At 44.6% G+C, this 71,323-nt stretch overlaps 1 protein-coding gene, 2 non-coding genes and 3 pseudogenes across 3 annotated transcripts; all 6 read left to right on the plus strand.

Moving 5' to 3' along the window:
• The first annotated feature begins 11,076 nt into the window (after positions 1-11,076).
• On the plus strand, positions 11,077-11,264 carry LOC137488400 (U2 spliceosomal RNA). Its single transcript, XR_011007429.1, has one exon. It is a non-coding gene; the product is annotated as a U2 spliceosomal RNA (small nuclear RNA).
• A 4,742-nt stretch (positions 11,265-16,006) lies between these two features.
• Positions 16,007-16,151, plus strand: LOC141379434 (U2 spliceosomal RNA; annotated as a pseudogene).
• Positions 16,152-27,572: 11,421 nt separating this feature from the next.
• Positions 27,573-27,759, plus strand: LOC137488399 (U2 spliceosomal RNA). The gene has a single exon (XR_011007428.1). It is a non-coding gene; the product is annotated as a U2 spliceosomal RNA (small nuclear RNA).
• Positions 27,760-33,387: 5,628 nt separating this feature from the next.
• On the plus strand, positions 33,388-33,536 carry LOC137488402 (U2 spliceosomal RNA; annotated as a pseudogene).
• Positions 33,537-39,327: 5,791 nt separating this feature from the next.
• LOC141377982 (uncharacterized) lies at positions 39,328-42,075 on the plus strand. Its single transcript, XM_073924314.1, has 2 exons — positions 39,328-40,951; positions 41,992-42,075. Exon 1 carries the CDS (start codon positions 39,539-39,541, stop codon positions 40,919-40,921), a length of 1,383 nt encoding a protein of 460 aa, XP_073780415.1. The 5' UTR covers positions 39,328-39,538; the 3' UTR covers positions 40,922-40,951; positions 41,992-42,075.
• Positions 42,076-56,762: 14,687 nt separating this feature from the next.
• On the plus strand, positions 56,763-56,922 carry LOC137488406 (U2 spliceosomal RNA; annotated as a pseudogene).
• The last annotated feature ends 14,401 nt before the right edge of the window (positions 56,923-71,323 follow it).

Here is a 71,323-nt window from a genome sequence, read left to right on the forward strand (position 1 = left end):
GCTGTCAGAACGGTCTGGTTTATTTTTTATTCCATTTCTGTCAGTGACGGATAAATAGAAGGCACTGTAGGAGAAGCACTTACAGAGCATGAAGCTGCAGGCGGAAGCCCCGTATAAGGGGGTGGTGATATCATAGTTGTCTTAGCAGCTGCGAGAGAGCCCCTCTTATCTGCCTTACGGGCAGTATTGCTTCTGCTTTTGGGTTTGGGGACAGATTTCAAAATTTTTTCAAAATTTTAGGTGTAAAAATGCCTTTTTTTTTTTTTTTTTTTTTTTATCCCTCCATATGGAGCTCATTTTATACCATGTGTCATATCCATTCATCATATATTGGTCATTCCATTCTGGATCCCCATATCAATTTGTAAGCTAACTGAAGGAAACCTGGGTCAAATGTTCCTTCCCTAGGAAAGTCTCTCCATTTGAGATTGTCCCTCTGTCCACCCAGCTAAATTGGACAGCCAGGGTTCAGTGTAAAATTCCCACCCACATCTATCCATCCATTGCTTTGGACTCTCACTGGGTTCTGGTTTTGGATATCCTTGTCCCATATTGCTGAAGCTGGTGCGTAATACTTATTTACTAAAATTTATTAAATCCCCTGATTTGTGGAACCCAAATTTAATCGGGTACAACAACACAAATCCTTCTGTGCAATTTACTGTTTGAAGTAAACTTGACAGGCTAGCAAGTGTCAAATTAATAAATTTTCCTGATTTGTGGAACCCAAATTTAATTGAGTACGACGACACAAATCCTTCTGGGCAATTTACTGTGGAAAGTAAACTTGCCAGGATACTCTGTGCTCTAGAACACAGACCTCTCAACTCAATTGTAACTAAAATCTTACGATTTCCTGAGATACACCGGAGCAGGCAGTGTGAATAAAAATTCTCTTACCTGATCAGATGTATCCCGGACGAGCCCCCAGATCTGTAAGATTTCCCCTATATTAGGCACCAGATTCAGCAAAGTTCAGCAGGTCGACCCGGAGACATGAGAAGAGACCAAACTGTAGTTAGAATGGTTTATTCTGCAAGCCTGATGATAAGGATGGGCAGGGGTATTTATACACAAGGACTAAGAGCATAAAGGCGCTCCATATATGGGCAAGTCATACAGCATTTTGTCTTAACATGAATCAGCCTATTTCATATCTGAACATAGTGGAATTTTCCAGCGTGGGTGAAGCTGCGAAATGAAACCAGACCATGGTCTCATATTTCTAACACCTGCAAGACTGAAACCAGACCATGGCCTCATATTTCTGACATATACACACATATACACAAAAAAACCACAAGCACTTCTGCACGTAGCTGCAAGCACACTTGAAAGAGGACAAAATGTTCTCTCACCTTTTATCTCTAATTACAGAAAGTGGGAAGACGTGTGGACCCCAGGTCCCTCCCTATGGAGCGGATCGAACCAAAACAAAAATGATGGGGTCGCAATTTTAATAAACAATCCCAACATTCTGGTGAAGGGTACCACTGTGGTGAGAGATGGGCGGGCTTTTTTAGTAACACTGACTTTTTTAGGAAGAGATTTTAATGTTTTAAATATATACGGACACACTGATAAAAACGAGAGATATGAACTTTTAGAAGACTTGCAGCCCCACATGCTTGGTAAACCTCCCCTAGTGGTGGCAGGGGATTTTAATTGTATTCTAACACAGAAAGACAGGAAAAAGGCAGATTTTAAATTGGACAAAACATCAACTCTTTTAAACCATTTAGTTAAAGATTTTAAATTAGTTGACTGTTTTAGACAAGTGCATCCAAGAGAGGAAGGCTTCACTTGGTTCAGTAGTGACAGCACCAGTGCCTCTCGAATAGACTATATTTTTACAAGAGATTTCCCGCCCGTGGATGCTACATTGACCCCCACCTTTTTTTCTGATCACACAATACTATCCTGCACTCTTTCACTTCCCCCTGGTGTGACGATAGGCGGAGGGCTGTGGAAGCTGAACTGCTCCCTGTTGGAAGAGGAGGAAGTGGTTAAAGGATATAGGGAGCAGTTCAGCCAATGGCAGACCCTCCAGGACTTTTATGATACACGAGCACAGTGGTGGGAAATGGTTAAAGGGAGGACAAGAGCATATTTTAAAAAAATAGGAAAACAGAGAAAAAACAAAAGGAAAAAACGCATGTTGGGGCTGCAAAAACGTTTACAAAGATATTTTAACCTTTTAAACATGGGCTTTGATTTTAACAACGAAATTAAAGAAGTTAAAAAAGAGATGTTGGTTTTAGCAGAGGAAAATAGCAGGGGAGTGATTTTAAGAGCAAAAGAGAAAAAAATTGAAGAAAATGAAAAGTGTACAAGATATTTTTTTTAAAAAATAATCACAAAGGGAGGGGGGATATCAAAGATAAAAAACGACGAGGGGACTATTTTAAATACCACAGAGGGGGTTTTAAAAGAAGTCGAAAAGTTTTACGAAAACTTATATGGGAAAAAAATAGTACACGAGGACGCTTTAAATGAGATTTTAAATTTTTTAGACAAAAAAGTACAAAAAGAAAAACATTCAGTTTTAACCCAAGATTTTAAGAAAGAAGATTTAGATAAAGCTCTTAAAAGTTTTAAAAAGGGGAAGTCTCCAGGAATGGACGGTCTTCCCCTGGAGTTTTATCAATGTTTCTGGGACATTTTAGCTGGGGTTTTACTGACTGTTTTTAATGAATTCGAAAATTTTAACAAACTACCTGCGGATTTTAGATTAGGAATAGTTTCTCTGCTTTTTAAAAAAGATGACAAGACAATTTTAAAAAATTGGCGACCAATTACTCTTTTAAACACTGATTATAAATTTTTTACAAAGATTTTAGCGACAAGGATGTCGACAGTTTTAGAGGATGTAATCCACCCGGATCAAGCCTGTGCTGTGCCCGGGAGGAAGATCACGGACAGCCTATTGCTGATCCGAGATGCCATCTGTTACGCGAGAGACAGAAACATTCGTCTAGCCGTGGTAAATTTAGATTTTGAAAAAGCATTTGACAGAGTCTCGCACCAGTACTTGTTACAAGTACTGGAAAAAATGGGGTTCCCGGGAAGATTTTTAGCATGGGTGGGACTGCTGTACAACGACCTTGTCAGCAAAATCATTGTAAATGGGCATTTACCAAAAGCAGTAAATATCTGCAGTGGCGTCCGTCAAGGGTGTCCGTTATCCCCACTCCTGTATGTGGTTTGTATTGAACCACTGGCACAGCTCTTGAGAAGGGATAAATGGATTACAGGTTTTAAAATTCCGGGGGGTTTAACAGCATCTTGCGTTTTATATATGGACGACGTTACCCTTTTAACGACAGACCTCACCTCGGCCCGAAGAGCTATGGATTTGACCGATTTCTACGGTCGGGCCTCGGGAGCCAGATTAAACCGAAAAAAGTCCGAGGCCCAGCTCTTCGGGCCGTGGGGTAACGTCGTCACAGAGGGACTAGAGCTGACTTTTAAGGAAAATGATTTTAAAATTTTAGGGGTAAAATTTGACAAAGAGGGTGGGGGAGGGCAAAATTGGAACGACATTTTAACAAAGGTAAACCAAAAGTTGGGATTCTGGGGGTTACGAAAACTAACAATGGAGGGTAAAATTTAGATTTTTAAATCCGTAATTTTACCACTCATTTTACTTGTTTCTTCTGTTTTTAGTCCACCAAGACGTTTTATCAGGAAGTTGGAAAGGGCGGTGTTTTATTTCCTGTGGGGATCCAAGTGGGAGCGCCTAAGAAGAACAGAGTTAAAGAAAAAGCCCGAACATGGTGGAAAAGGCCTCCCGGATCCCCACCTGTTTTTAGGCAGCCGCTTCACCGCCCTGCATTTTAGTTACGCGTTGACCCCATCCAGAGAAAACAAGATGGCTGCCATGACTCGCTTCTGGATGGGGTCCTACCTGAGAACCCTGAAAGTTTTAGCAGTGGACCTTAAGTACCCAGTGTCTTTTAATTTACCTAGGGAGTATGATTTTATAAAGAAATTTTTAAAGAAGTATGTTTTAGAGACTAACGATGTCACCATTTTAACTAACCACAAGGCTCTCATTTCTCTTGTGCAGGATCGAGAGACGGTGAGTCGGGTCCCGGGCCTCACATTATGTGAGGCCCAACAAGTGTGGAGGAACGCGGCCCACCCAGCTCTCCAGAACGGACACAAGGACCTGTTGTGGATGGTGGCACATGAGATCCTCCCGGTCAGGGCGGTTATGCACTCCAGAGGCATGGCCAGAAACCCCGTCTGCCCACGGCCTGGGTGTGGATGCCCAGAGACCGTGCGGCACCTGCTCTGGGAGTGCGGCGCTGCGCGGGACCTGTGGGCCAGGACCGGCCCCCTGTATCATCAGTACCTGCCGGCGGGGAGGGCCCAGATGGACTACCACCTTATCATCCATGGGGTGGGCCAGGGCGTGAAAGACATGACAAAACAGGACTTCACATCGCTCTGGCTCACCCTGACCGCCATCAAGGATGCCATCTGGGTCACAAGAAACCTGCTGGTGGGGAAGCAGGTCACGGTACCCCTGCAAGGGACAAAGGGACTGATAACAACCACGCTACAGGGGTACCGGACCTTGACAAGAGGCCAAGGGGGCCGGGGTCGCACGGAGGAGGTCCCGGCCGCCACCGTACCTGGCCGCCCGTAGATGCACCCTCACCACTCTGGCTACGGGAACAGCGGGCCAGCAGGCCAGAGGGGGGGGATCTCCGCTATGCCCTTGAAACACAGGGGCTGTGACCGTCCTGGAGAGTTGGTGTGAATGGACTTTTTTTTGGTATGACTCACCCTCGATCCTGGACAAAGAAATGATTTTATCTTCTTATTGTTACTATCGCTTTTTATGCACTTTTTATCGGACTGGTTTTTATCACTTTTTTTTATCAACATCTACGCCGAGGATTTTTTTTTACATAACACACGCACACACAAAAGACTTTCGCACAACATACACTTTTATTTCCTCCACAAACCCTGATTTTAAAGTGTTTTTGTTAAGTACCATATGTCTTTTAATGTGTATTGAAATGTTTTAAAATGTGTGTTTTATGTTTCAATTCATTTTTACTAAGTCCTGCGTTGTTAAAATGGTGACTAGACCGTGATTCTTTTTTAGACCCGTTTTAAGTTTTATTGAACAGCTTGTTTTTTAGTCTTTCATTTGTTTGCCTTTTTTAAAAAAAAAAACAAAAAAAAACATGTCCTCTATACACTTGACATTTAATGTTCATTCAAAGTACTTTTGCAAGTATTTATTTATTTATTTATTTATTTATTTATTTATTTATTTATTTATGTATATATTTATTCATTTTTTATTTATTTACTGTTAAGTACTCAAATGAAACTAAGTGAAGAGATATGTTTTTAAATATGATTGTGATGTAAGAAACAAATGGGAAACGCTGTCAATAAATTTTTTTCGAAAGAAAGAAAAATCTGTTCTTATCAGTATTATATTTGATCTGGTCACGCGGCTGGGACTGCGATCGCCTCTGGGAGGTTCACCCTGGTGAGCGCTTTTGTAGTGCTTACCAAGACCTGCGAGAGGTACATCGGCTGCGTTCTTACAAAGTCTTTTAAGGTAAGGTCTCTTTTAATATTTATTCTGCTGGTTTTAAATTTATTGGTGTTTTTAGAGAGCTGTAGGTGCCTCCACCATGTCGGCTGCTCGTGCCGGCATGCGGAGGCACCACAGCGTGCGTTTTAACTTCAAATGTGTTAATGGAAAGCTCCTGGAGATGTCCAGATTGGATTTCTCCAGGAAGCTTATCCAGAAAGCCTTAGATTTCAAACCAGAAGAATTGAACTGTATTGTGACTCTGCCCCTGAACAAAGGATTTGATTTGAGTTTTAAGGCTGCTTCTCTGCTCAATGCTTTTTGGCAAAGATTTGAATCGGTTAAAGCCCAGTTTTCCATGTTTACTGTGGAAAAGCTTTCGGACAACACTCTTAAAACAGTGATTGTCCGAATGTTTAATGAAACAGTAACTGGTGACGATATCTGCGTATGGCTGGGTAGATATTGCACTGTTCGTGGCCAGCCAGTCAAGGTTTTAGATGAGGACGGCATCTGGAACTGCTCTTGGCGTGTTCCCATTAAACAGTGGGAAGACGCCGAGGGCTTCCAGGGCCTGAGACATCTGCCTTCTATGATTGTGCTTGGGGAGAACAGGGGCTACATCCATTATCAGGGGATGCCCAAACTGTGCAGGAAGTGTGGGAAAAATGGGCATCTCGCTGAAGCATGCCAAGAGCTAGTTTGTGGGAAGTGCAGAGAAATTGGGCACAGCTTTGAGCAGTGTACCAATGGCAGGCGGTGCAATCTGTGTGGAGACACTAACCATCTTTTCAGAGATTGTCCTAAGAGTTTTGCCAACAGAGTGAAAAGCAACAAAATGGCCGCCCCGCAAAACGTGGTGGCCGAGGAACAAAGGGAGGAGGCGGTCCCTGAAGTTTTGGCGGGAAACGAAAGTTTGCCGTCGGCTTCGGGGACCGGCCAAGAAGGAGGAGGCGGGGCGGCCAAGGGGGCGGAGTCACAATCGGTTGAGGTGAGGAGAGGGGAAGCTGTCGAATCAGAAGCGAGTTTAGAGAGGAAAGAGGAGGAAGACACAGCTTCCTCTCTCCTCACCGTCTCGGAGATAGTGGAGGCTTCAGAGGGGAGTGAAATCAATGTTTCACTCCCAAGTGCTCAGGTGCAGAAAAGACCCGCGGGATCTCCTCTGTTTGATACAGAGAAGAAAGTGAGAGTATCACACGATTCGGATAGTTCTCCCGTAACTATTTCGAATCGTGTGTGGCCTCTCGTATCCCCAAATGAGGTGTCCTTTTTGCACGTTAAGCTAATATCATCATCGCCAAAAGAGACACAAGAGAATATCTCTGTGGACTTGGAGGCGATAGACACACACCCCAACAAAACAGGGATAATTCCTGGCGAGGAGGGGAGTGTGATACAAGAAAAGACATGATTTTAGTAAAATTTTAACAGTTTTAAATTGACGTCTTTGTAGTTTTAATGTTGTTATTTATTAAGCTCATGTCTTTTTAACCATGTGCTCATGGATATCACCTTTTCAACCATTAATGTGAGAAGTGTGAAATCCATTGTAAGAGCACAGAGCATATTATCCCTCTTAAAAACTTTTAGATCCGACGTCCTTTTAATACAAGAATGTGCACTACCCTTTTTAACAAAATACACCAAATGGGAGAGACTGTGGACCCAAGGACCCTCCATATGGAGTGGCTCCAATTTTAATAAAAATGATGGGGTAGCGGTTTTAATAAACAACCCACACATCTTGGTGAAGGGGAGCACAGTGATAAGAGACGGTCGGGCAATTTTAGTCAACCTGAGTTTTTTAGATAGGGATATTAACGTTCTTAATGTGTACGGTTTTAATGATAAAAACGACAGATATGAGCTTTTTGAAGATTTGCAGCCCCACATGCTGGGGAGGGTTCCTTTTATCTTAGCAGGGGATTTTAACTGTGTTTTAACCCATAAAGACAGGAGAAGAAGGGAGGATTTTAAATTAGATAAAACATCGGTTTTAATGCAGGCACTGGTCAGGGATTTTAAATTAGTGGACTGTTTTAGAACCACGCATCAGAGAGAGGAGGGCTTCACCTGGTTTAGTGGTGATGGCACCAGAGCCTCTCGCATTGACTATGTGTTTTCACGCAACTGCCCACCAACCGATGCAAGATTAACCCCCCTTTTCTTTTCAGACCACCACATGCTGTCGTGCACTCTTTCACTGCCCCCGGGTGCGACGGTAGGCGGAGGGCTGTGGAAGCTGAACTGCTCTCTGTTAGAAGACAAAGAAATAGCGGGAGAATACAGAGAGCAGTTCAGCCAATGGCAGACCCTCCAGGACTTTTACGAAACACGAGTACATTGGTGGGAGATGGTTAAGACTCGGACGACACAGTTTTTTAAAAAAGTAGGGAGGGACAAAAAAAACAAAGAAAAAAGATGCATGAAGGGGCTGCAAAAAAGACTACAAAGATATTTTAACCTTTTAAACGAGGGATTTGATTTTAATGAGGAAATTAAAGCAGTGAAAAAAGAAATGTTAATTTTAACAACAAACCAAGCTAAAGGCGCCATTTTAAGAAGTAGAGAAAAAGAAATTGAGGAAGGGGAAAAATGTACACGTTACTTTTTTAAGAAAATAATCTCAAAAGGGGGGGCAATAACAGTTTTAAAAAATCAAGGGGAAGAAATAAAAACCACAGAGGGTATCTTAAAAGAAGTAGAGTCCTTTTATTCAAAGTTATATGACGAAAAAAACAATTGACAATGATATTTTAATGGAAGTTTTAGAATTTTTAGAAGAAAAAGTTGATAAGAATTGTGCTGTTTTATCTCAAGATTTTACGGTTTTAGAAATTTTTAAAGCTCTTAAAGATTTTAAACGGGGGAAGTCCCCTGGATCGGACGGGCTTCCCTCTGAGTTTTACACCACATTTTGGGATATTTTAGCACAAGATTTATTAACTGTTTTTAACGAACTTCAAAATTTTAACAAACTTCCAGATAGTTTTAGAATAGGGACAGTTTTACTTCTTTTTAAAAAAGGTGACAAAACCGACCTCAGGAATTGGCGTCCGATTACACTTTTAAACTGTGATTGTAAACTTTTTAGCAAAATTTTAGCAACACGTATGTCGATGGTTTTAGAAGACGTAATCCACCCGGATCAAGCTTGCGCTGTGCCCGGGAGGAAGATCACAGACAGCCTGCTATTGATCAGAGATGCCATCTGTTATGCGAGAGACAGAAATATTCGACTAGTAGTCCTAAATCTAGATTTCGAAAAAGCATTTGACAGAATCTCGCACCAGTTCCTTTTTAAGGTTCTGGAAAAAATGGGTTTTCCAGGGAAATTTATAGCCTGGGTGGGACTACTATACAAGGACTTAAATAGTAAAATCATCGTTAACGGGCATTTATCAAAAGCTGTCAATATCCACAGCGGCGTCCGTCAAGGGTGTCCATTATCTCCTCTCCTGTATGTGGCTTGCATAGAGCCACTGGCACAGATCTTGAGAAGGGACAAATGGATTTCGGGTTTTAAAGTACCGGGAACGGGTGGGTTGGAAGCAACATGTCTTTTATATATGGATGAAGTCACACTTTTAACTTCAGACCTGTCAACGGCCCAATTTGATAAAGAGGGAGGAGGTCGGGAAAACTGGAATGACATTTTAGGGAAAGTTAGACAGCGTTTGGGCTTTTGGGTTTTAAGACAGTTGACCATAGAGGGTAAAATTTTAATTTATAAAGCGGTGATTTTACCCTTAATGCTTCTTGTTTGTTCTGTTTTTAGCCCACCAAGGCACTTCCTGCTGGAGTTGGAGAGGGCGGTGTTTTACTTCATATGGGGGTCCAAATGGGAAAGATTGAGAAGGGAAGTCGTAAAGAAAAAAACAGAGAATGGCGGAAAAGGCCTCCCGGACCCCTACCTGTTTTTAGCCAGCCGCTTCACCGCCCTCCATTTTAGATACGTTACGACCCCATCCAGAGAAAACAAAACAGCAGCAATGGCGAGATTCTGGATGGGGTCATACCTACGGTCTTTAAAGGTTTTAACTCCAGACTTGAAAACGCCAGTTGCTTTTAACCTCCCTAGAGAGTATGATTTTATAAAGAAATTTTTAAGGAAGTATGTTTTAGAGACTAACGATGTCACCATTTTAACTAACCACAAGGCTCTCATTTCTCTTGTGCAGGATCGAGAGACGGTGAGTCGGGTCCCGGGCCTCACATTATGTGAGGCCCAACAAGTGTGGAGGAACGCGGCCCACCCAGCTCTCCAGAACGGACACAAGGACCTGTTGTGGATGGTGGCACACGAGATCCTCCCGGTCAGGGCGGTTATGCACTCCAGAGGCATGGCCAGAAACCCCGTCTGCCCACGGCCTGGGTGTGCAGGCTCAGAGACCGTGCGGCACCTGCTCTGGGAGTGCGGCGCTGCGCGGGACCTGTGGGCCAGGACCAGCCCCCTGTATCATCAGTACCTGCCGGCGGGGAGGGCCCAGATGGACTACCACCTCGCCATCCATGGGGTGGGCCAGGGCGTGAATGACATGGCGAAAAAGGATTTTATATCGCTCTGGCTCACCCTGACCGCCATTAAGGATGCCATCTGGGTCTCAAGAAACCTGCTGGTGGGGAAGCAGGTCACGGTACCCCTTCAAGGGACAAAGAGAATGATAACAACCACGCTACAGGGGTACCGGACCTCGACAAGAGGCAAAGGGGGCCGGGGTCACACGGAGGAGGTCCCGGCCGCCACCGTACCTGGCCGCCCGTAGATGCACCCTCACCACTCTGGCTACGGGAACAGCGGGCCAGCAGGCCAGAGGAGGGGGATCTCCGCTATGCCCCTGAAACACAGGGGCTGTGACCGTCCTGGAGAGTTGGTGTGAATGGACTTTTTTGGTATGACTCACCCTCGATCCTGGACAAGGAAATGATTTTATTTCTTTCGATCTGCGTTTACCCTTTTACATCGTTTTTACTGGACCGGTTTTACCGCTTTTACCAACGCTGCGCCTGGACTCTCTCGCTTTTGACATAACACACGCACACACAAAAGACTTTTTGCACAACATACACTTTTATTTCTTCCAAAAAACAAGTTTTAAAAGGAAAAAGTTTATGTTCATTGTCTGTGTTTTATTGTCTTTTAAAGTGTACTAAAATGTTTTAAAGTGTGTTTTCTGTCTTAGCTCTATTAAGTCCGGTGCTTAGTTAAAATGGTGACTAGCCAACAAGTTTTAGGCCAGTTTTATTGCGTATGTTTTATCTTTTTAGCGTTTATGTTTATTTTTATTGAACAGCCTGGATTTTACCCCATTGTATGCTTTTGATTTTAAAAAACATGTCTTTTACAAAAACACTATTGAATTTTAAGTTCACCCTTTTAATTTATCCTGTATTTTATTTCCTTTTTTCTTATTTACTCTGTAAGTTTTATTTGTTAAGGAAAATAGGTGAACTACAACAGATGAAAAGGTGTTTTTTCTTTGGGATGAAAATGTTACGTGAAAATGTTAAACGCTGTCAATAAACTTTTTTCGAAAGAAAAAAATCTGTTCTTATCAGTTTAATATCTGATACGTGCCCTACCCGGGCACTATATATTAAATTGATTTTTGCAGCTGGGAGATGGGTTAGGGGCTTGCTCCACCCACTCCACGCATCGACCTGGTATTGCAGTACCTCCGGGAACGGTGCACTCATTAAGAGGTGAACGGCAGAACTAGATTGTGTGAAATCTAACATAACGTTAGATTGAATGTAGGGATTTGCGCTTCTCTACGATTAGGCATCTGTGTTATGCGCTCGTTTAGACAGTGAGCAAGAACAACCCTCTTGGCAGGATCCTCTTATTCTAGTCCATGAGCCACGATGCACATATTGCAACTCAGGGAGAAAAAAAAAAAAAAATTCCATCCAAAATTCCCAATCAGGACCTAAGTCTGACCTGGGGGATGGTGGGTCCAGAGAGCTGTGGAGAGGATAATTCCCAATCAGGACCCAAGTCTGACCTGGGGGATGGTGGGTCCAGAGAGCTGTGCAGAGGATTTGAAAAATGGCAAAGTATGAAACCCCCGCTCCTGTCGCATTCACCCAGGGTCCAAAGCGCCGGGCCGGGGCCCCAACTCCCAGCCTACGTGTGGGGACGTCCCGCGCCTAGAGGTACATGCCCCTTTGGGGCACCAGCGGCACGCAAGGCTGGCACCTGCGGTTAACCAAGTCAATGTTCCCGGGCTTAAGTTTGGGCTACCCGGGCACTGCTGGAGAACAGGTGTTCCTCCAGGGTCCCCCACGGGGCAGGTGCTTGCCCCCAGAGAGGGTGAAGATTACCCGGCCAGAGTCAAGGCCAGTGCGGGCAAGGAAAAACGCTCCGGAAAGGGGGGCCCTTAGGAGCTTAAGCGTACCCCCGGGAAAGGGTGACTGATTTCCGGCCAAGCTGGATTGGAAGAAAGGCTCTGGAAGTCCTTCCCATGGAAGGGTCCCTTAAGAGCTGGGTCTGACCCTAAAAAAGGTGATGGTTTCCCGCTAATTGTGGCCATGGAAGTCCTTCCAGGGCGCTTTTGAGAGCTAAAACACACCCCAGAAAGAGTGACCGATTCCTGCTGATTATGGTGGCTCAAGTGGGCATGGAAGAATCGCCCTGGAAGTCCTTCCCACTGGTCCCTTGAGTAGCCGAAGCTGCCCCAGAAAGGGTGACTGATTGCCGCTTATTGAGGCATCTCGTTTGGGCTTGGAAGAAACGCCCTGGAGGTCTGTTCTTGGGGCCCTTCCAGAGGTCTAGCTGCCCCAGAAAGAGTGACTGATTCCCGCCTATTGTGGCAGCTCGTTTGGGCTTGGAAGAAACGCCCTGGAGGTCTTGTTCTTGGGGTCCTTCAAGAGCTCAAGCTGCCCCAGAAAGAGTGACTGATTCCTGCCAGTTGCTGGCAGCTCGTTTTGGCATTCAAGAAACCCTCCACAAGTCTTACCCAGGGGTCCCTTTAGAGCTGAAGCTGCCCCAGAAAGAGTGACTCCTTCCCCGCTGACTGTGGTGGCTCAAGTGGGCATGGAAGAATCACCCTGGACGTCCTTCCCAATGGTCCCTTGGGCAGCTGAAGCTGCCCCAGACAGGGTGACTGATTCCTGCTAGTTGGGGCAGCACGTTTGGGCATGGAAGAAACGCCCTGGAGGTCTGTTCTTGGGGCCCTTCCAGAGGTCTAGCTGCCCCAGAAAGAGTGACTGATGCCCGCCTATTGTGGCAGCTCGTTTGGGCTTGGAAGAAACACCCTGGAGGTCTGTTCTTGGGGTCCTTCAAGAGGTCTAGCTGCCCCAGAAAGAGTGACTGATTCCCGCCTATTGTGGCAGTTGCTGGCAGCTTGTTTTGGCATTCAAGAAACCCTCCATAAGTCTTACCCAGGGGTCCCTTTGGAGCTGAAGCTGCCCCAGACAGGGTGACTGACTCCCGCTTATTGCGGCAGCTCAATTGGGCATGGAAGAAACGCCCTGGAGGTCTTGTTCTTGGGGTCCTTCAAGAGCTCAAGCTGCCCCAGAAAGAGTGACTGATTCCTGCCAGTTGCTGGCAGCTCGTTTTGGCATTCAAGAAACCCTCCACAAGTCTTACCCAGGGGTCCCTTTAGAGCTGAAGCTGCCCCAGAAAGAGTGACTCCTTCCCCGCTGACTGTGGTGGCTCAAGTGGGCATGGAAGAATCACCCTGGACATCCTTCCCAATGGTCCCTTGGGCAGCTGAAGCTGCCCCAGACAGGGTGACTGATTCCTGCTAGTTGGGGCAGCACGTTTGGGCATGGAAGAAACGCCCTGGAGGTCTGTTCTTGGGGCCCTTCCAGAGGTCTAGCTGCCCCAGAAAGAGTGACTGATGCCCGCCTATTGTGGCAGCTCGTTTGGGCTTGGAAGAAACGCCCTGGAGGTCTGTTCTTGGGGTCCTTCAAGAGGTCTAGCTGCCCCAGAAAGAGTGACTGATTCCCGCCTATTGTGGCAGCTCGTTTGGGCTTGGAAGAAACGCCCTGGAGGTCTGTTCTAGGGGTCCTTCAAGAGGTCTAGCTGCCCCAGAAAGAGTGACTGATTCCCGCCTATTGTGGCAGTTGCCGGCAGCTCATTTTGGCATTCAAGAAACCCTCCATAAGTCTTACCCAGGGGTCCCTTTGGAGCTGAAGCTGCCCAAGACAGAGTGTCTCCTTCCCCGCCGACTGTGGTGGCTCAAGTGGGCATGGAAGAATCACCCTGGACGTCCTTTACCAATGGTCCCTTGGGCAGCTGAAGCTGCCCCAGACAGGGTGACTCATTCCTGCTAGTTGGGGCAGCACGTTTGGGCATGGAAGAAAAGTCCTGGAGGTCTTTTCTTGGGGTCCTTCAAGAGGTCTAGCTGCCCCAGAAAGAGTGACTGACTCCCGCTTATTGTGGCAGCTCAATTGGGCATGGAAGAAACGCCCTGGAGGTCTTGTTCTTGGGGTCCTTCAAGAGCTCAAGCTGCCCCAGAAAGAGTGACTGATTCCTGCCAGTTGCTGGCAGCTCGTTTTGGCATTCAAGAAACCCTCCACAAGTCTTACCCAGGGGTCCCTTTGGAGCTGAAGCTGCCCCAGACAGAGTGACTCCTTCCCCGCTGACTGTGGTGGCTCAAGTGGGCATGGAAGAATCACCCTGGACGTCCTTCCCAATGGTCCCTTGGGCAGCTGAAGCTGCCCCAGACAGGGTGACTGATTCCTGCTAGCTGGGGCAGCACGTTTGGGCATGGAAGAAACGCCCTGGAGGTCTGTTCTTGGGGCCCTTCCAGAGGTCTAGCTGCCCCAGAAAGAGTGACTGATTCCCGCCTATTGTGGCAGCTCGTTTGGGCTTGGAAGAAACGCCCTGGAGGTCTTGTTCTTGGGGTCCTTCAAGAGCTCAAGCTGCCCCAGAAAGAGTGACTGATTCCTGCCAGTTGCTGGCAGCTCGTTTTGGCATTCAAGAAACCCTCCACAAGTCTTACCCAGGGGTCCCTTTAGAGCTGAAGCTGCCCCAGACAGAGTGACTCCTTCCCCGCTGACTGTGGTGGCTCAAGTGGGCATGGAAGAATCACCCTGGAGGTCCTTCCCAGGGGTCCCTTAAGTAGCTGAGGCTGCCCCCGGAAAGAGTGACTGATTCCTGCTAGTTGGGGCAGCTCCTTTGGGCATGGAAGAAATGCCCTGGAGGTCTTTTCTTGGGGTCCTTCAAGAGCTCAAGCTGCCCCGGAAAGAGTGACTGATTCCTGCCAATTGCTGGCAGCTCGTTTGGGCATGGAAGAAATGCCCTGGAGGTATTCTCTTGGGCTCCTTCAAGAGATCAAGCTGCCCCGGAAAGAGTGACATTTTCCTGCCAGTTGCTGGCAGCTGGTTAGGGCATTCAAGAAACCCTCTGGAAGTCTTTCCCAGGGGTCCCTTTTGAGCTGAAGCCGCCCCCGGAAAGAGTGACTGATTCCCCGCCGACTGTGGTGGCTCAAGTGGGCATGGAAGAAACACCCTGGAGGTCTTTTCTTGGGCTACTTCAAGAGCTCAAGCTGTCCCAGAAAGAGTGACTGATCCCTGCCAGGAGCTGGCTGCTCGCGTGGGCGTTCAAGAAGCCCCCTGGAAGTCTTTTTCCAGGGTTCCCTATAGAGCTGAAGCTGCCCTCGGAAAGAGTGGCTGGTTCCTGCCAATTGCTGGCAGCTCGTTCGGGCATGCAAGAAACCCTCTGGAGGTCTTTCCCAGGGTTCCCTTTAGAGCTGAAGCTGCCCCAAAAAGAGTAACTGATTCCCGCTGATTGTGGTGGCTCAAGTGGGCATGAAAGAATCACCCTGGAGGTCCTTCCCAATGGTCCCTTAAGTAGCTGACGCTACCCCACAAAGAGTGACTGATTCCTGCTAGTTGGGGCAGCTCGTTTGGGATTGGAAGAAATGCCCTGGAGGTCTTTTCTTGGGCTCCTTCAAGAGCTCAAGCTGCCCCAGAAGGAGTGACTGATGTGGTGGCTCACGCGGGCATGGAAGAAATGCCATGCAAGTCCTTTCCAGGGGTTCCTTTAGAGCTGGAGCTGCCCCAAAAAAGAGTCACTGATTCCCGCTGATTGTGGTGGCTCATACGGGCATGGAAGAAACGCCCTGGAAGTCTTTTCCCAAGGCTCAAGCAGGTAAAGGAAGACAGGTTGATCTCCGAGGCCGGCCCAGACAAAATCCTGGTCTGGACTTCTGAAGGGGGGATGGCAACTACACTGACTTGGTCGGAAAAGTCTCTCAAACAGGGGCTTTTCAAGTACCCTCATTGGGCACCAGCGGCCCATAGTCACGTCTCTTTGCCGTATTCAAGCTTGGAGTTTGTTTTTGGTCACCAACGGCTCTTAGTTAAGCCTAAAATGTTATGTCTGTCTGTCTGTCTGTCTGTCTGTCTGTCAGCAAATGTGCTGGAGGTTTAAGGGTTAAAAATTAGTACCTGTTATGCTTGCCGACATTGTATTATTTGTGGCGTAGGATCGCTTCTCGGCCTTTTGGCTAAGATCAAGTGTAGTATCTGTTCTTATCAGTATTATATTTGATCTGGTCACGCGGCTGGGACGGCGATCGCCTCTTGGAGGTTCACCCTGGTGCCTGCTTTTGTAGCGGCCACCACAACCTTTGGGAGGTACACCGGCTGAGCGTTTTCGTGAAGTCTTTTTAAGGTAAGGTTTTAAGTATTTATTGATTTGGCTGTTTTATTGGTGTGGTTTTATAGAGAGCTGTTGGTGCCTCCACCATGTCGGCTGCTCGTGCCGGCATGCGGAGGCACCACAGCGTGCGTTTTAACTTTAAAACTGTTAATGGAAAGCTCCTGGAGTTGTCCCGCTTGGACTTCTCCAGGAAGCTAATCCAAAAAGCCTTGAAATTTAAACCCGACGAACTGAACTGTATAGTGACTCTGCCCCTTAACAAGGGATTTGATGTTAGCTTTAAAGCTGCCTCCCACTTAAACGTTTTTTGGCAAAGATTTGACTCTGTAAAAGACCAGTTCTCCATGTTTACTGTGGAAAAACTTTCAGACAACACACTTAAAACTGTGATTGTCAGAATGTTTAATGAAACAGTGACTGGTGAAGACATTTGTGTATGGCTGGGAAGATTTTGCACTGTTCGTGGACAGCCAGTTAAGGTGCTAGATGAGGATGGCATCTGGAATTGCTCCTGGCGGATTCCCATCAAACAATGGGAGGATGCCGGGGGATTCCAGGGCCTGAGACATCTGCCCTCCATGATTGTGCTGGGAGAGAACAGAGGCTACATTCATTACCAAGGCATGCCCAAACTTTGTAGAAAGTGCAACAAGTTTGGGCATTTAGCAGAAGCATGCCAAGAAACAGTATGCGGGAAGTGTAAAGAAATTGGACATAGTTTTGAACAATGTACCAATGGCAGGCGGTGCAATCTCTGTGGTGATTCAAACCATCTCTATAGAGATTGCCCAAAAAGCTTTGCAAACAAACTGAAAAGTCAAAAAATGGCCGCCCCACCGACCACGCTGGTTTTAGAACAAAGAGAAGGGGCGGGGCCCGAGGTTTTGGCGAGAGCCGACATCTCCCAGCCAGCCTCGGAACCCAACCAATGCCGAGAAGGTGGGGCGGCCCCGGGGGCGGAGTCACAGTCGGTAAAGGTGGGGAGAGAGGAGGTAAACGAACCAATAGGAATGGAAAAGGGAGAGGAAACGACCTCCTCTCTCCTCACCGTCTCTGAGGTGAGTGTTGCATCAAGTGATGCTTCACTACCCAATGCTCAAGTGCAGAAAAGACCTGCAGACTCTCCTCTGTATGATGCAGAGAAGAAACAAAGAGTGGTCGGTGGCTCAGATGGTTCAGAAATGGACAGTCTGAGCCACGAATGGCCGCTTAAGTCTCCAAATGAGGTCTCATTTTTGCACATTAAGCTTACATCATCATCGCCTAAAGAACCACAAGAGCTCGTCTCTGAGGCGATAGGCACTTCCTCTAATTCTTCCCCTGATTGCCATGGGGGAAAAGATGAGGAAATGCTACAGGACCACACGTGAGTTTTAAAAGATTTTATCGTCTTTTAATCTGCGTGATTGGTGAGTTTTACCTCTTTTAATTGTCGCCTTTATAACGGTTCATGGCCCTCACAATCTCAACTATAAATGTTAGAAGTGTGAGGTCCAACACAAGAGCACAGAGTATCCTATCCTTTTTAAAAACTTTTAAGTCAGACATGTTTTTACTGCAAGAGTGTTCTCTGCCCTTTTTAAAAAACTATAGAAAATGGGAAGAACTCTGGACCCCTGGACCCTCCATTTGGAGTGGATCCAATTTTAATAAAAACGATGGGGTCGCTATTTTAATTAATAACCCCAATATCTTGGTGGAGGGCAGCACGGTTTTAAGAGACGGACGGGCACTTTTAGCTAATCTGACTTTTTTAGATAAGGGTTTTAAGGTTATTAACGTATATGGTTTTAATGATAAAAATGAAAGACACGAGCTTTTAGTGGACTTGCAACCCCACATATTAGGTAGGGCACCCCTAATTTTAGCAGGAGATTTTAATTGCATTTTAACAAACAAGGACAGAAGAAAAACAGAGGGTTTTAAATTGGATAAAACATCCTTTTTATTGCAGGGTATGGTTAGGGATTTTAAATTAGTCGACTGTTTTAAAACAATGCATCAAAGAGAGGAGGGCTTCACCTGGTTCAGTGGTGATGGTACCAGAGCCTCTCGAATCGACTACATTTTTACACGAGACTGCCCGCCAACTGATGCTAAACTAACCCCCCTCTTTTTTACTGACCACACAATGCTATCTTGCACTCTTTCACTCCCCACAGGTGTGACGGTAGGGGGAGGGCTGTGGAAGCTGAACTGCTCTCTGCTAAAAGACGAGGAGGTAGTTAGAGATTACAGAGAGCAGTTCAGCCAATGGCAGACCCTCCAGGACTTTTACGATTCACGAGCACAATGGTGGGAAAAGGTGAAAGACTGGACGAGAGGTTTTTTTAGACATATAGGGAAGAAAAGTAAAGATAAAGGAAAAAAGACATATGATGGGGTTGCAAAAAAGATTACAACGCTATTTTAATCTTTTAAACGAAGGTCTTGATTTTAATGATGAAATAAAAGAGGTAAAAAATGAAATGTCAGTTTTAAGTGAAATTCAAAGTAAAGGTTTTATTTTAAGAAGTAAAGAAAAACATATTGAGGAAGGGGAAAAGTGCACAAGATATTTTTTTTAAAAAATAATCACTCGGGGACAAACAATAAACAGTTTAAAATTAAATGGGAGGGAAGTGCACACAACTAAAGAAATTTTAAATGGCGTCGAAAATTTTTATGAAGAATTGTATAAAGAAAAACAAACAGATGAATATATTCAATTAGAAGTCTTAAATTTTTTAGAAAAAAAAGTAAGTAGGGAAAACAGTTTTTTAGCTCAAGATTTTACAATTCTAGAAGTTTTTAAAGCTCTTAAAAGTTTTAAAAATGGGAAGTCCCCAGGAATGGATGGACTTCCCCTAGAATTTTATGTCACCTTTTGGGACATTTTAGGACAAGAGCTTTTAACTGTTTTTAAAGAATTTGAGACTTCTAACCGACTGCCAGATAGTTTTAGAACAGGGATAGTTTCACTTTTACATAAAAAAGATGACAAGACTGACTTAAAAAATTGGAGACCAATCACGCTTTTAAATTTTGACTGCAAGCTTTTTACAAAAATTTTAGCGACGCGCATGTCAATGGTTTTAGAAGACGTAATCCACCCGGATCAAGCTTGTGCTGTGCCCGGGAGAAAGATCACGGACAGCCTGGTATTGATTAGAGATGCCATCTGTTACGCGAGAGACAGAGATAATCGGCTAATAGTCCTAAATTTAGATTTTGAAAAAGCATTCGACCGAATCTCGCACCAGTTCCTTTTTAAGGTCCTGGAGAAAATGGGCTTTCCAGGGAGGTTCATAGAGTGGGTGGGACTGCTATATAAAGATCTGATTAGCAAAATTATGGTTAATGGGCATCTAACCAAAGCTGTCAATATTCACAGCGGCGTCCGTCAAGGGTGTCCTTTATCCCCGCTCTTGTATGTGGCTTGTATTGAGCCACTGGCACAGATCTTGAGAAGGGACAAATGGATTAATGGTTTTAACGTGCCTGGCACAGGGGGGTTGACGGCCACCTGTGTCCTATACATGGATGACATAACACTTTTAATGACCAACCTCGCATCGGCCCGAAGAGCTATGGATTTGACAGAATGGTATGGTCGGGCCTCGGGCGCCAGACTAAATCGAAATAAGTCCGAGGCCCAGCTCTTCGGGCCGTGGGGGAAGGTGGACACAGGTGGTCTAGACTTGGTTTTTAAAAAGAGTGATCTTAAAATTTTAGGGATTAAATTTGACGAAGAGGGTGGAGGAGGGGGGAACTGGACTGACTTGTTAGGGAAAGCTAAGAGTAGATTAGGTTTTTGGGGTTTAAGACAACTGACTTTAGAGGGAAAAGTTTTAATTTTTAAAGCTGTTGTTTTACCCTTGCTTTTACTGACATGTTCTGTTTTTAGTCCTCCTAGATTCTTCCTTTTAAATCTGGAGAGGGCGGTCTTTTACTTTCTGTGGGGGTCCAAATGGGACAGAGTGAAGAGGGAGGTCTTTAAGAAAAGGAAGGAAAATGGTGGAAAAGGCCTCCCTGACCTCCACCTGTTTTTAGCAAGTCGTTTGACCGCCCTGCACTTCAGATATGCGGTGACCCCATCCAGAGAAAACAAGACGGCAGCAATGGTGCGATTCTGGATGGGGTCTTACCTCCGCCATTTAAAAATCATACCCGCAGATCTGAAGTGCCCAGTGGCTTTTAACCTGCCAAAAGAATATGGTTTTATCAAGAAATTTTTAAAGAAACATTTTTTAGAGCAGGAAGATGCCACTGTTTTAACTAACCATAAATCTTTGATCTCTCTTGTGCAGGATCGAGAGCAAGTGAGTCGGGTTCCGGGCCTCACACTCGGTGAGGCCCAACAGGCCTGGAAGAACGCGGCCCACCCAGCTCTCCAGAACAGACATAAGGACCTAGCGTGGATGGTGGCACACGAGATCCTCCCGGTCAGGGCGGTAATGCACTCCAGAGGCATGGCCAAGACCTCCATCTGCCCACGGCCCGGATGCTCAAGCCCGGAGACCGTGTGGCATCTGCTCTGGGAGTGCGGCGCTGCGCGGGACCTGTGGGCAGCCACCGGCCCCCTATACCACCGGAATCTGCTAGCGGGAGGGGCCCAGATGAGTTACCACCTAGCCATCCATGGGGTGGGCCGGGGTGCGACGGACATGGAGAAAGAGGACTTTACCGCACTCTGGCTCACCCTAAACGCCATCAAGGATGCCATCTGGGTCACCAGGAACCTGCTGGTAGCAAAGGGCGTCACGGTGCCCCTCCACAGGGCAAAGCACATGGTATCATCTACGCTAGAGGGGTACCGGGCGCCAACTTTAGGACGAGGGGGCCGGGGTCACACGAGGAGGGTCCCGGCCGCCACCGTACCTGGCCGCCCGTAGATGCACCCTCACCAATCTGGCTACGGGAACAGCGGGCCAGCGGGCCGGAGGAGGGGGATCTCCGCTATGCCCCGGAAACATAGAGACTGTGGTTGTTTTGGAGAGCTGGAGTGAATGGACTTTCTTGTTAAGACTCACTCTCGATCCTGCACAAGAGCGAGTTTTTAGTTTCTGAACTGGCTTTTATTGGTTTGCTTTTATTTCTTTTAGCTTTGGCCTTTTAGTGCTTTTAGTCGACATTTTATTTCATCATTCGCTCTCGTTTTAACAAGGAATTTTCACCACAAACATACATGGACTTTTAACACAAACACTGACTCCTAAACGTACACTCACAAACTTTTACACAAACATGGACTTTGAAGCAGAAATCACAAAACAAAAAAACATAACACAAAGACAGCAACAACAACAAAATTTCACTCTGCTTTTATGTATATATTTAGGTACACATGAACTGATTTTATTTCTCTTAATTTGTAAATTCATTCATTTTATTTTATTTTATTAATGCATCTATATATACATGTTTTTGTTGGTTTTCAAGAGTGAGATTGTAGTCCTTTAGTATTATGCTGTTTTATTTTGACTTTTAAGAAGTGCATTGTGATTTATTGTGTGGTTTTATGATTGTTTTAGTGAGAAGTGAAAAGTGTCAACTAATGTAAAGAAAGCTCTTAAAATATGTGTGATTTTTGATAAACGATGAAATTGTGTCAATAAATTTTTTTCGAAAGAAAAAAAAAAAAAAAAATCTGTTCTTATCAGTATTATACTTGGGCTTACCTCGCGGGCAGTGACAGCGATCGCCTCTTGGAGGTTTCCTGGCTCACAATTACTCCTGTGTTGTGAGCTCTCAACCCTTGAGAGGTAAAGGAATTGCACTTTTTAAGGTAAGACGTTTTAAGTATTTATTGGCTATTTATTGTGGTTTTAGTGTTTTAGTGTGTTTTAAGCTGTTGGTGCCTCCACCATGTCGGCTGCTCGTGCCGGCGTGAGGAGGCACCACAGCGTACGCTTTTTATTAAAAGAAAAAAATGGTAAATTCCTGGAGATGTCCAGATTGGACTTCTCCAGGAAGCTGATACAAAAAACCTTAAATTTTAGACCTGAAGACCTGACTTGTATAGTGACTCTGCCTCTAGGAAAAGGATTTGATGTTAGTTTTAGAGCTGCTTCCCTATTAAATGACTTCTGGCAAAGGTTTGATGCGGTTAAGATCCAGTTTTCCATGTTTACTGTGGAAAAACTTTCTGACAACACACTTAAAACTGTGATTGTCAGAATGTTTAATGAAACAGTTACTGGAGATGACATTTGTGTGTGGCTGGGCAGATATTGCACTGTTCGAGGCCAGCCAGTCAAGGTGCTAGATGAGGATGGCATCTGGAATTGCTCCTGGCGAATTCCCATTAAACAATGGGAAGATGCCGGGGGCTACCAGGGCCTGAGACATCTGCCCTCAATGATTGTGCTTGGAGAGAACAGGGGCTACATTCATTATCAGGGGATGCCCAAATTGTGCAGAAAGTGTGGGAAGAATGGGCATCTCGCTGAAGCATGCCAGGAGTTAATCTGTGGGAAGTGCAGAGAAGTTGGTCACAGTTTTGAGCAGTGCACCAATGGCAGGCGGTGCAATCTGTGTGGAGAAGAAAACCATCTCTTCAGAGATTGCCCAAAAAGCTTTGCCAACAAGCTGAAAAACAACAAAATGGCCGCCCCACAAGCAAGCATGGTTGAACAAAGGGAGGAGGCGGTCCCTGTGGTTTTGGCGGGAAATTCCCTGCCAGCCACAGGAACCGGCCAGGAAGAAGGAAATGGGGCGGCCATAGGGGCGGAGTCACCCATTTTATTTGAACAGAGGGAGGAAGCCCCTCCCCAACAAAGTGTGACACAAAATGTAACAGCCAATGAGGAGGAGGAAACGGCTTCCTCTCTCCTCACCGTCTCTGAGGCAAGTGTTGACGCTAGTCAAAGTGAAACTCAGTGTTCACTTCCTTATGCTCAGATGCAGAAACGGGCTGCGAGATCTCCTCTGGAAATGGAGGAGAAAAGACTAAGGGCTTCAGAGCGGCTAGATAGTTCCAAATCCGAAGATCTAGACCGCTCATGGCCCTTAGGTTCTCCAAATGGAGTTTCATTTCTGCATGTAAAGCTAAGATCATCATCACCGAAGGAGCTACAAGAGGTCTTCTCTGTGGCTTCTGAAGTGGTTAGCATCTCCTCCCCTGACCCAACACCTGTTGGGATAGGTGAAGAGCAGATGCAACAAGACATAACCTGATTTTTATCTTGTTTTTAAAACCATTGATATCTTTGTAAACTAACTGTAACTCTTTTAAATGTTCATATCCCTTTTTCATCTGCTCATGGCCCTTACTATTTCCACTATTAATGTGAGAAGTGTGAGGAGCCCCATTCGAGCACAAAGCGTTTTATCTTTTTTAAAACTCTTAAAGTCTGATGTGTTTTTATTACAAGAATGTGCCTTACCTTTTATCTCTAATTACAGAAAGTGGGAAGACGTGTGGACCCCAGGTCCCTCCCTATGGAGCGGATCGAACCAAAACAAAAATGATGGGGTCGCAATTTTAATAAACAATCCCAACATTCTGGTGAAGGGTACCACTGTGGTGAGAGATGGGCGGGCTTTTTTAGTAACACTGACTTTTTTAGGAAGAGATTTTAATGTTTTAAATATATACGGACACACTGATAAAAACGAGAGATATGAACTTTTAGAAGACTTGCAGCCCCACATGCTTGGTAAACCTCCCCTAGTGGTGGCAGGGGATTTTAATTGTATTCTAACACAGAAAGACAGGAAAAAGGCAGATTTTAAATTGGACAAAACATCAACTCTTTTAAACCATTTAGTTAAAGATTTTAAATTAGTTGACTGTTTTAGACAAGTGCATCCAAGAGAGGAAGGCTTCACTTGGTTCAGTAGTGACAGCACCAGTGCCTCTCGAATAGATTATATTTTTACAAGAGATTTCCCGCCCGTGGATGCTACATTGACCCCCACCTTTTTTTCTGATCACACAATACTATCCTGCACTCTTTCACTTCCCCCTGGTGTGACGATAGGTGGAGGGCTGTGGAAGCTGAACTGCTCCCTGTTGGAAGAGGAGGAAGTGGTTAAAGGATATAGGGAGCAGTTCAGCCAATGGCAGACCCTCCAGGACTTTTATGATACACGAGCACAGTGGTGGGAAATGGTTAAAGGGAGGACAAGAACATATTTTAAAAAAATAGGAAAACAGAGAAAAAACAAAGGGAAAAAACGCATGTTGGGGCTGCAAAAACGTTTACAAAGATATTTTAACCTTTTAAACAATGGATTTGATTTTAAACAAGAAGTAAATGAAGTTAAAAAAGAAATGCTAGAATTGTCAAAAATACAAAGTAAAGGTGTAATAGTAAGAAGCAAAGAAAAAGAAATTGAAGAAGGGGAAAAATGCACAAGGTACTTTTTTAAGAAAATCATGACAAGTGGGAGGGCAATAAACACTCTAAAAACAGAAGGGAGGGAGGCAAGTACCACACAAGACATTTTAGAAACAATAGAACTTTTTTATACACAACTTTTTAACGAAAAAGAAGTAAATCAGGAAGTCCAAAAAGAAGTTTTATCCTTTTTAGACAACAAAGTTAAAAACAGCAATCATGCACTTTTAACCCAAAATTTTAGCATTTTAGATTTTCAAAAAGCCCTCAAAGGTTTTAAACGAGGTAAATCCCCAGGCTTTGACGGGCTCCCATACGAATTTTATTCAACCTTCGGGGACATTTTAGTGCAAGATTTAATGACTGTTTTTAATGAATTTGAGAACACAAATAGACTTCCTGATAGTTTTAAAATGGGGATTGTAACACTTTTGTATAAAAAAGGAGATAGACAGAAATTGCAGAACTGGAGACCTATTACACTTTTAAATTTTGACTATAAGATTTTTAGCAAGATTTTAGCTTCACGAATGACCACAGTTTTAGAGGACGTGATCCACCTGGATCAAGCCTGTGCTGTACCTGGAAGGAAGATCACGGACAGCCTCATACTGATCAGAGATGCCATCTGTTTTGCGAGAGACAGAAACATTCGGTTAGCAGTCCTAAATTTAGATTTTGAAAAAGCCTTTGATCGAGTCTCGCACCAGTACCTCCTAGAGGTACTGAAAAATATGGGTTTCCCGGGGAAATTCATAGCCTGGGTGGGATTGCTATACAATGGGTTGACAAGCAAAATCCTAGTAAATGGGCATCTATCAAAGGAAGTTAAAATTTCCAGCGGCGTCCGTCAGGGGTGTCCGTTATCCCCCCTTCTGTACGTGGCATGTATAGAGCCTTTAGCACAGATCTTGAGAAGGGACAAATGGGTCAATGGTTTTAAGGTACCAGGGACAGGGGGACTGATCGCTAAGTGCGTCTTATACATGGATGATATAACGATTTTAGCCACTGACTTTTTAACCCTACAAAGAGTTTTAGATTTAACAGACTGGTATGGTCGGGCCTCGGGCGCCAAACTAAACAGGAACAAGTCCGAGGCCCAACTCTTTGGGCCACGGGGGGACGTACAGACGACGGGGCTGGACCTTATTTTTAATGACAACTTTTTAAAGATTTTAGGGGTGAAGTTCGATAAAGAGGGTGGAGGAGGGCATAACTGGGATGATATTTTAAATAAAGTAAATAAAAAGTTGGGATACTGGGGTTTGAGAAAGCTGACTATGGAGGGCAAAATTTTGATTTTTAAATCTGTGATTTTACCCCTCATTTTACTTGTTTCCTCTGTTTTTAGTCCACCGAGAAGTTTTATCAGGAAGCTGGAAAGGGCGGTGTTTTATTTCCTGTGGGGATCCAAGTGGGAGCGCCTAAAAAGGACTGAACTGAAGAAAAAGCCAGAACATGGTGGAAAAGGCCTCCCAGATCCCCACCTGTTTTTAGGCAGCCGCTTCACCGCCCTGCATTTTAGCTACGCATTGACCCCATCCAAGGAAAACAAGACGGCAGCCATGACTCGATTCTGGATGGGGTCCTACTTAAGAAGCCTGAAAGTTTTAACGGTGGATCTTAAAAACCCAGTATCTTTTAATTTACCAAAAGAATATGATTTTATAAAGAAATTTTTAAAGAAGTATGTTTTAGAGACCAACGATGTCACCATTTTGACTAACCACAAGGCTCTCATTTCTCTTGTTCAGGATCGAGAGACGGTGAGTCGGGTGCCGGGCCTCACATTATGTGAGGCCCAACAAGTGTGGAGAAACGTGGCCCACCCAGCTCTCCAGAACGGACACAAGGACCTGTTGTGGATGGTGGCACATGAGATCCTCCCGGTCAGGGCGGTTATGCACTCCAGAGGCATGGCCAAAAACCCCACCTGCCCACGGCCTGGGTGTGGATGCCCAGAGACCGTGCGACACCTGCTCTGGGAGTGCGGCGCTGCGCGGGACCTGTGGGCCAGGACCGGCCCCCTGTATCATCAGTACCTGCCGGCGGGGAGGGCCCAGATGGACTACCACCTTTTTATCCATGGGGTGGGCCAGGGCGTAAAAGACATGACAAAACAGGATTTTACAGCGCTCTGGCTCACCCTGACCGCCATCAAGGATGCCATCTGGGTCTCAAGAAACCTGCTGGTGGGGAAGCAGGTCACGGTACCCCTTCAAGGGACAAAGAGAATGATAGCAACCACGCTACAGGGGTACCGTACCTTAACAAGAGGCCAAGGGGGCCGGGGTCAAACGGAGGAGGTCCCGGCCGCCACCGTACCTGGCCGCCCGTAGATGCACCCTCACCACTCTGGCTACGGGAACAGCGGGCCAGCAGGCCAGAGGAGGGGGATCTCCGCTATGCCCCTGAACTACAGGGACTGTGACCATCCTGGAGAGTTGGTGTGAATGGATTTTATTTTTAGGACTCACACTCGATCCGGGACAAAGAAATGATTTTATTTCTTTGTATTGCGTCTACGCTTTTACATTGTTTTTACTGGACCGGTTTTATTCGCTTTTATCAACGCTGCGCCTGGACTCTCTCGCTTTTAACATAACACACGCACACACAAAGACTTTTTGCACAACATACACTTTTATTTCTTCCAAGAACCAAGTTTTTTTAAAGGGAAATTTTATGTTTATTGTCCGTGTTTTATTGTCTTTTAAAGTGTGCAAAAATGTTTTATCGTGTGTTTTGTTTTGCTTTAGTTCCATTAAGTCCAGTGCTTAGTTAAAATGGTGACTAGCCAACAAGTTTTAGGCCAGTTTTATTGTTTTATTGTTTATGGTTTTATTTTTTATCCTTTATTTTTATTGAACAGCCTTGTATGTTCTTGTTTTTAAAAAACATGTCCTTTTTACAAACATTATTGTATTTTAAGTTCGCACAAAACACCTACCCTTTTAATTTATCCTCTGTTTTACCCCTATTCATTTACTCTGGAAGATTTTAAGGGAAATATGTGAACAAAAAAAGATAAAGATATGTTTTTTGAGATGAAAATGTTATGAAAAACGCTGTCAATAAATTTTTTTTCGAAAGAAAAATCTGTTCTTATCAGTTTAATATCTGATACGTGCCCTACCCGGGCACTATATATTAAATTGATTTTTGCAGCTGGGAGATGGGTTAGGGGCTTGCTCCACCCACTCCACGCATCGACCTGGTATTGCAGTACCTCCGGGAACGGTGCACTCATTAAGAGGTGAACGGCAGAACTAGATTGTGTGAAATCTAACATAACGTTAGATTGAATGTAGGGATTTGCGCTTCTCTACGATTAGGCATCTGTGTTATGCGCTCGTTTAGACAGTGAGCAAGAACAACCCTCTTGGCAGGATCCTCTTATTCTAGTCCATGAGCCACGATGCACATATTGCAACTCAGGGAGAAAAAAAAAAAAAAAATTCCCAATCAGGACCTAAGTCTGACCTGGGGGATGGTGGGTCCAGAGAGCTGTGCAGAGGATTTGAAAAATGGCAAAGTATGAAACCCCCGCTCCTGTCGCATTCACCCAGGGTCCAAAGCGCCGGGCCGGGGCCCCAACTCCCAGCCTACGTGTGGGGACGTCCCGCGCCTAGAGGTACATGCCCCTTTGGGGCACCAGCGGCACGCAAGGCTGGCACCTGCGGTTAACCAAGTCAATGTTCCCGGGCTTAAGTTTGGGCTACCCGGGCACTGCTGGAGAACAGGTGTTCCTCCAGGGTCCCCCACGGGGCAGGTGCTTGCCCCCAGAGAGGGTGAAGATTACCCGGCCAGAGTCAAGGCCAGTGCGGGCAAGGAAAAACGCTCCGGAAAGGGGGGCCCTTAGGAGCTTAAGCGTACCCCCGGGAAAGGGTGACTGATTTCCGGCCAAGCTGGATTGGAAGAAAGGCTCTGGAAGTCCTTCCCATGGAAGGGTCCCTTAAGAGCTGGGTCTGACCCTAAAAAAGGTGATGGTTTCCCGCTAATTGTGGCCATGGAAGTCCTTCCAGGGCGCTTTTGAGAGCTAAAACACACCCCAGAAAGAGTGACCGATTCCTGCTGATTATGGTGGCTCAAGTGGGCATGGAAGAATCGCCCTGGAAGTCCTTCCCACTGGTCCCTTGAGTAGCCGAAGCTGCCCCAGAAAGGGTGACTGATTGCCGCTTATTGAGGCATCTCGTTTGGGCTTGGAAGAAACGCCCTGGAGGTCTGTTCTTGGGGCCCTTCCAGAGGTCTAGCTGCCCCAGAAAGAGTGACTGATTCCCGCCTATTGTGGCAGCTCGTTTGGGCTTGGAAGAAACGCCCTGGAGGTCTTGTTCTTGGGGTCCTTCAAGAGCTCAAGCTGCCCCAGAAAGAGTGACTGATTCCTGCCAGTTGCTGGCAGCTCGTTTTGGCATTCAAGAAACCCTCCACAAGTCTTACCCAGGGGTCCCTTTAGAGCTGAAGCTGCCCCAGAAAGAGTGACTCCTTCCCCGCTGACTGTGGTGGCTCAAGTGGGCAAGGAAGAATCACCCTGGACGTCCTTCCCAATGGTCCCTTGGGCAGCTGAAGCTGCCCCAGACAGGGTGACTGATTCCTGCTAGTTGGGGCAGCACGTTTGGGCATGGAAGAAACGCCCTGGAGGTCTGTTCTTGGGGCCCTTCCAGAGGTCTAGCTGCCCCAGAAAGAGTGACTGATTCCCGCCTATTGTGGCAGCTTGTTTGGGCTTGGAAGAAACGCCCTGGAGGTCTTGTTCTTGGGGTCCTTCAAGAGCTCAAGCTGCCCCAGAAAGAGTGACTGATTCCCGCCTATTGTGGCAGTTGCTGGCAGCTTGTTTTGGCATTCAAGAAACCCTCCATAAGTCTTACCCAGGGGTCCCTTTGGAGCTGAAGCTGCCCCAGACAGGGTGACTGACTCCCGCTTATTGCGGCAGCTCAATTGGGCATGGAAGAAACGCCCTGGAGGTCTTGTTCTTGGGGTCCTTCAAGAGCTCAAGCTGCCCCAGAAAGAGTGACTGATTCCTGCCAGTTGCTGGCAGCTCGTTTTGGCATTCAAGAAACCCTCCACAAGTCTTACCCAGGGGTCCCTTTAGAGCTGAAGCTGCCCCAGAAAGAGTGACTCCTTCCCCGCTGACTGTGGTGGCTCAAGTGGGCATGGAAGAATCACCCTGGACATCCTTCCCAATGGTCCCTTGGGCAGCTGAAGCTGCCCCAGACAGGGTGAATGATTCCTGCTAGTTGGGGCAGCACGTTTGGGCATGGAAGAAACGCCCTGGAGGTCTGTTCTTGGGGCCCTTCCAGAGGTCTAGCTGCCCCAGAAAGAGTGACTGATGCCCGCCTATTGTGGCAGCTCGTTTGGGCTTGGAAGAAACGCCCTGGAGGTCTGTTCTTGGGGTCCTTCAAGAGGTCTAGCTGCCCCAGAAAGAGTGACTGATTCCCGCCTATTGTGGCAGCTCGTTTGGGCTTGGAAGAAACGCCCTGGAGGTCTGTTCTAGGGGTCCTTCAAGAGGTCTAGCTGCCCCAGAAAGAGTGACTGATTCCCGCCTATTGTGGCAGTTGCCGGCAGCTCATTTTGGCATTCAAGAAACCCTCCATAAGTCTTACCCAGGGGTCCCTTTGGAGCTGAAGCTGCCCAAGACAGAGTGTCTCCTTCCCCGCCGACTGTGGTGGCTCAAGTGGGCATGGAAGAATCACCCTGGACGTCCTTTCCAAATGGTCCCTTGGGCAGCTGAAGCTGCCCCAGACAGGGTGACTCATTCCTGCTAGTTGGGGCAGCACGTTTGGGCATGGAAGAAAAGTCCTGGAGGTCTTTTCTTGGGGTCCTTCAAGAGGTCTAGCTGCCCCAGAAAGAGTGACTGACTCCCGCTTATTGTGGCAGCTCAATTGGGCATGGAAGAAACGCCCTGGAGGTCTTGTTCTTGGGGTCCTTCAAGAGCTCAAGCTGCCCCAGAAAGAGTGACTGATTCCTGCCAGTTGCTGGCAGCTCGTTTTGGCATTCAAGAAACCCTCCACAAGTCTTACCCAAGGGTCCCTTTGGAGCTGAAGCTGCCCCAGACAGAGTGACTCCTTCCCCGCTGACTGTGGTGGCTCAAGTGGGCATGGAAGAATCACCCTGGACGTCCTTCCCAATGGTCCCTTGAGTAGCCGAAGCTGCCCCAGAAAGGGTGACTGATTGCCGCTTATGGAGGCATCTCGTTTGGGCTTGGAAGAAACGCCCTGGAGGTCTGTTCTTGGGGCCCTTCCAGAGGTCTAGCTGCCCCAGAAAGAGTGACTGATTCCCGCCTATTGTGGCAGCTCGTTTGGGCTTGGAAGAAACGCCCTGGAGGTCTTGTTCTTGGGGTCCTTCAAGAGGTCTAGCTGCCCCAGAAAGAGTGACTGATTCCCGCCTATTGTGGCAGTTGCTGGCAGCTTGTTTTGGCATTCAAGAAACCCTCCATAAGTCTTACCCAGGGGTCCCTTTGGAGCTGAAGCTGCCCCAGACAGGGTGACTGACTCCCGCTTATTGTGGCAGCTCAATTGGGCATGGAAGAAACGCCCTGGAGGTCTTGTTCTTGGGGCCCTTCAAGAGCTCAAGCTGCCCCAGAAAGAGTGACTGATTCCTGCCAGTTGCTGGCAGCTCGTTTTGGCATTCAAGAAACCCTCCGCAAGTCTTACCCAGGGGTCCCTTTAGAGCTGAAGCTGCCCCAGAAAGAGTGACTCCTTCCCCGCTGACTGTGGTGGCTCAAGTGGGCATGGAAGAATCACCCTGGACGTCCTTCCCAATGGTCCCTTGGGCAGCTGAAGCTGCCCCAGACAGGGTGACTGATTCCTGCTAGTTGGGGCAGCACGTTTGGGCATGGAAGAAACGCCCTGGAGGTCTGTTCTTGGGGCCCTTCCAGAGGTCTAGCTGCCCCAGAAAGAGTGACTGATTCCCGCCTATTGTGGCAGCTCGTTTGGGCTTGGAAGAAACGCCCTGGAGGTCTTGTTCTTGGGGTCCTTCAAGAGCTCAAGCTGCCCCAGAAAGAGTGACTGATTCCTGCCAGTTGCTGGCAGCTCGTTTTGGCATTCAAGAAACCCTCCACAAGTCTTACCCAGGGGTCCCTTTAGAGCTGAAGCTGCCCCAGAAAGAGTGACTCCTTCCCCGCTGACTGTGGTGGCTCAAGTGGGCATGGAAGAATCACCCTGGAGGTCCTTCCCAGGGGTTCCTTAAGTAGCTGAGGCTGCCCCAGAAAGAGTGACTGATTCCTGCCAGTTGGGGCAGCTCCTTTGGGCATGGAAGAAATGCCCTGGAGGTCTTTTCTTGGGCTCCTTCAAGAGCTCAAGCTGCCCCGGAAAGAGTGACTGATTCCTGCCAATTGCTGGCAGCTCGTTTGGGCATGGAAGAAATGCCCTGGAGGTATTCTCTTGGGGTCCTTCAAGAGATCAAGCTGCCCCGGAAAGAGTGACATATTCCTGCCAGTTGCTGGCAGCTCGTTAGGGCATTCAAGAAACCCTCTGGAAGTCTTTCCCAGGGGTCCATTTTGAGCTGAAGCCGCCCCCGGAAAGAGTGACTGATTCCCCGCCGACTGTGGTGGCTCAAGTGGGCATGGAAGAAACACCCTGGAGGTCTTTTCTTGGGCTACTTCAAGAGCTCAAGCTGTCCCAGAAAGAGTGACTGATCCCTGCCAGGAGCTGGCAGCTCGCGTGGGCGTTCAAGAAGCCCCCTGGAAGTCTTTTTCCAGGGTTCCCTTCAGAGCTGAAGCTGCCCCCGGAAAGAGTGGCTGGTTCCTGCCAATTGCTGGCAGCTCGTTCGGGCACGCAAGAAACTCTCTGGAGGTCTTTTCCAGGGTTCCCTTTAGAGCTGAAGCTGCCCCAAAAAGAGTGACTGATTCCTGCTGATTGTGGTGGCTCAAGTGGGCATGAAAGAATCACCCTGGAGGTCCTTCCCAATGGTCCCTTAAGTAGCTGAAGCTACCCCACAAAGAGTGACTGATTCCTGCTAGTTGGGGCAGCTCCTTTGGGCATGGAAGAAATGCCCTGGAGGTCTTTTCTTGGGGTCCTTCAAGAGCTCAAGCTGCCCCAGAAAGAGTGACTGATTCCTGCCAGTTGCTGGCAGCTCGTTTTGGCATTCAAGAAACCCTCCGCAAGTCTTACCCAGGGGTCCCTTTAGAGCTGAAGCTGCCCCAGAAAGAGTGACTCCTTCCCCGCTGACTGTGGTGGCTCAAGTGGGCATGGAAGAATCACCCTGGAGGTCCTTCCCAGGGGTCCCTTAAGTAGCTGAGGCTGCCCCAGAAAGAGTGACTGATTCCTGCTAGTTGGGGCAGCTCGTTTGGGATTGGAAGAAATGCCCTGGAGGTCTTTTCTTGGGCTCCTTCAAGAGCTCAAGCTGCCCCAGAAGGAGTGACTGATGTGGTGGCTCACGCGGGCATGGAAGAAATGCCATGCAAGTCCTTTCCAGGGGTTCCTTTAGAGCTGGAGCTGCCACAAAAAAAGAGTCACTGATTCCCGCTGACTGTGGTGGCTCATACGGGCATGGAAGAAACGCCCTGGAAGTCTTTTCCCAAGGCTCAAGCAGGTAAAGGAAGACAGGTTGATCTCCGAGGCCGGCCCAGACAAAATCCTGGTCTGGACTTCTGAAGGGGGGATGGCAACTACACTGACTTGGTCGGAAAAGTCTCTCAAACAGGGGCTTTTCAAGTACCCTCATTGGGCACCAGCGGCCCATAGTCACGTCTCTTTGCCGTATTCAAGCTTGGAGTTTGTTTTTGGTCACCAACGGCTCTTAGTTAAGCCTAAAATGTTATGTCTGTCTGTCTGTCAGCAAATGTGCTGGAGGTTTAAGGGTTAAAAATTAGTACCTGTTATGCTTGCCGACATTGTATTATTTGTGGCGTAGATTGCGGCTCCTAGTGCTGACAGTTTGTGGGTATCGCTTCTCGGCCTTTTGGCTAAGATCAAGTGTAGTATCTGTTCTTATCAGTATTATACTTGGGCTTACCTCGCGGGCAGTGACAGCGATCGCCTCTTGGAGGTTTCCTGGCTCACAATTACTCCTGTGTTGTGAGCTCCCAACCCTTGAGAGGTAAAGGATTTGCATTTTTTAAGGTAAGGCGTTTTAATTATTTATTGGCTATTTATTGTGGTTTTAGTGTTTTAGCGTGTTTTTAAGCTGTAGGTGCCTCCACCATGTCGGCTGCTCGTGCCGGCATGCGGAGGCACCACAGCGTGCGTTTTAACTTCAAAGAGGTTGATGGTAAGCTCCTGGGGATGTCCCGCCTGGACTTCTCCAGGAAACTGATCTAGAAAGCCTTAAATTTTAAACCAACCGATTTGAATTGCTTAATGACTCTGCCCCTGAACAAAGGGTTTGACCTGAGTTTTAGATCTGCTTCCCTGCTACAAGATTTTTGGCAGAAGTTTGAAAGTCAGAAGACCCAGTTCTCCATTTTTTCTGTGGAAAAGCTTTCTGACAATTCACTTAAAACAGTGGTTGTCAGGATGTTTAATGAAACAGTGAGTGGAGAGGATATAGCAACATGGCTGGGTAGATTTTGCACGGTTCGAAGCCAACCGGTCAAGGTGTTGGACGAGGACGGCATTTGGAATTGCGCTTGGAGAGTTCCCATTAAACAATGGGAAGATCCAAGCGGATTCCAGGGCCTTCGTCAAATACCTTCAATGATTGTGTTGGGAGAAAACCGAGGCTACATTCACTACCAGGGAATGCCAAAGCTCTGCAGGAAATGTGGCGGGATGGGGCATTTGGCTGAATCTTGCCAAGTAATTGTGTGTGGGAAGTGTAAAGCAATTGGGCACACTTTTGAGGAGTGTACCAGTGGCAGGCGGTGCAATCTCTGCGGTGAAACATCCCATCTCTACAGAGATTGCCCAAAAAGCTTTGCAAACAAGTTAAAAAGTCAGAAAATGGCCGCCCCACCAACCATGCTGCATTCAGAACAAAGAGAAGGGGCGGAGCCTGAGGTTTTGGCGGGAGCTGACATCTCCCAGCCAGCCTCGGGCTCTAAACCAATGGAAGGTGGGGCAGCAATAGGGGCAGAGTCAGTTTTACCGGTCGAACAGGAGGATAAAATCCAAAAAAATAATGATAATGATAACAATAATGATAAAGATAACGATAAGGACACCAAAATGGAAAGTAAAAATGGAAAGGAAAAGGAAAAGGAGGGGGAGACAGACTCTGTATCATCGATGGCTACCGTCTCCGAGGCTAGCGTCTCCCCCAGTGGGAGTGAACAAGAGTGTTCACTTCCTTGTGCTCAAGTGCAGAAAAGAACTGCGAGATCTCCTCTGTTTGAAACAGAGGAGAAAAAGCTGAGGGTTGCACAGTGCACAGATAGTTCCTCAGGGGAAGATCTGGAGCATGTGTGGCCCTTAGAATCTCCTAATGAAGTCTCTTTTCTGCATGTTAAGCTAAGAACATCATCACCAAAAGAGCCACAAGAGGGCTCCTCTGTGGCTTCTGAGGTGGTGAGCACTTGTCACCCTGACCCCAGTCTCTATGGGGATAAGGCAAAGCAAGTGCTACAAGACGAAACATAATTTTTTAATGTGCTTTTAATTGGTTTTAATGTCCTCCTTTTAAAAGCTCATGTTTAATTTTACCATACTGCTCATGGCCCTCACAATCACGACTATTAATGTGAGAAGTGTGAGGGCCATTGTACGAGCACAGAGCATTTTATCCTTTTTAAAAAGTTTTAACTCAGATGTGTTTTTATTACAAGAGTGCTCTTTGCCTTTTTTAACTAATTATAGGAAGTGGGAGGAGATTTGGACCCCAGGTTTGTCAATTTGGAGTGGGTCCAATTTTATCAAAAATGACGGTGTTGCTATTTTAATCAAAAACCCAAATATCTTGGTGAAGGGCAGCACAGTGGTGAGGGATGGGCGGGCACTTTTAGCACATTTGGCTTTTTTAGAACAGGATTTTAATGTTCTTAATGTGTATGGTTTTAACAACAAACATGAACGGCATGAGCTTTTAGAGGACCTGCAGCCCCACATGCTAGGTAAGGCTCCCCTAGTGTTCGCAGGAGATTTTAACTGTGTTTTAACTAGCAAAGATCGAAAAGGAAAAACGGATGATTTTAGAGTAGACAAAACGTCGGTTTTATTACAGGGTATAGCAAAAGATTTTAAATTGGTTGATTGTTTTAAAACCCTGCATCAAAGAGAGGAGGGCTTCACTTGGTTTAGTAGTGATTGCACCAGAGCCTCTCGAATAGACTACATTTTTGCTAGAGATATCATACCATCTGATGCTAGATTGACCCCTGTTTTCTTTTCAGATCACCACATGCTTTCCTGCACATTTTCACTCCCCCCTGGTGTGTCTGTAGGTGGAGGGCTGTGGAAGCTAAACTGCTCCCTGTTAGAGGATGAGGAGACAGTGAGCAAATACAGGGAGCAGTTTAGCCAATGGCAGACCCTCCAAGACTTTTATGATTCACGTGCACAGTGGTGGGAAATGATAAAACAACGGACAGCACATTTTTTTAAAACAGTAGGGAAACAGAAAAGTATGAAGGAAAAGCGATGCATGATGGGGCTGCAGAAGAGACTGCAAAGATATTTTAATCTTTTAAACAGTGGTTGGGATTTTACAGAAGAAATTAAAGAAGTTAAAAAAGAAATGTCAGATTTGTCAAAAAATAAAAGTATTGGGGTGATTTTAAGAAGTAAAGAAAAAGAAATAGAAGAGGGGGAAAAGTGCACAAGATATTTTTTCAAAAAAATCATAACAAAGGGAGGGTCAATAACTACTTTGAAAGATTCAAGAGGGAGGGAAATTAAAGACACAAAAGGGATTTTAACCGAGGTCGAACAATTTTATAGTAACCTATATAGTCCAAAAGTTTTAGATGGCGACATTTTAAAGGAGGTTTTAACTTTTTTAGATAAAAAAGTTAAAACGCCCGAAGTGCTTTTATCCCAGGATTTTACACTTTTAGAACTAAACAAAGTTTTAAAAGGGTTTAAAAAGGGGAAGTCCCCCGGTATGGACGGGCTTCCCCTTGAGTTTTATATAAAGTTTTGGGATATTTTAGCACACGAATTGTTGACCGTTTTTAAAGAATTTGAAACACTGGACAAACTCCCAGAAAGCTTTAGAGTAGGGACAGTTAGTTTAATTCATAAAAAAGGGGACAAATTTGACTTAAAAAACTGGAGACCAATCACGCTTTTAAATTTCGATTGTAAACTTTTTAGCAAAATTTTAGCATCGCGTATGTCGACCGTTTTAGAAGACGTGATTCACCCGGATCAAGCTTGCGCTGTGCCCGGAAGGAAGATCACGGACAGCTTGGTACTGATCAGAGACACCATCTGTTACGCGAGAGACAGAGATATTCGGCTTATAGTCCTAAATTTAGACTTTGAAAAAGCTTTTGACCGCATCTCGCACCATTTCCTCTTAAAGGTTTTGGAAAAAATGGGGTTTCCAGGGAGGTTTATAGCCTGGGTGGGCTTATTATATGATTCATTGATCAGTAAGATCCTAGTAAATGGGCATTTATCCAAAGCTGTTAATATACTCAGCGGAGTCCGTCAGGGGTGTCCTTTATCTCCCCTTTTGTATGTGGCTTGTATTGAGCCACTGGCACAGATCTTGAGAAGGGACAAATGGGTCAAAGGTTTTAACCTACCAGGGACTGGGGGACTGACAGCTACCTGTGTTTTATATATGGACGACGTCACCCTTTTAACGACTGACCTTTTAACGGCCCGAAGAGCAATGGATCTGACCGACTGGTTCGGTCGGGCCTCAGGGGCAAAACTAAATAGGAACAAGTCTGAAGCCCAGCTCTTCGGGCCGTGGGGCGACATTAATACAGGGGAACTGGACATAGCTTTTAAACGCGACGATCATTTTAAAATTTTAGGAGTAAATTTTGACAGAGAGGGGGGAGGTCGGGGAAATTGGAAAGAGATATTAGGGAAAGTCAGGCAAAGACTGGGGTTTTGGGGCTTGAGAGGGTTGACACTTGAGGGCAAAATCTTGATTTTTAAAGCTGTGATTTTACCCTTAATGTCACTTGTTTGTTCTGTTTTTAGCCCACCGAGACGGTTCTTACTGGAGTTGGAGAGGGCGGTCTTTTACTTCCTGTGGGGGTCCAAATGGGAACGTATCAAGAGAGAAGTTGTAAAGAAAAGACCGGAAAACGGTGGAAAAGGCCTCCCGGACCCCCACCTGTTCTTAGCGAGCCGTTTCACCGCCCTCCATTTTAAATATGCTACGACCCCATCCAGAGAGAACAAAACTGCAGCCATGGCAAGGTTCTGGATGGGGTCGTATCTACGCACGTTAAAAGTTTTAACCCCTGACTTGACAACTCCAGTTTCTTTTAACCTCCCAAAAGAATATGATTTTATAAAGAAATTTTTAAAGAAGTATGTTTTAGAGACCAACGATGTCACCATTTTGACTAACCACAAGGCTCTCATTTCTCTTGTTCAGGATCGAGAGACGGTGAGTCGGGTGCCGGGCCTCACATTATGTGAGGCCCAACAAGTGTGGAGAAACGTGGCCCACCCAGCTCTCCAGAACGGACACAAGGACCTGTTGTGGATGGTGGCACATGAGATCCTCCCGGTCAGGGCGGTTATGCACTCCAGAGGCATGGCCAAGAACCCCACCTGCCCACGGCCTGGGTGTGGATGCCCAGAGACCGTGCGGCACCTGCTCTGGGAGTGCGGCGCTGCGCGGGACCTGTGGGCCAGGACCGGCCCCCTGTATCATCAGTACCTGCCGGCGGGGAGGGCCCAGATGGACTACCACCTTTTCATCCATGGGGTGGGCCAGGGCGTAAAAGACATGACAAAACAGGATTTTACAGCGCTCTGGCTCACCCTGACCGCCATCAAGGATGCCATCTGGGTCTCAAGAAACCTGCTGGTGGGGAAGCAGGTCACGGTACCCCTTCAAGGGACAAAGAGAATGATAGCAACCACGCTACAGGGGTACCGTACCTTAACAAGAGGCCAAGGGGGCCGGGGTCAAACGGAGGAGGTCCCGGCCGCCACCGTACCTGGCCGCCCGTAGATGCACCCTCACCACTCTGGCTACGGGAACAGCGGGCCAGCAGGCCAGAGGAGGGGGATCTCCGCTATGCCCCTGAAACACATGGACTGTGACCGGCCTGGAGAGTTGGTGTGAATGGATTTTATTGTTAAGACTCACCCTCGATCCGGGACAAAGAAATGATTTTATTTCTTTGTATTGCGTCTACGCTTTTACATTGTTTTTACTGGACCGGTTTTATTCGCTTTTATCAACGCTGCGCCTGGACTCTCTCGCTTTTAACATAACACACGCACACACAAAGACTCTTGACACAACATACACTTTTATTTCTTCCAAGAACCAAGTTTTTTTAAAGGGAAATTTTATGTTTATTGTCTGTGTTTTATTGTCTTTTAAAGTGTGCAAAAATGTTTTATCGTGTGTTTTGTTTTGCTTTAGTTCCATTAAGTCCAGTGCTTAGTTAAAATGGTGACTAGCCAACAAGTTTTAGGCCAGTTTTATTGTTTTATTGTTTATGGTTTTATTTTTTATCCTTTATTTTTATTGAACAGCCTTGTTTTTTACCCCATTGTATGTTTTTGTTTTTAAAAAACATGTCCTTTTTACAAACATTATTGTATTTTAAGTTCGCACAAAACACCTACCCTTTTAATTTATCCTCTGTTTTACCCCTATTCATTTACTCTGGAAGATTTTAAGGGAAATATGTGAACAAAAAAAAAAAGATAAAGATATGTTTTTTGAGATGAAAATGTTATGAAAAACGCTGTCAATAAATTTTTTTTCGAAAGAAAAAAAAAAAAAAAAAAAAATCTGTTCTTATCAGTATTATACTTGGGCTTACCTCGCGGGCAGTGACAGCGATCGCCTCTTGGAGGTTTCCTGGCTCACAATTACTCCTGTGTTGTGAGCTCCCAACCCTTGAGAGGTAAAGGATTTGCATTTTTTAAGGTAAGGCGTTTTAATTATTTATTGGCTATTTATTGTGGTTTTAGTGTTTTAGCGTGTTTTTAAGCTGTAGGTGCCTCCACCATGTCGGCTGCTCGTGCCGGCATGCGGAGGCACCACAGCGTGCGTTTTAACTTCAAAGAGGTTGATGGTAAGCTCCTGGGGATGTCCCGCCTGGACTTCTCCAGGAAGCTGATCCAGAAAGCCTTAAATTTTAAACCAACCGATTTGAATTGCTTAATGACTCTGCCCCTGAACAAAGGGTTTGACCTGAGTTTTAGATCTGCTTCCCTGCTACAAGATTTTTGGCAGAAGTTTGAAAGTCAGAAGACCCAGTTCTCCATTTTTTCTGTGGAAAAGCTTTCTGACAATTCACTTAAAACAGTGGTTGTCAGGATGTTTAATGAAACAGTGAGTGGAGAGGATATAGCAACATGGCTGGGTAGATTTTGCACGGTTCGAAGCCAACCGGTCAAGGTGTTGGACGAGGACGGCATTTGGAATTGCGCTTGGAGAGTTCCCATTAAACAATGGGAAGATCCAAGCGGATTCCAGGGCCTTCGTCAAATACCTTCAATGATTGTGTTGGGAGAAAACCGAGGCTACATTCACTACCAGGGAATGCCAAAGCTCTGCAGGAAATGTGGCGGGATGGGGCATTTGGCTGAATCTTGCCAAGTAATTGTGTGTGGGAAGTGTAAAGCAATTGGGCACACTTTTGAGGAGTGTACCAGTGGCAGGCGGTGCAATCTCTGCGGTGAAACATCCCATCTCTACAGAGATTGCCCAAAAAGCTTTGCAAACAAGTTAAAAAGTCAGAAAATGGCCGCCCCACCAACCATGCTGCATTCAGAACAAAGAGAAGGGGCGGAGCCTGAGGTTTTGGCGGGAGCTGACATCTCCCAGCCAGCCTCGGGCTCTAAACCAATGGAAGGTGGGGCAGCAATAGGGGCAGAGTCAGTTTTATCAGTTTTACCGGTCGAACAGGAGGATAAAATCCAAAAAAATAATGATAATGATAACAATAATGATAAAGATAACGATAAGGACACCAAAATGGAAAGTAAAAATGGAAAGGAAAAGGAAAAGGAGGGGGAGACAGACTCTGTATCATCGATGGCTACCGTCTCCGAGGCTAGCGTCTCCCCCAGTGGGAGTGAACAAGAGTGTTCACTTCCTTGTGCTCAAGTGCAGAAAAGAACTGCGAGATCTCCTCTGTTTGAAACAGAGGAGAAAAAGCTGAGGGTTGCACAGTGCACAGATAGTTCCTCAGGGGAAGATCTGGAGCATGTGTGGCCCTTAGAATCTCCTAATGAAGTCTCTTTTCTGCATGTTAAGCTAAGAACATCATCACCAAAAGAGCCACAAGAGGGCTCCTCTGTGGCTTCTGAGGTGGTGAGCACTTGTCACCCTGACCCCAGTCTCTATGGGGATAAGGCAAAGCAAGTGCTACAAGACGAAACATAATTTTTTAATGTGCTTTTAATTGGTTTTAATGTCCTCCTTTTAAAAGCTCATGTTTAATTTTACCATACTGCTCATGGCCCTCACAATCACGACTATTAATGTGAGAAGTGTGAGGGCCATTGTACGAGCACAGAGCATTTTATCCTTTTTAAAAAGTTTTAACTCAGATGTGTTTTTATTACAAGAGTGCTCTTTGCCTTTTTTAACTAATTATAGGAAGTGGGAGGAGATTTGGACCCCAGGTTTGTCAATTTGGAGTGGGTCCAATTTTATCAAAAATGACGGTGTTGCTATTTTAATCAAAAACCCAAATATCTTGGTGAAGGGCAGCACAGTGGTGAGGGATGGGCGGGCACTTTTAGCACATTTGGCTTTTTTAGAACAGGATTTTAATGTTCTTAATGTGTATGGTTTTAACAACAAACATGAACGGCATGAGCTTTTAGAGGACCTGCAGCCCCACATGCTAGGTAAGGCTCCCCTAGTGTTCGCAGGAGATTTTAACTGTGTTTTAACTAGCAAAGATCGAAAAGGAAAAACGGATGATTTTAGAGTAGACAAAACGTCGGTTTTATTACAGGGTATAGCAAAAGATTTTAAATTGGTTGATTGTTTTAAAACCCTGCATCAAAGAGAGGAGGGCTTCACTTGGTTTAGTAGTGATTGCACCAGAGCCTCTCGAATAGACTACATTTTTGCTAGAGATATCATACCATCTGATGCTAGATTGACCCCTGTTTTCTTTTCAGATCACCACATGCTTTCCTGCACATTTTCACTCCCCCCTGGTGTGTCTGTAGGTGGAGGGCTGTGGAAGCTAAACTGCTCCCTGTTAGAGGATGAGGAGACAGTGAGCAAATACAGGGAGCAGTTTAGCCAATGGCAGACCCTCCAAGACTTTTATGATTCACGTGCACAGTGGTGGGAAATGATAAAACAACGGACAGCACATTTTTTTAAAACAGTAGGGAAACAGAAAAGTATGAAGGAAAAGCGATGCATGATGGGGCTGCAGAAGAGACTGCAAAGATATTTTAATCTTTTAAACAGTGGTTGGGATTTTACAGAAGAAATTAAAGAAGTTAAAAAAGAAATGTCAGATTTGTCAAAAAATAAAAGTATTGGGGTGATTTTAAGAAGTAAAGAAAAAGAAATAGAAGAGGGGGAAAAGTGCACAAGATATTTTTTCAAAAAAATCATAACAAAGGGAGGGTCAATAACTACTTTGAAAGATTCAAGAGGGAGGGAAATTAAAGACACAAAAGGGATTTTAACCGAGGTCGAACAATTTTATAGTAACCTATATAGTCCAAAAGTTTTAGATGGCGACATTTTAAAGGAGGTTTTAACTTTTTTAGATAAAAAAGTTAAAACGCCCGAAGTGCTTTTATCCCAGGATTTTACACTTTTAGAACTAAACAAAGTTTTAAAAGGGTTTAAAAAGGGGAAGTCCCCCGGTATGGACGGGCTTCCCCTTGAGTTTTATATAAAGTTTTGGGATATTTTAGCACACGAATTGTTGACCGTTTTTAAAGAATTTGAAACACTGGACAAACTCCCAGAAAGCTTTAGAGTAGGGACAGTTAGTTTAATTCATAAAAAAGGGGACAAATTTGACTTAAAAAACTGGAGACCAATCACGCTTTTAAATTTCGATTGTAAACTTTTTAGCAAAATTTTAGCATCGCGTATGTCGACCGTTTTAGAAGACGTGATTCACCCGGATCAAGCTTGCGCTGTGCCCGGAAGGAAGATCACGGACAGCTTGGTACTGATCAGAGACACCATCTGTTACGCGAGAGACAGAGATATTCGGCTTATAGTCCTAAATTTAGACTTTGAAAAAGCTTTTGACCGCATCTCGCACCATTTCCTCTTAAAGGTTTTGGAAAAAATGGGGTTTCCAGGGAGGTTTATAGCCTGGGTGGGCTTATTATATGATTCATTGATCAGTAAGATCCTAGTAAATGGGCATTTATCCAAAGCTGTTAATATACTCAGCGGAGTCCGTCAGGGGTGTCCTTTATCTCCCCTTTTGTATGTGGCTTGTATTGAGCCACTGGCACAGATCTTGAGAAGGGACAAATGGGTCAAAGGTTTTAACCTACCAGGGACTGGGGGACTGACAGCTACCTGTGTTTTATATATGGACGACGTCACCCTTTTAACGACTGACCTTTTAACGGCCCGAAGAGCAATGGATCTGACCGACTGGTTCGGTCGGGCCTCAGGGGCAAAACTAAATAGGAACAAGTCTGAAGCCCAGCTCTTCGGGCCGTGGGGCGACATTAATACAGGGGAACTGGACATAGCTTTTAAACGCGACGATCATTTTAAAATTTTAGGAGTAAATTTTGACAGAGAGGGGGGAGGTCGGGGAAATTGGAAAGAGATATTAGGGAAAGTCAGGCAAAGACTGGGGTTTTGGGGCTTGAGAGGGTTGACACTTGAGGGCAAAATCTTGATTTTTAAAGCTGTGATTTTACCCTTAATGTCACTTGTTTGTTCTGTTTTTAGCCCACCGAGACGGTTCTTACTGGAGTTGGAGAGGGCGGTCTTTTACTTCCTGTGGGGGTCCAAATGGGAACGTATCAAGAGAGAAGTTGTAAAGAAAAGACCGGAAAACGGTGGAAAAGGCCTCCCGGACCCCCACCTGTTCTTAGCGAGCCGTTTCACCGCCCTCCATTTTAAATATGCTACGACCCCATCCAGAGAGAACAAAACTGCAGCCATGGCAAGGTTCTGGATGGGGTCGTATCTACGCACGTTAAAAGTTTTAACCCCTGACTTGACAACTCCAGTTTCTTTTAACCTCCCAAAAGAATATGATTTTATAAAGAAATTTTTAAAGAAGTATGTTTTAGAGACCAACGATGTCACCATTTTGACTAACCACAAGGCTCTCATTTCTCTTGTTCAGGATCGAGAGACGGTGAGTCGGGTGCCGGGCCTCACATTATGTGAGGCCCAACAAGTGTGGAGAAACGTGGCCCACCCAGCTCTCCAGAACGGACACAAGGACCTGTTGTGGATGGTGGCACATGAGATCCTCCCGGTCAGGGCGGTTATGCACTCCAGAGGCATGGCCAAGAACCCCACCTGCCCACGGCCTGGGTGTGGATGCCCAGAGACCGTGCGGCACCTGCTCTGGGAGTGCGGCGCTGCGCGGGACCTGTGGGCCAGGACCGGCCCCCTGTATCATCAGTACCTGCCGGCGGGGAGGGCCCAGATGGACTACCACCTTTTCATCCATGGGGTGGGCCAGGGCGTAAAAGACATGACAAAACAGGATTTTACAGCGCTCTGGCTCACCCTGACCGCCATCAAGGATGCCATCTGGGTCTCAAGAAACCTGCTGGTGGGGAAGCAGGTCACGGTACCCCTTCAAGGGACAAAGAGAATGATAGCAACCACGCTACAGGGGTACCGTACCTTAACAAGAGGCCAAGGGGGCCGGGGTCAAACGGAGGAGGTCCCGGCCGCCACCGTACCTGGCCGCCCGTAGATGCACCCTCACCACTCTGGCTACGGGAACAGCGGGCCAGCAGGCCAGAGGAGGGGGATCTCCGCTATGCCCCTGAAACACATGGACTGTGACCGGCCTGGAGAGTTGGTGTGAATGGATTTTATTGTTAAGACTCACCCTCGATCCGGGACAAAGAAATGATTTTATTTCTTTGTATTGCGTCTACGCTTTTACATTGTTTTTACTGGACCGGTTTTATTCGCTTTTATCAACGCTGCGCCTGGACTCTCTCGCTTTTAACATAACACACGCACACACAAAGACTCTTGACACAACATACACTTTTATTTCTTCCAAGAACCAAGTTTTTTTAAAGGGAAATTTTATGTTTATTGTCTGTGTTTTATTGTCTTTTAAAGTGTGCAAAAATGTTTTATCGTGTGTTTTGTTTTGCTTTAGTTCCATTAAGTCCAGTGCTTAGTTAAAATGGTGACTAGCCAACAAGTTTTAGGCCAGTTTTATTGTTTTATTGTTTATGGTTTTATTTTTTATCCTTTATTTTTATTGAACAGCCTTGTTTTTTACCCCATTGTATGTTTTTGTTTTTAAAAACATGTCCGTTTTACAAACATTATTGTATTTTAAGTTCGCACAAAACACCTACCCTTTTAATTTATCCTCTGTTTTACCCCTATTCATTTACTCTGGAAGATTTTAAGGGAAATATGTGAACAAAAAAAAGATAAAGATATGTTTTTTGAGATGAAAATGTTATGAAAAACGCTGTCAATAAATTTTTTTTTCGAAAAATCTGTTCTTATCAGTATTATATTTGATCTTGTCACGCGGCTGGGACTGCGATCGCCTCTGGGAGGTTCACCCTGGTGAGCGCTTTTGTAGTGCTTACCAAGACCTGCGAGAGGTACATCGGCTGCGTTCTTACAAAGTCTTTTAAGGTAAGGTCTCTTTTAATATTTATTCTGCTGGTTTTAAATTTATTGGTGTTTTTAGAGAGCTGTAGGTGCCTCCACCATGTCGGCTGCTCGTGCCGGCATGCGGAGGCACCACAGCGTGCGTTTTAACTTCAAATGTGTTAATGGAAAGCTCCTGGAGATGTCCAGATTGGACTTCTCCAGGAAGCTTATCCAGAAAGCCTTAGATTTCAAACCGGAAGAATTGAACTGTATTGTGACTCTGCCCCTGAACAAAGGATTTGATTTGAGTTTTAAGGCTGCTTCTCTGCTCAATGCTTTTTGGCAAAGATTTGAATCGGTTAAAGCCCAGTTTTCCATGTTTACTGTGGAAAAGCTTTCGGACAACACTCTTAAAACAGTGATTGTCCGAATGTTCAATGAAACAGTAACTGGTGACGATATCTGCGTGTGGCTGGGTAGATATTGCACTGTTCGTGGCCAGCCAGTCAAGGTTTTAGATGAGGACGGCATCTGGAGCTGCTCTTGGCGTGTTCCCATTAAACAGTGGGAAGACGCCGAGGGCTTCCAGGGCCTGAGACATCTGCCTTCTATGATTGTGCTTGGGGAGAACAGGGGCTACATCCATTATCAGGGGATGACCAAACTGTGCAGGAAGTGTGGGAAATGTGGGCATCTCGCTGAAGCATGCCAAGAGCTAGTTTGTGGGAAGTGCAGAGAAATTGGGCACAGCTTTGAGCAGTGTACCAATGGCAGGCGGTGCAATCTGTGTGGAGACACTAACCATCTTTTCAGAGATTGTCCTAAGAGTTTTGCCAACAGAGTGAAAAGCAACAAAATGGCCGCCCCGCAAAACGTGGTAGCCGAGGAACAAAGGGAGGAGGCGGTCCCTGAAGTTTTGGCGGGAAACGAAAGTTTGCCGTCGGCTTCGGGGACCGGCCAAGAAGGAGGAGGCGGGGCGGCCAAGGGGGCGGAGTCACAATCGGTTGAGGTGAGGAGAGGGGAAGCTGTCGAATCAGAAGTGAGTTTAGAGAGGAAAGAGGAGGAAGACACAGCTTCCTCTCTCCTCACCGTCTCAGAGATAGTGGAGGCTTCAGAGGGGAGTGAAATCAATGTTTCACTCCCAAGTGCTCAGGTGCAAAAGAGACCCGCGGGATCTCCTCTGTTTGATACAGAGAAGAAATTGAGAGTCTCACACGATTCGGATAGTTCACCCGTAACTATTTCGAGTCGTGTGTGGCCTCTTGAGTCCCCAAATGAGGTGTCCTTTTTGCACGTTAAGCTAATATCATCATCGCCAAAAGAAACACAAGAGAATATCTCTGTGGATTTGGAGGCGATAGACACACACCCTAACAATCCAGGGATAATTCCTGGAAAGGAGGGGAGTGTGCAACAAGAAAAGACATGATTTTAATGTCGGTTTTAAGACTTTTCTGTAGGTTTTAAAATTGTCTTTTAAGCAGCTCATGTCTTTAAAATATAGTGCTCATGGATATCACCTTCTCCACTATAAATGTGAGAAGTGTGAAGTCCCTAGTAAGAGCACAGAGCATATTTTCCCTTTTAAAAACTTTTAAAACAGACGTCTTTTTATTACAAGAATGTGCTTTACCCTTTTTAAAAAATTATAAAAAGTGGGAGGATTTATGGACCCCCGGACCCTCCATATGGAGTGGCTCAAATTTTAATAAAAATGACGGGGTGGCCATTTTAATCAACAATCCAAACATCTTGGTGAAGGGAAGCACGGTGGTGAGAGATGGGCGGGCTATTTTAGCTAATTTGACTGTTTTAGATAGGGATTTTAATGTTCTAAATTTTTATGGTTTTACGGACAAAAACAAAAGATTTGAGCTTTTAGAAGACATACAGCCCCACATGCTAGGTAGGGTGCCCTTCATTTTAGCAGGTGATTTTAACTGTGTTTTAACTCAAAAAGACAGAAGAAGGGCAGATGATTTTAAAGTAGATAAGACATCGGTTTTATTGCAGGGTTTAGTTAGAGATTTTAAATTAGTGGACTGTTTTAAAGCTATGCATCAGAGAGAGGAGGGCTTCACCTGGTTCAGTGGTGATGGTACCAGAGCCTCTCGAATCGATTACATGTTCACACGTGACTACCCGCCAACCGATGCGAAATTAACCCCCCTCTTTTTTTCCGATCACTTAATGCTGTCTTGCACGCTTTCACTGCCCCTGGGTGTGACGGTAGGTGGAGGGCTGTGGAAGCTGAACTGCTCTCTGTTAAAAGATGAGAAAGTGGTGAGGGAATACAGAGAGCAGTTCAGCCAATGGCAGACCCTCCAAGACTTTTATGATACACAAGCACAGTGGTGGGAGATGGTAAAAGGACGCACAAAACGTTTTTTTAAAAGGATAGGTAGGGAAAAAAAGAATAGGGAAAAGAGACGCATGATGGGGCTGCAAAAACGCCTACAGAGATATTTTAACCTTTTAAATATGGGCTTTGATTTTAACAATGAAATTAAAGAAGTTAAAAAAGAGATGTTGGTTTTAGCAGAGGAAAATAGCAGGGGAGTGATTTTAAGAGCAAAAGAGAAAAAAATTGAAGAAAATGAAAAGTGTACAAGATATTTTTTAAAAAAAATAATCACAAAGGGAGGAGGGATATCAAAGATTAAAAACGATGAGGGGACTATTTTAAATACCACAGAGGGGGTTTTAAAAGAAGTCGAAAAGTTTTACGAAAATTTATATGGGAAAAAAATAGTACACGAGGACGCTTTAAACGAGGTTTTAAATTTTTTAGACAAAAAAGTACAAAAAGAAAAACATTCAGTTTTAACCCAAGATTTTAAGAAAGAAGATTTAGATAAAGCTCTTAAAAGTTTTAAAAAGGGGAAGTCTCCAGGAATGGACGGTCTTCCCCTGGAGTTTTATCAATGTTTCTGGGACATTTTAGCTGGGGTTTTACTGACTGTTTTTAATGAATTCGAAAATTTTAACAAACTACCTGCGGATTTTAGATTAGGAATAGTTTCTCTGCTTTTTAAAAAAGATGACAAGACAATTTTAAAAAATTGGCGACCAATCACTCTTTTAAACACAGATTATAAACTTTTTACAAAGATTTTAGCGACACGGATGTCGACAGTTTTAGAGGATGTAATCCACCCGGATCAAGCCTGTGCTGTGCCCGGGAGGAAGATCACGGACAGCCTATTGCTGATCCGAGATGCCATCTGTTACGCGAGAGACAGAAACATTCGTATAGCCGTGGTAAATTTAGATTTTGAAAATGCATTTGACAGAGTCTCGCACCAGTACTTGTTACAAGTACTGGAAAAAATGGGGTTCCCGGGAAGATTTTTAGCATGGGTGGGACTGCTGTACAATGACCTTGTCAGCAAAATCATTGTAAATGGGCATTTAACAAAAGCAGTAAATATCTGCAGTGGCGTCCGTCAAGGGTGTCCGTTATCCCCACTCCTGTATGTGGTTTGTATTGAACCACTGGCACAGCTCTTGAGAAGGGATAAATGGATTACAGGTTTTAAAATTCCGGGGGGTTTAACAGCATCTTGTGTTTTATATATGGACGACGTTACCCTTTTAACGACAGACCTCACCTCGGCCCGAAGAGCTATGGATTTGACCGATTTCTACGGTCGGGCCTCGGGAGCCAGATTAAACCGAAAAAAGTCCGAGGCCCAGCTCTTCGGGCCGTGGGGTAACGTCGTCACAGAGGGACTAGAGCTGACTTTTAAGGAAAATGATTTTAAAATTTTAGGGGTAAAATTTGACAAAGAGGGTGGGGGAGGGCAAAATTGGAACGACATTTTAACAAAGGTAAACCAAAAGTTGGGATTCTGGGGGTTACGAAAATTAACAATGGAGGGTAAAATTTTGATTTTTAAATCCGTAATTTTACCACTCATTTTACTTGTTTCTTCTGTTTTTAGTCCACCAAGACGTTTTATCAGGAAGTTGGAAAGGGCGGTGTTTTATTTCCTGTGGGGATCCAAGTGGGAGCGCCTAAGAAGAACAGAGTTAAAGAAAAAGCCCGAACATGGTGGAAAAGGCCTCCCGGATCCCCACCTGTTTTTAGGCAGCCGCTTCACCGCCCTGCATTTTAGTTACGCGTTGACCCCATCCAGAGAAAACAAGACGGCTGCCATGACTCGCTTCTGGATGGGGTCCTACCTGAGAACCCTGAAAGTTTTAGCAGTGGACCTTAAGTACCCAGTGTCTTTTAATTTACCAAGGGAGTATGATTTTATAAAGAAATTTTTAAAGAAGTATGTTTTAGAGACTAACGATGTCACCATTTTAACTAACCACAAGGCTCTCATTTCTCTTGTGCAGGATCGAGAGACGGTGAGTCGGGTCCCGGGCCTCACATTATGTGAGGCCCAACAAGTGTGGAGGAACGCGGCCCACCCAGCTCTCCAGAACGGACACAAGGACCTGTTGTGGATGGTGGCACAAGAGATCCTCCCGGTCAGGGCGGTTATGCACTCCAGAGGCATGGCCAGAAACCCCGTCTGCCCACGGCCTGGGTGTGGATGCCCAGAGACCGTGCGGCACCTGCTCTGGGAGTGCGGCGCTGCGCGGGACCTGTGGGCCAGGACCGGCCCCCTGTATCATCAGTACCTGCCGGCGGGGAGGGCCCAGATGGACTACCACCTTATCATCCATGGGGTGGGCCAGGGCGTGAAAGACATGACAAAACAGGACTTTACATCGCTCTGGCTCACCCTGACCGCCATCAAGGATGCCATCTGGGTCACAAGAAACCTGCTGGTGGGGAAGCAGGTCACGGTACCCCTGCAAGGGACAAAGGGACTGATAACAACCACGCTACAGGGGTACCGGACCTTGACAAGAGGCCAAGGGGGCCGGGGTCGCACGGAGGAGGTCCCGGCCGCCACCGTACCTGGCTGCCCGTAGATGCACCCTCACCACTCTGGCTACGGGAACAGCGGGCCAGCAGGCCAGAGGAGGGGGATCTCCGCTATGCCCTTGAAACACAGGGGCTGTGACCGTCCTGGAGAGTTGGTGTGAATGGACTTTTTTTGGTATGACTCACCCTCGATCCTGGACAAAGAAATGATTTTATCTTCTTATTGTTACTATCGCTTTTCATGCATTTTTTATCGGACTGGTTTTTATCACTTTTTTTATCAACATCTACTCCGAGGACTTTTTTTTTTACATAACACACGCACACACAAAAGACTTTCGCACAACATACACTTTTATTTCTTCCACAAACCCTGATTTTAAAGTGTTTTTGTTAAGTGCCATATGTCTTTTAATGTGTATTGAAATGTTTTAAAATGTGTGTTTTATGTTTCAATTCATTTTTACTAAGTCCTGCGTTGTTAAAATGGTGACTAGACCGTGATTCTTTTTTTAGACCCGTTTTAAGTTTTATTGAACAGCTTGTTTTTTAGTCTTTCATTTGTTTGCCTTTTTTTAAAAAAAACATGTCCTCTATACACTTGACATTTTATGTTCATTTAAAGTACTTTTGCAAGTATTTATTTATTTATTTATTTATTTATGTATATATTTATTCATTTTTTATTTATTTACTGTTAAGTACTCAAATGAAACTAAGTGAAGAGATATGTTTTTAAATATTATTGTGATGTAAGAAACAAATGGGAAACGCTGTCAATAAATTTTTTTCGAAAAAAAAAAATCTGTTCTTATCAGTATTATACTTGGGCTTACCTCGCGGGCAGTGACAGCGATCGCCTCTTGGAGGTTTCCTGGCTCACAATTACTCCTGTGTTGTGAGCCCTCAACCCTTGAGAGGTAAAGGAATTGCACTTTTTAAGGTAAGACATTTTAAGTATTTATTGGCTATTTATTGTGGTTTTAGTGTTTTAGTGTGTTTTAAGCTGTTGGTGCCTCCACCATGTCGGCTGCTCGTGCCGGCGTGAGGAGGCACCACAGCGTACGCTTTTTATTAAAAGAAAAAAATGGTAAGCTCCTGGAGATGTCCAGACTGGACTTCTCCAGGAAGCTGATACAAAAAACCTTAAATTTTAGACCTGAAGACCTGAATTGTATAGTGACTCTGCCTCTAGGAAAAGGATTTGATGTTAGTTTTAGAGCTGCTTCCCTATTAAATGACTTCTGGCAAAGGTTTGATGCGGTTAAGATCCAGTTTTCCATGTTTACTGTGGAAAAACTTTCTGACAACACACTTAAAACTGTGATTGTCAGAATGTTTAATGAAACAGTTACTGGAGATGACATTTGTGTGTGGCTGGGCAGATATTGCACTGTTCGAGGCCAGCCAGTCAAGGTGCTAGATGAGGATGGCATCTGGAATTGCTCCTGGCGAATTCCCATTAAACAATGGGAAGATGCCGGGGGCTACCAGGGCCTGAGACATCTGCCCTCAATGATTGTGCTTGGAGAGAACAGGGGCTACATTCATTATCAGGGGATGCCCAAATTGTGCAGAAAGTGTGGGAAGAATGGGCATCTCGCTGAAGCATGCCAGGAGTTAATCTGTGGGAAGTGCAGAGAAGTTGGTCACAGTTTTGAGCAGTGCACCAATGGCAGGCGGTGCAATCTGTGTGGAGAAGAAAACCATCTCTTCAGAGATTGCCCAAAAAGCTTTGCCAACAAGCTGAAAAACAACAAAATGGCCGCCCCACAAGCAAGCATGGTTGAACAAAGGGAGGAGGCGGTCCCTGTGGTTTTGGCGGGAAATTCCCTGCCAGCCACAGGAACCGGCCAGGAAGAAGGAAATGGGGCGGCCATAGGGGCGGAGTCACCCATTTTATTTGAACAGAGGGAGGAAGCCCCTCCCCAACAAAGTGTGACACAAAATGTAACAGCCAATGAGGAGGAGGAAACGGCTTCCTCTCTCCTCACCGTCTCTGAGGCAAGTGTTGACGCTAGTCAAAGTGAAACTCAGTGTTCACTTCCTTATGCTCAGATGCAGAAACGGGCTGCGAGATCTCCTCTAGAAATGGAGGAGAAAAGACTAAGGGCTTCAGAGCGGCTAGATAGTTCCAAATCGGAAGATCTAGACCGCTCATGGCCCTTAGGTTCTCCGAATGGAGTTTCATTTCTGCATGTAAAGCTAAGATCATCATCACCGAAGGAGCTACAAGAGGTCTTCTCTGTGGCTTCTGAAGTGGTTAGCATCTCCTCCCCTGACCCAACACCTGTTGGGATAGGTGAAGAGCAGATGCAACAAGACATAACCTGATTTTTATCTTGTTTTTAAAACCATTGATATCTTTGTAAACTAACTGTACCTCTTTTAAATGTTCATATCCCCTTTTCATCTGCTCATGGCCCTTACTATTTCCACTATTAATGTGAGAAGTGTGAGGAGCCCCATTCGAGCACAAAGCGTTTTATCTTTTTTAAAACTCTTAAAGTCTGATGTGTTTTTATTACAAGAATGTGCCTTACCTTTTATCTCTAATTACAGAAAGTGGGAAGACGTGTGGACCCCAGGTCCCTCCCTATGGAGCGGATCGAACCAAAACAAAAATGATGGGGTCGCAATTTTAATAAACAATCCCAACATTCTGGTGAAGGGTACCACTGTGGTGAGAGATGGGCGGGCCTTTTTAGTAACACTGACTTTTTTAGGAAGAGATTTTAATGTTTTAAATATATACGGACACACTGATAAAAACGAGAGATATGAACTTTTAGAAGACTTGCAGCCCCACATGCTTGGTAAACCTCCCCTAGTGGTGGCAGGGGATTTTAATTGTATTCTAACACAGAAAGACAGGAAAAAGGCAGATTTTAAATTGGACAAAACATCAACTCTTTTAAACCATTTAGTTAAAGATTTTAAATTAGTTGACTGTTTTAGACAAGTGCATCCAAGAGAGGAAGGCTTCACTTGGTTCAGTAGTGACAGCACCAGTGCCTCTCGAATAGACTATATTTTTACAAGAGATTTCCCGCCCGTGGATGCTACATTGACCCCCACCTTTTTTTCTGATCACACAATACTATCCTGCACTCTTTCACTCCCCCCTGGTGTGACGATAGGCGGAGGGCTGTGGAAGCTGAACTGCTCCCTGTTGGAAGAGGAGGAAGTGGTTAAAGGATATAGGGAGCAGTTCAGCCAATGGCAGACCCTCCAGGACTTTTATGATACACGAGCACAGTGGTGGGAAATGGTTAAAGGGAGGACAAGAACATATTTTAAAAAAATAGGAAAACAGAGAAAAAACAAAAGGAAAAAACGCATGTTGGGGCTGCAAAAACGTTTACAAAGATATTTTAACCTTTTAAACATGGGCTTTGATTTTAACAACGAAATTAAAGAAGTTAAAAAAGAGATGTTGGTTTTAGCAGAGGAAAATAGCAGGGGAGTGATTTTAAGAGCAAAAGAGAAAAAAATTGAAGAAAATGAAAAGTGTACAAGATATTTTTTTAAAAAAATAATCACAAAGGGAGGGGGGATATCAAAGATAAAAAACGACGAGGGGACTATTTTAAATACCACAGAGGGGGTTTTAAAAGAAGTCGAAAAGTTTTACGAAAACTTATATGGGAAAAAAATAGTACACGAGGACGCTTTAAATGAGGTTTTAAATTTTTTAGACAAAAAAGTACAAAAAGAAAAACATTCAGTTTTAACCCAAGATTTTAAGAAAGAAGATTTAGATAAAGCTCTTAAAAGTTTTAAAAAGGGGAAGTCTCCAGGAATGGACGGTCTTCCCCTGGAGTTTTATCAATGTTTCTGGGACATTTTAGCTGGGGTTTTACTGACTGTTTTTAATGAATTCGAAAATTTTAACAAACTACCTGCGGATTTTAGATTAGGAATAGTTTCTCTGCTTTTTAAAAAAGATGACAAGACAATTTTAAAAAATTGGCGACCAATTACTCTTTTAAACACTGATTATAAATTTTTTACAAAGATTTTAGCGACAAGGATGTCGACAGTTTTAGAGGATGTAATCCACCCGGATCAAGCCTGTGCTGTGCCCGGGAGGAAGATCACGGACAGCCTATTGCTGATCCGAGATGCCATCTGTTACGCGAGAGACAGAAACATTCGTCTAGCCGTGGTAAATTTAGATTTTGAAAAAGCATTTGACAGAGTCTCGCACCAGTACTTGTTACAAGTACTGGAAAAAATGGGGTTCCCGGGAAGATTTTTAGCATGGGTGGGACTGCTGTACAACGACCTTGTCAGCAAAATCATTGTAAATGGGCATTTAACAAAAGCAGTAAATATCTGCAGTGGCGTCCGTCAAGGGTGTCCGTTATCCCCACTCCTGTATGTGGTTTGTATTGAACCACTGGCACAGCTCTTGAGAAGGGATAAATGGATTACAGGTTTTAAAATTCCGGGGGGTTTAACAGCATCTTGTGTTTTATATATGGACGACGTTACCCTTTTAACGACAGACCTCACCTCGGCCCGAAGAGCTATGGATTTGACCGATTTCTACGGTCGGGCCTCGGGAGCCAGATTAAACCGAAAAAAGTCCGAGGCCCAGCTCTTCGGGCCGTGGGGTAACGTCGTCACAGAGGGACTAGAGCTGACTTTTAAGGAAAATGATTTTAAAATTTTAGGGGTAAAATTTGACAAAGAGGGTGGGGGAGGGCAAAATTGGAACGACATTTTAACAAAGGTAAACCAAAAGTTGGGATTCTGGGGGTTACGAAAATTAACAATGGAGGGTAAAATTTTGATTTTTAAATCCGTAATTTTACCACTCATTTTACTTGTTTCTTCTGTTTTTAGTCCACCAAGACGCTTTATCAGGAAGTTGGAAAGGGCGGTGTTTTATTTCCTGTGGGGATCCAAGTGGGAGCGCCTAAGAAGAACTGAGTTAAAAAAAAAGCCCGAACATGGTGGAAAAGGCCTCCCGGATCCCCACCTGTTTTTAGGCAGCCGCTTCACCGCCCTGCATTTTAGTTACGCGTTGACCCCATCCAGAGAAAACAAGACGGCTGCCATGACTCGCTTCTGGATGGGGTCCTACCTGAGAACCCTGAAAGTTTTAGCAGTGGACCTTAAGTACCCAGTGTCTTTTAATTTACCTAGGGAGTATGATTTTATAAAGAAATTTTTAAAGAAGTATGTTTTAGAGACTAACGATGTCACCATTTTAACTAACCACAAGGCTCTCATTTCTCTTGTGCAGGATCGAGAGACGGTGAGTCGGGTCCCGGGCCTCACATTATGTGAGGCCCAACAAGTGTGGAGGAACGCGGCCCACCCAGCTCTCCAGAACGGACACAAGGACCTGTTGTGGATGGTGGCACATGAGATCCTCCCGGTCAGGGCGGTTATGCACTCCAGAGGCATGGCCAGAAACCCCGTCTGCCCACGGCCTGGGTGTGGATGCCCAGAGACCGTGCGGCACCTGCTCTGGGAGTGCGGCGCTGCGCGGGACCTGTGGGCCAGGACCGGCCCCCTGTATCATCAGTACCTGCCGGCGGGGAGGGCCCAGATGGACTACCACCTTATCATCCATGGGGTGGGCCAGGGCGTGAAAGACATGACAAAACAGGACTTTACATCGCTCTGGCTCACCCTGACCGCCATCAAGGATGCCATCTGGGTCACAAGAAACCTGCTGGTGGGGAAGCAGGTCACGGTACCCCTGCAAGGGACAAAGGGACTGATAACAACCACGCTACAGGGGTACCGGACCTTGACAAGAGGCCAAGGGGGCCGGGGTCGCACGGAGGAGGTCCCGGCCGCCACCGTACCTGGCCGCCCGTAGATGCACCCTCACCACTCTGGCTACGGGAACAGCGGGCCAGCAGGCCAGAGGAGGGGGATCTCCGCTATGCCCTTGAAACACGGGGGCTGTGACCGTCCTGGAAAGTTGGTGTGAATGGACTTTTTTTTTGGTATGACTCACCCTCGATCCTGGACAAAGAAATGATTTTATCTTCTTATTGTTACTATCGCTTTTCATGCATTTTTCATCGGACTGGTTTTTATCACTTTTTTTATCAACATCTACGCCGAGGACTTTTTTTTTACATAACACACGCACACACAAAAGACTTTCGCACAACATACACTTTTATTTCCTCCACAAACCCTGATTTTAAAGTGTTTTTGTTAAGTGCCATATGTCTTTTAATGTGTATTGAAATGTTTTAAAATGTGTGTTTTATGTTTCAATTAATTTTTACTAAGTCCCGCGTTGTTAAAATGGTGACTAGACCGTGATTCTTTTTTAGACCCGTTTTAAGTTTTATTGAACAGCTTGTTTTTTAGTCTTTCATTTGTTTGCCTTTTTTTTAAAAAAAAAACATGTCCTCTATACACTTGACATTTTATGTTCATTTAAAGTACTTTTGCAAGTATTTATTTATTTATTTATTTATTTATTTATTTATTTATGTATATATTTATTCATTTTTTACTTATTTACTGTTAAGTACTCAAATGAAACTAAGTGAAGAGATATGTTTTTAAATATTATTGTGATGTAAGAAACAAATGGGAAACGCTGTCAATAAATTTTTTTCGAAAGAAAAAAAAATCTGTTCTTATCAGTTTAATATCTGATACGTGCCCTACCCGGGCACTATAGATTGAACTGGATAAATGGATCCTGCGAGAGAAAAGACGCAATGGCCGACCATGCTGGTGCGGCTGAAAAATACCGTTCGTATTCTGGTGGAAAAGGAAACTTCAGCGGAGATTAAGAAGAAGTTTGGAAGAGATTTCTTGGTGATGGAGGTGCTAAGAGGAGTTTTTGGTATGTCTGCTTCATTGATTTTTTGCTTGCAAGATTTTGCCTCGGCTGGTTTTATGGATCTGACGTTCTTCCAACTGAGTGACTGTGTGGCTTTCAATGAAGCATGGGGAAGGAAAAGTGGCCATCCAAAGCTGGCAGGTTTGAAGCTCATTCCGGCATTCGCTCAAGATTTCTTGCCGCTCACTGTCCACATGTACAATCCTTTTGTGGAAGATGGCGATGTTTTAACCTTTTTGGCCAGGTACTGTGATTCTGTGAAGGGAGGAGAGCGATTGAAGGATCGGTTTGGCATTTGGAATGGGAAAAGGCGATACCTTGTAAAGTTGAGAGCGGATGCAGGATCGCCAGGAGGGATTGTGCACCCACCTGGATCCTTTTTTATTGGGTCCAATAGAGGCTACTTGCATTACCCAGGCCAGCCAGTGTACTGCAGGAAGTGTGGCGCTCAGGGCCACGTAAAGGCGGACTGTGTGGGCCAGTGGTGCCGTCATTGTGGATCGGCTGAGCATGAGGCCTCTGGCTGTCCAGAACCAAAGACCTGTAGCCTGTGTGGGAAAAAGGATCATTTGTTTCGAACATGCCCAAGAAGACAGAAATCCTACGCCAGTTTATTCAAAGAAAGACATGACCTTCAGGCAGACTTTGATCATTTGCTGGAGTCCCAGGAGGCAGGCCCTTCAGGTGAAAAGCCAGTAAGAGCAGAAAAGGACCAGACTGGGGGCAAGCGTGATGGTGGCGGTGAAGAGCAAGGAAAGGACCTGGGAGAATCATCGCTGGTGGCACCATCGCAGGAGTGGTCAGAGTTTGATGTGACCAAAGCCCTTCGTGGGATGTTGGAGGAGACAGAGGAGGCGAAGCTATCCAGCGACTTAGCCCAGCAGCAGGAAGGTGTGGCGGGAGATGCAGGGCTGGGAATGAGGAGGCGGAGGCCTAACGAAAAAGAGCCTGAGGAACGTGAACGAAAGTGTACCAAACTCCAGACTCAGGAGGGTGAGACTGAAGAGGGCTGGGAGGGGAAGTTGAGTCAACTTGACATGGACTTGGACCTTTCAGGAGGGGAAGCGACAATGGAGACTGAAGAAAGCTTGGGTAAGGGGGTGGGCTCAAATAGGCAAGAGGAGGGCAGGGGGGAAAGGGGGATTGGAGGAAATATGGAATATTCTTTGGGGAGGGGTGGGAGAAGGAAAAGTGTGAGAAAGAAAAGTGGGCAAACTGAATAAGGGTTTTTATATCTTTATTTGGGGAACATTATGGCATGTCTAAGAATGGCTACTTTGAATGCAAGGGGGTTAAGGGGATTACAGAGGAGGACTTCAGTTTTTCTTTCACTGAAAATATCTAATTTTGATGTTTGTTTTCTGCAAGAATGTCACTTACAGGGAAAAGAGGACTGCGATCATTTCTCAGCTAGTTGGGAGGTTGGGCCTTCCTGCTGGAGTGCGGGGAATGTTAAAGCAGATGGAGTGGGAATTTTGTTTTATTCGTGGGACTTCCAATTGGAAATAATAAGTGTATTAATCCCTGGGAGAATCTTGGTAGTGGATGCTAGGTGGAGGGGAGTGGCTTTCCGTTTTATTAATGTTTATGTTCCGAGTAAGATCGGGGATAGGAAAGGGTTTCTAAATGTTTTGAAGCCATGTTTATTTACTAACAGAATTTTAGTTTTGGGGGGAGATTTCAATATGTCCTTAGACAATGACTCAGGTAAAGAGTTGGCCTTTTTGATGGCTGAATTTAATTTAAAAGACTCCTTTCGGGAAGCAGGAGGCCATAAGCCAGGGAATACCTGGCAAAATATTAGACAAATGGGGTCTAGGCTGGACTATTTAATTTTTCAAGCTGGCGTGAAAGTAGGCCAATATACTCAGCAGCCAATGTGGTGTTCAGATCATGTTTTAGTTGGAGTACGAGTGGAGGTTGGAGGAATGGAGAGAGGGAGAGGCATGTGGCGATTTAACACTTCTTTCCTAGAAGATAGGACTTTTTGTGTTGCTCTTTATAATCTAGTGGCTGGGTGGAAGAATCTTCGTGGTTTCTATAAAAACCATGGGGATTGGTGGGAGGGGTTTAAGGAGAGAGTGGGCTTTTTTGTCATAGCTGGGGTAGGGAAAAGGCTAAAAACAAGCAGGCCGAGGGAAGACGGTGGTCAGAAGAACTGCAATTACTATGGGGTAATGGGGCACTGGGGACGGCTCAGGGGTGGGCAAGGGCAAGATACCTTCAAGGTGTCATAAAGGATCAGTATTGGAGTAGGGCCAAGTCCTTCCTTTTGTGGTCGGGCACGCAGAAGCGTCTCTTTGATGAGAGGCCTACAAAATACTTCTTTACATCCGTACAGAGTAGACAACATCGCAGCCTAATAGAGGGGTTGAAGAGTGATGGTGGAGAAGAAATTACAATACAAGGAATGTTGGGCGTTGCAGAAGGCTTTTATAGAGAATTGTTTGGAAAAAAAGGAGGAACGGAAGATTCCTTTGGTAGATACTTGGATAAGCTGGAGGGTGTGTTGAAGGAGGAGGACAGAGAGACACTGGAAAGTCCTTTGACTTTTCAGGAGGTGAGCTCTGCGATAGCAACGCTAAAAAAGGGGACAGCTCCAGGGTGTGATGGCCTCCCGGGAGAATTTTATAAGTTAGCTCTGCCGTGGATAGGCATAGATCTAGTAAATGTCTATGAAGAGAGTTTGGAAAGGAATGAGTTGCCAGTAACAATGAGGACAGGTTTGGTGACACTGGTGCACAAAAAAGGGTGTAAGAAGGATCTAGCCAATTGGAGGCCAATAACCTTGCTAACTACAGATTACAAGGTGCTGGCCAAGGTACTTACGGAAAGGCTTAAGAAGGTAATTGGAGTTGTGGTGCAGCCTGACCAGACATGCGGGGTGCCGGGAAGGTCAGGTGGTCTGAATCTGGCTTTAGTCAGAGATGTGCTAAGCTGGGTGGAGCAGCGTCAGTTGCCTCTGGCAATCCTGAGTCTGGACCAGGAGAAGGCTTTTGACAGGGTGAGTCACGGTTTTTTAATGGCCACCCTGGCTCAAGCAGGGTTCGGTCCTGTGTTCAGGTCATGGGTAAAGCTACTGTATACAAGGGTGTTTAGTAGAATAAAAATAAATGGGCAGTATTCAGGAAGGGTAGAACAATTGGGGGGAGTGCGGCAGGGGTGTCCCTTGTCCCCCTTACTCTATGTCCTGTCCTTGGAGCCCTTTTTGGCAGCTCTGAGAAAGGCAGTTTTACTAAATGGCATACATCTGCCAGGGGGAAAAGGGGTGTGCGCCAAGGTGGCAGCGTACGCAGACGACATGACACTGTTCCTGACTTCCGACCGGGATTTTGATGTGGCAGGCAGGATCCTCGACGGGTTTTGTGAAGTTTCAGGGGCACGTGTCAATGTGGATAAATCCTCGATAATGTTTGCAGGTCGGTGGGCTGCAAGGGAAGATGTGCCGGGTGGTTACAATCTTTGTGCAGATGGTTTAAAGATCTTAGGAGTCAGGTTTTACAGAAGGAATAGTGACCGGGAAAACTGGGAAGCCAGATTAAAAGCAGTCAAAGCCAAAATAGCCAGGTGGGGGTCGAGGAGGCTGTCTTTGTGGGGAAGGTTGGAAGTGGTAAAAGCAGACCTCCTTCCGAATCTAAATTATTTAGCTTATGTTTTCCCTGTCCCACATTTGTGTGGGAGAAGATTAGAGAGAGAAGTGTTCTCCTTTCTTTGGATGGGGGGCACGGAAATGGTGGCAAGGACGCAAATGTTTAACAGCATAGGGGAGGGAGGCAGGGGAGTCCCTTGTATCCCCCTTAAGATAGAAGCACTGTTTTTTTCAACTGCGGCCAGATTGGCTACACAGGAGGTAGAGCATAAAGCTAGGTTCTTGGCCCGCTTTTGGTTAGCCTACACATTTAGATCAATCAGTCCTTTGAGAGGAACAGTGCCATGGTCGACCTACAGACCAGCGTATTATCAACAGTTGGTAGATTTTGTGGTAGGAAAACAGTGGTGTTTAGATCAGTCCCTGATTCTGCAACACAAACAGCTATATAATAGAATGCGTGATGAAATGACGCAGGGCTCAGCGACAAGTGTGGGCACACGGAAACTAAATTGGGCAATGTTGCAGTCAGGGTACCTGACCGGGACCTGCAAGGATGTAAATTGGTTGGCGGCTTTGGGCCGGCTACCAGTGCGAGAACGGCTATATAGACATGGCTCTGGAAAGTCGCCAAAATGCCCAGTAGGCTGTGGTGGGGAGGAAACGGTGGAGCATGCCTTTTGGGGGTGCCCAGGGGCAACTAAGCTATGGAGATTGGTGATGTCTTGGTGGGAGGAATGGAAGGGGCCAATACTAACAAGAGATCTGGTCATATATGGGGAAGGATTAGGAGGGGTAAAGAAAAAAAGAGCAAGAGTAGTCTGGGAGGTAATCTCAGAAGGAAAATGTGTACTGTGGGAGTGGAGAACAGAATGTTTAAGGAAGAAAATACACCATTTGGCACCCGAGACCTTGTGGTTAAAATTACTGAGTAAAATAGGGACAATAGTAAAAGGGCATAAGGTCTTGTTTGGGGAGGAGGAAACTAAGAAAATTTGGAAAGGTCTACCAAGAGTGGGAGTGGGATAGATGAAACAGTGTTAAAATTAGGTTTTTCTTGCTGGGATATAAGGTGAATTTTGGTGTAAGAGTAATGTACATGTAATGTCTGTAATGTGAATTTTGATAATAAAAAAAAAAAAAAAAAAAAAAAATCTGTTCTTATCTTTTTATCACTTTTTTTTATCAACATCTATGCCGAGGACTTTTTTTTTACATAACACACGCACACACAAAAGACTTTCGCACAACATACACTTTTATTTCCTCCACAAACCCTGATTTTAAAGTGTTTTTGTTAAGTGCCATATGTCTTTTAATGTGTATTGAAATGTTTTTAATGCGTGTTTTATGTTTCAATTCATTTTTACTAAGTCCTGCGTTGTTAAAATGGTGACTAGACCGTGATTCTTTTTTAGACCCGTTTTAAGTTTTATTGAACAGCTTGTGTTTTTTAGTCTTTCATTTGTTTGCCTTTTTAAAAAAAAAAAAAAAAAAACATGTCCTCTATACAAAAACACTTGACATTTTATGTTCATTTAAAGTACTTTTGCATTTATTTATTTATTTATGTATATATTTATTCATTTTTATTTATTTACTGGTAAGTACTCAAATGAGGCTAAGTGAAGAGATATGTGTTTAATAATTATTGTGATGTAAGAAACAAATGGGAAACGCTGTCAATAAATTTTTTTCGAAAGAAAAAATCTGTTCTTATCAGTATTATACTTGGGCTTACCTCGCGGGCAGTGACAGCGATCGCCTCTTGGAGGTTTCCTGGCTCACAATTACTCCTGTGTTGTGAGCTCCCAACCCTTGAGAGGTAAAGGATTTGCATTTTTTAAGGTAAGGCGTTTTAATTATTTATTGGCTATTTATTGTGGTTTTAGTGTTTTAGCGTGTTTTTAAGCTGTAGGTGCCTCCACCATGTCGGCTGCTCGTGCCGGCATGCGGAGGCACCACAGCGTGCGTTTTAACTTTAAAACTGTTAATGGAAAGCTCCTGGAGTTGTCCCGCTTGGACTTCTCCAGGAAGCTAATCCAAAAAGCCTTAAATTTTAAACCCGACGAATTGAACTGTATAGTGACTCTGCCCCTTAACAAGGGATTTGATGTTAGCTTTAAAGCTGCCTCCCACCTAAACGTTTTTTGGCAAAGATTTGACTCTGTAAAAGACCAGTTCTCCATGTTTACTGTGGAAAAACTTTCAGACAACACACTTAAAACTGTGATTGTCAGAATGTTTAATGAAACAGTGACTGGTGAAGACATTTGTGTATGGCTGGGAAGATTTTGCACTGTTCGTGGACAGCCAGTTAAGGTGCTAGATGAGGATGGCATCTGGAATTGCTCCTGGCGGATTCCCATCAAACAATGGGAGGATGCCGGGGGATTCCAGGGCCTGAGACATCTGTCCTCCATGATTGTGCTGGGAGAGAACAGAGGCTACATTCATTACCAAGGCATGCCCAAACTTTGTAGAAAGTGCAACAAGTTTGGGCATTTAGCAGAAGCGTGCCAAGAAACAGTATGCGGGAAGTGTAAAGAAATTGGACATAGTTTTGAACAATGTACCAATGGCAGGCGGTGCAATCTCTGCGGTGAAACATCCCATCTCTACAGAGATTGCCCAAAAAGCTTTGCAAACAAGTTAAAAAGTCAGAAAATGGCCGCCCCACCAACCATGCTGCATTCATAACAAAGAGAAGGGGCGGAGCCTGAGGTTTTGGCGGGAGCTGACATCTCCCAGCCAGCCTCGGGCTCTAAACCAATGGAAGGTGGGGCAGCAACAGGGGCAGAGTCAGTTTTATCAGTTTCACCGGTCGAACAGGAGGATAAAATCCAAAAAAATAATGATAATGATAACCATAATGATAAAGATAACGATAAGGACACCAAAATGGAAAGGAAAAATGGAAAGGAAAAGGAGGGGGAGACAGACTCTGTATCATCGATGGCTACCGTCTCCGAGGTTAGCGTCTCTTGTAGTGTCTACAAGAGTGTTCACTCCCTTGTGCTCAAGTGCAGAAAAGAACTGTGAGATCTCCTCTGTTTGAAACAGAGGAGAAAAAGCTGAGGGTTGCACATTGCACAGATAGTTCCTCAGGGGAAGATCTGGAGCATGTGTGGTCCTTAGAATCTCCTAATGAAGTCTCTTTTCTACATGTTAAGCTAAGAACATCATCACCAAAAGAGCCACAAGAGGGCTCCTCTGTGGCTTCTGAGGTGGTGAGCACTTGTCACCCTGACCCCAGTCTCTATGGGGATAAGGCAAAGCAAGTGCTACAAGACAAAACGTAATTTTTTAATGTGCTTTTAATTGGTTTTAATGTCCTCCTTTTAAAAGCTCATGTTTAACTTTACCATACTGCTCATGGCCCTCACAATCACGACTATTAATGTGAGAAGTGTGAGGGCCATTGTACGAGCACAGAGCATTTTATCCTTTTTAAAAAGTTTTAACTCAGATGTGTTTTTATTACAAGAGTGCTCTTTGCCTTTTTTAACTAATTATAGGAAGTGGGAGGAGATTTGGACCCCAGGTTTGTCAATTTGGAGTGGGTCCAATTTTATCAAAAATGACGGTGTTGCTATTTTAATCAAAAACCCAAATATCTTGGTGAAGGGCAGCACAGTGGTGAGGGATGGGCGGGCACTTTTAGCACATTTGGCTTTTTTAGAACAGGATTTTAATGTTCTTAATGTGTATGGTTTTAACAACAAACATGAACGGCATGAGCTTTTAGAGGACCTGCAGCCCCACATGCTAGGTAAGGCTCCCCTAGTGTTCGCAGGAGATTTTAACTGTGTTTTAACCAGCAAAGATCGAAAAGGAAAAACGGATGATTTTAGAGTAGACAAAACGTCGGTTTTATTACAGGGTATAGCAAAAGATTTTAAATTGGTTGATTGTTTTAAAACCCTGCATCAAAGAGAGGAGGGCTTCACTTGGTTTAGTAGTGATTGCACCAGAGCCTCTCGAATAGACTACATTTTTGCTTGAGATATCATACCATCTGATGCTAGATTAACCCCTGTTTTCTTTTCAGATCACCACATGCTTTCCTGCACATTTTCACTCCCCCCTGGTGTGTCTGTAGGTGGAGGGCTGTGGAAGCTAAACTGCTCCCTGTTAGAGGATGAGGAGACAGTGAGCAAATACAGGGAGCAGTTTAGCCAATGGCAGACCCTCCAAGACTTTTATGATTCACGTGCACAGTGGTGGGAAATGATAAAACAACGGACAGCACAGTTTTTTAAAACAGTAGGGAAACAGAAAAGTAGGAAAGAAAAGCGATGCATGATGGGGCTGCAGAAGAGACTGCAAAGATATTTTAATCTTTTAAACAGTGGTTGGGATTTTACAGAAGAAATTAAAGAAGTTAAAAAAGAAATGTCAGATTTGTCAAAAAATAAAAGTATTGGGGTGATTTTAAGAAGTAAAGAAAAAGAAATAGAAGAGGGGGAAAAGTGCACAAGATATTTTTTCAAAAAAATCATAACAAAGGGAGGGTCAATAACTACTTTGAAAGATTCAAGAGGGAGGGAAATTAAAGACACAAAAGGGATTTTAACCGAGGTCGAACAATTTTATAGTAACTTATATAGTCCAAAAGTTTTAGATGGCGACATTTTAAAGGAGGTTTTAACTTTTTTAGATAAAAAAGTTAAAACGCCCGAGGTGCTTTTATCCCAGGATTTTACACTTTTAGAACTGAACAAAGTTTTAAAAGGGTTTAAAAAGGGGAAGTCCCCCGGTATGGACGGGCTTCCCCTTGAGTTTTATATAAAGTTTTGGGATATTTTAGCACACGAATTGTTGACCGTTTTTAAAGAATTTGAAACACAGGACAAACTCCCAGAAAGCTTTAGAGTAGGGACAGTTAGTTTAATTCATAAAAAAGGGGACAAATTTGACTTAAAAAACTGGAGACCAATCACGCTTTTAAATTTCGATTGTAAACTTTTTAGCAAAATTTTAGCATCGCGTATGTCGACCGTTTTAGAAGACGTGATCCACCCGGATCAAGCTTGTGCTGTGCCCGGAAGGAAGATCACGGACAGCTTGGTACTGATCAGAGACACCATCTGTTACGCGAGAGACAGAGATATTCGGCTTATAGTCCTAAATTTAGACTTTGAAAAAGCTTTTGACCGCATCTCGCACCATTTCCTCTTAAAGGTTCTGGAAAAAATGGGGTTTCCAGGGAGGTTTATAGCCTGGGTGGGCTTATTATATGATTCATTGATCAGTAAGATCCTAGTAAATGGGCATTTATCCAAAGCTGTTAATATACTCAGCGGAGTCCGTCAGGGGTGTCCTTTATCTCCCCTTTTGTATGTGGCTTGTATTGAGCCACTGGCACAGATCTTGAGAAGGGACAAATGGGTCAAAGGTTTTAACCTACCAGGGACTGGGGGACTGACAGCTACCTGTGTTTTATATATGGACGACGTCACCCTTTTAACGACTGACCTTTTAACGGCCCGAAGAGCAATGGATCTGACCGACTGGTTCGGTCAGGCCTCAGGGGCAAAACTAAATAGGAACAAGTCTGAAGCCCAGCTCTTCGGGCCGTGGGGCGACATTAATACAGGGGAACTGGACATAGCTTTTAAACGCGACGATCATTTTAAAATTTTAGGAGTAAATTTTGACAGAGAGGGGGGAGGTCGGGGAAATTGGAAAGAGATATTAGGGAAAGTCAGGCAAAGACTGGGGTTTTGGGGCTTGAGAGGGTTGACACTTGAGGGCAAAATCTTGATTTTTAAAGCTGTGATTTTACCCTTAATGTCACTTGTTTGTTCTGTTTTTAGCCCACCGAGACGGTTCTTACTGGAGTTGGAGAGGGCGGTCTTTTACTTCCTGTGGGGGTCCAAATGGGAACGTATCAAGAGAGAAGTTGTAAAGAAAAGACCGGAAAACGGTGGAAAAGGCCTCCCGGACCCCCACCTGTTCTTAGCGAGCCGTTTCACCGCCCTCCATTTTAAATATGCTACGACTCCATCCAGAGAGAACAAAACTGCAGCCATGGCAAGGTTCTGGATGGGGTCGTATCTACGCACGTTAAAAGTTTTAACCCCTGACTTGACAACTCCAGTTTCTTTTAACCTCCCAAAAGAATATGATTTTATAAAGAAATTTTTAAAGAAGTATGTTTTAGAGACCAACGATGTCACCATTTTGACTAACCACAAGGCTCTCATTTCTCTTGTTCAGGATCGAGAGACGGTGAGTCGGGTGCCGGGCCTCACATTATGTGAGGCCCAACAAGTGTGGAGAAACGTGGCCCACCCAGCTCTCCAGAACGGACACAAGGACCTGTTGTGGATGGTGGCACATGAGATCCTCCCGGTCAGGGCGGTTATGCACTCCAGAGGCATGGCCAAGAACCCCACCTGCCCACGGCCTGGGTGTGGATGCCCAGAGACCGTGCGGCACCTGCTCTGGGAGTGCGGCGCTGCGCGGGACCTGTGGGCCAGGACCGGCCCCCTGTATCATCAGTACCTGCCGGCGGGGAGGGCCCAGATGGACTACCACTTTTTCATCCATGGGGTGGGCCAGGGCGTGAAAGACATGACAAAACAGGATTTTACAGCGCTCTGGCTCACCCTGACCGCCATCAAGGATGCCATCTGGGTCTCAAGAAACCTGCTCGTGGGGAAGCAGGTCACGGTACCCCTTCAAGGGACAAAGAGAATGATAGCAACCACGCTACAGGGGTACCGTACCTTAACAAGAGGCCAAGGGGGCCGGGGTCAAACGGGGGAGGTCCCGGCCGCCACCGTACCTGGCCGCCCGTAGATGCACCCTCACCACTCTGGCTACGGGAACAGCGGGCCAGCAGGCCAGAGGAGGGGGATCTCCGCTATGCCCCTGAAACGCAGGGACTGTGACCGGCCTGGAGAGTTGGTGTGAATGGATTTTATTGTTAGGACTCACCCTCGATCCGGGACAAAGAAATGATTTTATTTCTTTGTATTGCGTCTACGCTTTTACATTGTTTTTACTGGACCGGTTTTATTCGCTTTTATCAACGCTGCGCCTGGACTCTCTCGCTTTTAACATAACACACGCACACACAAAGACTTTTTGCACAACATACACTTTTATTTCTTCCAAGAACCAAGTTTTTTTAAAGGGAAAGTTTATGTTTATTGTCTGTGTTTTATTGTCTTTTAAAGTGTGCAAAAATGTTTTATAGTGTGTTTTGTTTTGCTTTAGTTCCATTAAGTCCAGTGCTTAGTTAAAATGGTGACTAGCCAACAAGTTTTAGGCCAGTTTTATTGGTTTATTGTTTATGGTATTTTTTATCCTTTATTTTTATTGAATAGCCTTGTTATTTACCCCATTGTATGTTTTTGTTTTTAAAAACATGTCCTTTTTACAAACATTATTGTATTTTAAGTTCGCACAAAACACCTACCCTTTTAATTTATCCTCTGTTTTACTCCTATTCATTTACTCTGGAAGATTTTAAGGGAAATATGTGAACAAAAAAAGATAAAGATATGTTTTTTGAGATGAAAATGTTATGGAAAACGCTGTCAATAAATTTTTTTCGAAAGAAAATCTGTTCTTATCAGTATTATATTTGATCTGGTCACGCGGTTGGGACTGCGATCGCCTCTTGGAGGTTCACCCTGGTGAGCGCTTTTGTAGTGCTTACCAAGACCTGCGAGAGGTACATCGGCTGCGTTTTACAAAGTCTTTTAAGGTAAGGTCTCTTTTAAATATTTATTCTGCTGGTTTTAAATTTATTGGTGTTTTTAGGGAGCTGTAGGTGCCTCCATAGAGGTAAAGTTGGTTTTATATTCGCACATTCCGACCTCTGCGTTCAATAAGTTTGTTAATCAGCAAATAAGGAATACAAATTCAATTATTTACCGTTGTAGTCGATTATGAGCAAAATGTACACCACACTTTTCTGTCAAACTCGGCGTTTTAAAGGAGTAGAAAAACACGCTTACCTCTATGAAGGAGGTGACGTCATCGCTTTTTTGAGGGACCGTCTACAAACTATCAGTTTGTAAAATCAAGCTGCTAACGTTCACTGTCTATAGTAAGCCTACTACTTAATCTTAATAAAATCATCTGCAAACAATATATCACAGACATGTTTATGTATATATTATATTAAAACAATTTAAAAACATAAAACTTTTAGAAAAATATATATAGACTTAGTAATTTAGAATAGTATATTAGTATAGAATAGTAATTTTATACACTGATTTTTGAGTTATGATTAATGTATATACACTTTACACAAGTATACATGTTCATGTGTAATATGAATAACTATATATGTTTTTCCCCTCTTCTTTTTCCTCATTATTTACAGATTGTACGCAAGCAAAAGATGGCCAGATTGAGACTTGTGAACTTCACCACTGGCTCCCTCCTTTAAAATGTTACTCTGCTGAAGTACATGTAAATAAAAAACTATTTTCAAGACAGCAAATAACAGTGTCATGAAATGAGTGCTGCTCATGTGGACGAAAAGAGTTTAAAATGAAAATCTATGCATTTGGGGATTTACAATGCTATTATTCACTTTGGAATGTTTTTTTTTTATACTTTCATGTACTTGCACAATATTTTTATTCATAATTGCCACATATTACATAGTAATGTAATAAGCTGTACTTTAATAACATATTAAGTGAGATTCTTGCCAATGTTTGTTTCATGTCCCATGTGTCAATTTAGAGCTGCAATAGGAAGAGCAACAGACCTTTTGTGATTTGTGTTTGTAATCAACACTGTTAAAAATTGTCCCGTTAAAAAACAGTAAAATACTGGCAGCTGCAGTTGCCAGCAATGTACTGTTATTTTACAGTATATTGCTGTAAAAATACATGAACTACATTGAGTTACTCAATACTCAAGGGAACTCATTTTGTTCACTGAAAGCAACTGCCTCAACTTGGTCAACTGCTGAATGAGTTTATGAAGTAATGTGCTATACATGCTTAGAAGCATACTTATAATGATAACTTATTTTAGTTAATTAGAAAAGTTCGGTTTAACTCTAATGTCTTATTTTTCACAACAGCACACATACATGTAAATCTGGAATCACCAGAGAGATTCTGACTGCATCAGCAACTAAACAGCCGCTATCTTTAAATAGAGAAACATGCAGAATAACATCAGCAGTTCATTATTCATCTTTAACTCATACACTAGCTCTACTCTCCTCCACAACGGTGACAGACAGAAGAAATTAGCTTCAGGTTTTACAGTAAAATACTGTTTTTTCCTTGATTTAACAGTAATCTACTGGCAGCTGTGGTTGCCAGCAATCTACTGTTTTTTTACAGTCTATTTCCGTTGTGTAAATTAACAGTATATTACTGTTAAAATACATTTTTACACTGTGTTTTTACCTCTCACACCTTTAACCCTTTAAACCCCAGAGCATATACTTCAGTTTTAATTGAAGTGTCCACACTACTGAGTGTTCAAGAAACATGTAGCAAAGCTGAAGTAAATTCATTAATTAACTCACTAATTAAATGATAATTGAGGATTAACAATGAACAAATGAAGAAATACTGAAGGGAAAAAACAAGAACAGAACATACAAAACTTTAGTCACAGCTTTATAATGAAATAACCTGAAGATTAACAAATGATTATATCATTTAAATGATCAGCGGATGATTAAACAACTCTACAAACATCATCACCAGCTACACTTATTACTTAATACATGTATTTTTGTATAACATCTACTAAAGTTCTTCTTAAGAAAAAGTTAAAGTTTTACGTCACCATCATGGAGAACAGAGTTTGCTTTAGTTGGGCTCTTAGCCCTGTCATTTTTAACATTTATATATTTTGGCTGCTGCAATTGTTAAGAACTTTGTTTAAAAAGCTCATTTGTTGTGGCAAGCCAGCCAAAAACCTAAATAAGATCTGGTGATGTTCATGTCGCTATCAAATGGCAGAGTCTGTTCTCATTTAGTGTAATAAAAGTTACGGCTCCTATTCAATGTTAAATCTATTGTTTTACATTATATGTCTATATAAAGCAATGATTTCTGGAAGTTTTTAAGAATATCTTGGACAATAACACTGCTCTATGGTGTAAATCGCACTCAAAGAGACATCAATAATCAGCATATGAACCTCAATAATGGTGACAACTAACAAAATTAACAGTTTAACTCACAAACAGGCAACTGAAAGTCTAAACATAAACAACAGCAGAATCAAACACAAATAAAAAAACTGTAAGACCATTATACAACATTTATTTATACCGCAATGCATGCTGGGATATTTGTATTGTGCCACTCCCAGCATGCATTGCAGCATGAAACATTTGAGATGTTACCATTGTTGAGATACAAGGTCAGATTCATAAGGTCTGAGTGTGTATTTGTCATAACTGAACTGTTTTTGTATGTTATTTCTTAACAGTTAAGTAATTACAGAGGTATTTTTTTCTGTTTCCACTTCTCATTAATTAAATTAATACCTGCAACTAAGCATAAAATCTATTGCATGAGGCCCTTCTTCCAGATTTATACCAAAACATTTATCAGAACTAATTTCAGACAAATCGATTTCTCTATTTATTGACTTTCCAACTCGATTGCTATAATACAAGCATTTTGTTAAATCTTTATTATAGTAATTGGAGAGTCTGAATTAATAAGTTCAAGGGTGAAGAGCCCAACTAAACCAGCCCCTCGCTCCATTACG

Source organism: Danio rerio, chromosome 2 (assembly GCF_049306965.1).
Source record: "Danio rerio strain Tuebingen ecotype United States chromosome 2, GRCz12tu, whole genome shotgun sequence".
Lineage (NCBI taxonomy): Eukaryota > Metazoa > Chordata > Actinopteri > Cypriniformes > Danionidae > Danio > Danio rerio.

What these genes read in the sequence shown, in the direction of transcription:
- LOC141377982 (XM_073924314.1), top strand. Translation starts at nt 39,539, where the DNA reads ATGTCGGCTGCTCGTGCCGGCATGCGGAGGCACCACAGCGTGCGTTTT.